Below are 70,431 nucleotides of genomic sequence, written 5' to 3'. Positions count from 1 at the left end.
TGGAACCTCCCCTCTGGCGATGTGGATCTCTAACGTGGTCACCAAACCAGGAGCAGTGATGATAGTAACCTGGAAAGAATGCTAGGCCATAGAGATTGTAATCGGCAAGTGTGTGGGGGGCGGGTGACTAGTAAGCAAGCATAAGTTTCAGGGTAATTATCTAAAGCAGGGAACTGGGGCAGGGGCCATCCTAAGCTCTGGTACTGGGACAGGGGACATTCCAAGCTCAAACCTCAGGGAGGTGGTTGATCACTTGATAAGCTCTAGGGCAGGGAGAGGCGAGGCCAGGGACATTGCAAGGCCTCTTTTGTGGGGGTCCCAACCGGGCCCTGTTTCAATATGTCACTGTATTCATCTGTTGCTGCTGTGACAAGTTACAACAAAGTTAGTGGCTTAAAACAGCACAAGTGTATTATCTTATAGATCAGAAGTCTGACATGGATCTCACTAGGCTAAGGTCAAGATACATTCCTTCTGGAGGCTCTAGGGGAGAATCTTTTTCCTTTCCTTTTCCAGCTTCTAGAAGCTGCCCACTTTCCTTGGTTCATGACCCCTTCCTCTATCTTCAAAGCCAACAACATCAGGTTGAGTTCTCCTCATGCTGCCATCTCTCTGGTTCTCTCTCCTGCTTCCCTCTCCTACTTTTGAGGACATTGCGTCTCTGATTACATTAGTCCCACCCAGATAATCCAGGATAGTCTCCCTATTTTAAAGCTGGTTAATTAGTGACCTTAATTCTCCTTTGGCATGTGCAATGGACTGAATGTTTGTGTCTCTACAAAATTCATATGTTGAAATCTTAACCCCCAACATGATGATATTAGGAGGTGGGGCCTTAGGAGGTAAATAGGTCATGAGGGTGGAGCCCTCACGAATGGTATTTGTGCCCTTATATAAGAGAGCTTCCTCACCCTCTTTCTGCCATGTGAGGACACAGCGAGAAGAGGACCGTCTATGAACCAGGAAGGGGACCCTCACCAGAGACCAAATTTACCAGCATCTTGATCTCAGACTTCCTGCCTCCAGAATTGTAAGAAACAAATTTGTGTTGTTTAAGCTGCCCAATCTATGGTACTTTGTTAAAGCAGCCTGAACTGACTAAGACAGCATGTAAACTAACAAATTCACAGCATCGAGGGATTAAGACATGGGTGTCTGCAGGGGTCCACTATTCTGCTACCACATCATAGAGATTTGTCCATACCAGGGGAAATTTTATTTCGTGTGTTTTTAAAAAGATGATCTGGGGCCAGCCGAGTGGAGTGTTGGTTAAGAGCTGGCTTGGGATGCCAGAGGGCCCCAGTTCGGATCCCACATATGAGGGCCAGTGACACTGCCCTCCACAGCTAAGATGCTGAACAACAGCTCAACCTGGAGCTGGGCTGCCGTGAGTCGCCGGCAACGGCGTAGGCTGCAGCCCCTGCTGCAGTGGGCTGTCATAAGCTACTGTGAGTGGCTGGCAGCTAGTGTGAGCGGCCGTCAAGAAGCCGGCAAATGATCTGCCTTGCCCAGGAAGAGTGCAATGATAGTGCCAACTTGGGCCAGTGAAGCAACGCCCTCCACAACTAGACTGAAGAACAAAAGGACAGTAACTTGTCTGTTCCCCTTCCCCTGATTCCCCATGGCTGTTCCCATCCCCAAATTCCCCAATAAAAATCTTAAAAATAAATAAATAAATAAATAAATAAATAAATAAATAAAAAGATGATCTGATGTGTAGCTCAGTTTGGTAGCCAATGCTGGGGCCCTGCTCAAAAAGAATATGCAAAGAGGAGTAGGGAGTTCTGACTTGGTTTTACTGTTTGTTTAAATATTCTCCTTATATTTAAATAAATGAGTAAATATTGCTTGTTTGTTTTAATATGCTGTATTTGAGATTTGTAACCTAGGCACATGCAACGAGGCCTGCTTTCTCCCCAAAGTCACAAGGAGGAAACATCTTGTATGCTCTACGCACACCCCATGGAAGGTGCTCAGCAACTATTTGTAGGAGGAAGAAAAAAAGGAAAAAGGAGGAAGGGAGGAAAGGGAGGAGGGAGGAAAAGAGGGTGCTCTCCTTACCTGTCCTCATGACACTGGGTTGGCCCAGCTTCCCATCTACGTCTCTGGGAGACCTTGTTCTCTCTTCTCCTCCAGCCTCTGTTGCTACTTCCAATCCCCTCCAAACGAGGGTCCTTTAATACTCTGTAATACCTTGGTTGTCCTCATTTCTTCATTTCTGAGTAGCAGGCACTGTGCTTGGCACAGGACTTTGCCTTGCTGATGGCAGGTAACCACATTCTGGCCTATGTTCTGGGTACAGGCACAGCTGGGAGCCTGCAAACAGAGTGGGCTCAGAGCACAGGTGCTGGATCCAAGTTGATGTCCTAACTCTGCCACTTAGGGAAGTCCCTTAACCTCTTGTTTCTTAGTTTCACCATCCGTAAAATAGAAATAGCAATACTATCTACCAGCAGAATTGTGGTGAAGTTTACGGAGCCTAATGTGTGTCTGAGAACTGAGTCACTGAAAACCTCACCTACCACATAATCAGTATTCACTATTGCTACTATTATTGCCATATTCCTGAGGCCTGATCAAGCGCCTTCTGGATGGAAAGCATGCCTTCCATGTACCCATCTTTGCTTCCCAGTGGCAAGCACTGAGTATTGGGTGCAGAAACTATGCAAAAGATGGCTTTTGAATTAACGTATGTGGTGAACAATATAACAGAGGAGCACACTTACATACAGTCCACAAACTGAGTCTTTAGATAAAAATCATCAAAAGAGTCCCCATTTGTCATTTGCATGTAGGTAGCTATGAGTTTTGGTTATTTGATGCTTTTGATTGACCAGCATCCCTACTTCTGAAACCAAACTTCTCTTTTTGTTGGGAAACAACCTCCCTGCCAACCTCAGTCCATGGGGTTTTGGGCAAAACTGACTTCTTCAAGATGGGCACATGGCCAATCAGAACTCTGTATATCATTAGTTACAGCAATTGGCTCAGGGATGGATGTGTGAATTAAGGAAGGTCCTTCTCAGGACTTTTGCAGGAAGTCTTTAGAAAGAGACACTCTCTCTTCACCAGTGGCTAAGCTGCAAGATTGTAAGACTGGAGCTCCTGAAACCATATTGATCACCACCTGAGGACAACCTCCCTGACAGTGAAGTCAGCCCACAGGAAAACAGTTAAGAGATTGGGATAGGTAGGTTCCTGATGTCTCCACTGAGCACCAGGATCTAGCTATGCCTGAACTCCTAAAATTTTCATTACATGAACCAACAAGCTTCCTTCCTTTTTTTTGGTTAATACAGTGTGAGTCTGGTTTCTGACACTTGAAACTGAAGAAATCCCAATGTAATTCTGATTAACTTATCAAATCAAAATGTATTTATTGAATGTCCCTTAGATATTAAAAAAACTATACAAAGTCCTATGATGGATGCAAGCAAGATCGATTTTTAAAAGTATAATTAATTTTTCCCTACTTTACTTACATTATGATTTTAGAAATGCAATATCTCCTGTTTTGCTGACTCCCTGAAGGGCTATGGGCATGTCTCTGTGACAGGCACTGGGACAGGGGGAAATCCAGAAAATATAAGACCTTGCTTGTGAGGCATAAGTAAGACAGAAGGAACATAATTTGGGCAACATTTTAGAGGGCAGGTGTATTAGTTTTCTATGCTGCATAATAAACTGCTACAAATTTAGAAGCTCAAAGCAACACACATCTATTACGTCAATTTTTGTGGGTCAGAAATCCAAATCTGGCTTACCTGGGTCCTGTGCCAGGCTATAATCGATGTGTTGGCCAGGGCCCAGTTCTCATCTACAGACTGTACTGGCGAGGGACCCACTTCTCGGCTCACTCTGGTTGTTGGCAGAATTAACTCCTTGCACTTGTAAGACTAAAGGCCTCAGCCCTCAACTCCTACAGACTGCTCACATGGCCCATCCATAGGCCCTCTTACAATAAGCCTGCAAGGATAAAGGGGGGTCTGCAAGCAAAGAGTTTTATATGACATATTGTAATCACCAGTGACACCCCACCCCCTTTGGCAGATTCTATTGGTTAGAAGCAAGTCACAGGTCCTACTCACACTTAAAGGGAGGAGATTAGATAGAGGCATGGACACTGGAGGCAGGGATTGAGGAGAGTACCTTAGAGCCATGTCTGCCACAACAAGAGAGGAGGCAGTCCGGCTGAGCAGGTGGGAGAAGGACCAAGCCTAGGTCTGCATTGTGTGACAACTTGCTGAATCACTTTGGGCAAGTAACTCCAACAGTCTGAGTGTCTCTTCTGTAAGATGAGCACTTTGGACCCATTGGTCCCCAACTTCTCCTCATAAAAGATAGGGACATGCAGATGTGTGGGGTGTGGGGAGGTGAGAGTCCCCAAAAAGTGCAAAGCAGGAAGGGGCTGAGAAGTTAAGAGAATTTTGAGGCACCCTGAGAGCAAAGCAGGAGGCTCCTGGTACCCCAAGTTCTCAGACTAGGGACTAGGGGAGGGCTATTTTATCTCAGTACAGGCTTGAGTGGGGGGAAAAAAATCCTGAAGGCATCACGGGGAAGGGAGAGATTCCTAGAGGCAGGTCTGATTCCCTGAAGTTACCAGCCAGAGACTGGATAAGACCTCCTGGGCCATGCCCCTTACTTCTCCCCATATGGGCCACCAGCTTTGTATAGAGAAGTAATAGATTTTTAATACTTCACAGTTAATTAGCTTTCACTTCTGTTTATCACAATCCTCAGAAGCAATGTAGGCATCATCATTATTTCCACTTTTCTTTTTCTTTTTTTTTTTTTAATTGGGGGGAACAATGTGTCCTTCCAGGACCCATCAGCTCCAAGACAAGTAGTTGTTTCAATTTAGTTGTGGAGGGTGCATCTCAGTGGCTCATGTGGGGATCGAACTGGCAACCTTGGTGTTATGAGCACTGAGCTCTAACCAACTGAGTTAACTGGCTGCCCCATTATTTTCACTTTTCAAGAAGAAGTTAAGGCCAGAAAAGTTAAATGTGTTGCAGAAGGTTGCCAATAACTTGTGTGAGGCCAGGCCAGGATAGAACCCGACTTCTGACGCCAGGTTCTGTGGTCTTTCCCCCAATCCAGCTGCATACAGGTAAAATTGGAAGAGAACTATAACACCACCACAATTAGGGTGGGGTGGAGCAAGGTGTTTAGATCCTATGTGAAGATTTATAAGAACTTTAATATCATAAATTGTTGCCCAATATTTGGATTTTTTTTTACAGCTTGAGCTCTGAAGCTGCTTGCAGAACATAACTTTGCCCCTTTTGGGCTCCAGAGTTGCCCGCAGAGCAAGCAGCCCCCCTGTGCTGATTGTACTATCTGGTAAATTGTACTCCTTACACCACTGTTAAATAATACTCCCTGTAACATCATTCCAGGATTGAAGACAGCTTTTTTTGTTCTACAGGCCTGAGCTGAAACTAGGACTTCATATATGCTTAATCATGTATTACCTGTTGTTCTCATCTCACAATCCCACTTGCTTGACCACTGAGCAAGCTGAATGTTAAAAGTCCAATCACCCCCACCAATCAGAAAACGAATGATTTAAGTTTACGGTCTTGTTTCCCCTAGCAACCCGTATCTAACTTTGATTATCAGCTCCTTGCAACTTTTACTTTTATAAACCCTGCCCTTTCCCCTCCATTTTGGAACATGTCTTTAGTTCACACCAAGGGCTATGTTCCTGATTTGCAAATCATATATAAATAAAACTCTCTTTTAATTTCTTTTGGAATTTTTGTTAACACATGGTTCAGGTTTACAGAAAGCTGGCTGCCACACTAGTTCCAGTGACCCCAAACTCAGGAGTTGTTTAGGAAAAACACTCCTGTTTCTCCCTCTAGTATTCTCAATTCTGGTCACCAGAAGTGTGGGCTTTCCCCACACCAGCCAATTCTCTGAAACCAGCTGGGTGCCCTACAATTGAAGTCAGTCCTGACCCTACCTACCTGGAGTAAACAACAGGTCCCATTGGTTAAGGACTCAGTCCCACAAAACTGTCTCTTTCACCTCCAGTTCAGGGGCTTCTCACCTACCAGCCATCAACAAAGTTTCCCACAACTTTGTCAAGTTTGATTAACTTGCTAGAAGAGCTACAGAACTCAGGAAAACTGTTTACTTACTAGATTACCGGTTTATTATGAAAGGACACAACTGAGAACAGCCAGATGAAAGAGATGCATAGGGCAAGGGACGGAGAAAGGGGCACAGAGCTTCCATGCCCTCTCTGGGTGCAGTTACCCTTCTATCACCTTCACGTGTTCAGACTCCAGGAAGCCCTGGGAAGCCCTGGATTTTTATGGAAGCTTCATTATGCGGGCATTAATTAAATCTTTGGCCTTAGTGATTAAGTGCATCTCTAGACCCTCCCTGATCCCTGGAGGTAGGGTAGGGTGGGGCTGAAAGTGCCAACCCTCTAATCACTGAGTTGGTTCCCTTGGCAACCAGCCTCCATCAGTTTATCTGGGGCTTTCCAAAAACCATATTAACATAAACTCAGGGGTAGTTGAAAGGGGCTTGTTAGAATACAAAACACATCCATTTCCCCTTTATTTCACCTCTGAAGCTATTTATGGAGCCAAAAACAAACAAACAAAATACTATTTAAAAAGTTGCCCCTATTGATCTAATCACTTAGGAAATTATATGGGTTATGGGAGCTGTGAGCCAGGAACGTATATTTCTTATTATAAATCACAACATTCACAGAGGTAAGTGAAAAGACATTCTGTACTAAGAATGTTGGGATAATCTAACTGCTGTAACAAACAACACCACACATTCCATGGCTTTAACACAATTCAAATTTATTTCTTGTTCATGGTCACATTACAATGCTGGCATTGGGGATGATCTGCTCCACATAGTCACTCAGGGGCCCAGGTTCGCTCCATCTACTGGCTCATCCATTTACAGCCTCAGCAATGTCCACTGAATTCTCTGCCCCCAGCTAGTTGAGAAGAGAGAGCATGGAGAACTATAGGAGGGTTTCTAGTGGTGGTCCCAGATTAAACAGATCACTTCTGCACAAATTCCAGGACTCATATGGCTTGACCTAATTGCAAGAGCGGCTGGAAAATGTCTAGCCTTGTATCCAGGAGAAAGAGAAGCTGGATGTTGGTGAGCACTAGCAATCTCTGCCACAGTGGGCTAGTCCCTGGCAGTCCTGCCACTCTCAATACATGAACACAGGTGGGGAAATTTGGAGTGCAGCATGTTAACAAGTTCACATTTGCCCTGGGCTCCAGCTCACAGAAGGATTAGAGGTACGTAGGGCAGAGGCCACCTTGTTAGGGTAAAATGAGCACTCAAGGACCAGAGACCATCACAACCATCATCATCACCTTTAACATCACCGTCTCTTTCATTTTGGGTTTTTTTGGGTTTTTTTAAAGATTTTTATTGGGGAATTGGGGGGATGGGAACAGTGCTGGGGAATTGGGGGAAGGGGAACAGACAAGTTGCTGTCGTTTTGTTCTTCAATCTAGTTGTGGAGGACGTTGCTTCACTGGCCCAAGTTGGCACCATCATTGCGCTCTTCCCGGGTGAGGCAGATCAGTCGCCGGCTTCTGGATGGCCGCTCACTGCGGCTGCTGGCCGCTCACGCTGGCCGCTGGCTACATACGGTAGCCCATGGCAACTCACTGCCACAGGGACTGCAGCCTACGCCGTCGCTGGCGACTCACAGCAGCCCAGCTCCAGGTTGAGCTGTTGTTCAGCATCTTAGCTGTGGAGGGCAGTGTCACTGGCCCTCATATGTGGGATCCGAACCAGGGCCCTCTGGTGTCCCAAACGAGTTCTTAACCATCGTGCCACTCGGCCGGCCCTTGGGTTTGTTTTTATGGTTGCTGTTTTTCCTTCCTCTGTGTTCCCAGAGCCCCTGAGACCAATACGTGGGCTGTCAAACCCCATAAGGCCATTATGGGGATGGTTTATGTGCATGCCTATGTATGCAACTAAACATATTATAACCTGTAAACACCAAGGCAGAGGAATTAGCAGTCATTTAAGATCTGATAAATTATCTGGATCTAAAAGACTTGACAGAGGTGAGAAGGGGTACCTCTTACTGGCCAGAGGGAAAAGTGGTGATGCTGTGCAGCGAACACCAGGGTGCAGACTGCTGAATCATGCAACGTCACAATGGCCTCTGAATGTCTGTCATTGGTCCCATCAGCTGATTCCCTGGAATCACTACATGGAGACAATGACTCTGGGTTCCAGGGATCCCAGAAAGTCTTATAGAGACCAGGGAAGCAAGCATGTCTTAGGGGTCTGATGAACTGCAGATACCCATCCCCACCCCATCCCTCATGTATGAGCATGAAGACTTCTTTGTAGCTGTTGCTTTTTCTTGCCTATGTGGAGAGTTCAAATCACCTGGTTGTGATGGAGATGAGGTGAAGTCCTGGAAGGTGCTCAGGTGACTGTAGCCTCCAAACCTAGAGTTTGGCCTTCCATTTCTGCAGCCTTTATGATCTCCTCACTTGGGAGCTACTAGTCCCTGGGAGAATCAGGCTCCAGTGTGTGAACTCACAAGATGTAGTCACCCCAGAAAGTAATAGAATTTCTATTGGCGGCACAATTGCATGGTGGATAAGGAATGGGTGGCTATAGTGAGCTCATTTACTGTTGAGCAGTAAGTGTATGTGTTTTTCGTGTTAACCAACAAATATAAAGTGCCTACTGTGTGCTCACTTGTATGGGTGCACTAGGGCTAGAAAGAGGTGCAAGACAGACTCCTAGGACTATAAACTCAAGGAACTTAGGCAACTCAGAGGCCATATGGGGTAACACCAAGAACAAGCTTGAACTTTATACTCAGTCCCAGGGTTGAATTCTTGCTTGTCACTTAACCTCCACCAGCCTCAGTTTTTTTATCTACAATATGGGGATAGTAACTGATCCCTCACAAGAGCTGCTATGAAGCACATGAGAAAATGTATGTAATGAGAGGTTATTATTCTTACCATATATCATGTGATGATCTTACTGATTTTTATAAAAGTACATGTTCATTGTAGAAAACAGACAACACAGAAACAAAACAATGCACTTTACCCCAAGATATGAGTCTCTGAAACATGACTCCTGGATGGAGTAGCTATAATTATGAAAACACGTCCAAACACAAAGCACTATCCAGGGCTTCAGTATCACAGAAAGAAGGAAGGAACTGGTTTCACTGATGCCCCTGAGGGGATGGGTGCAGGCAGTGGGAAGATCTTCCGGCTCCTGGACAAGCAGTCAGAATGTGGGGAAGGGGGAAGGGAAGAGTCTCTGCAATGTCACATCCAGCTGTTAGTTAGGATGAGAATGCCATCTTAATCTCTCCATGTATTGTGTGGTTTAAAAGCCCACAAGTCAAGTCTGTTACTGACCCTTATCTTAAGGCAGCCCCTGGGAGTTTAAAGGATGTGACCCAAATCATGTGCCGGTTAGAGGCTGCAGTATCCCTGGGTTAGGCGTTGGATGAGCCCTTCAGAGGGAGGTGTCCAGAATGAACATCCAAGGGGGCACTCAACAATTGTGAGGCCCGGGGGCAACTGGGGAAGGTTCCAGGGAGGCAGAAGTTCTTTTATTCGAGGGACTGGCCCTATGTCATGCTTTAAGGATACTAAAATTAATCAGACACATCGTCTGCCTTCCAGATAATCACAGCACAGATCAATGACAATACAATGTAGGGTAGAGATGGAGGAATGTGTAGGCTTGTGAAAGCACCGAGAAGCCTTAAGTTGGGCTGAGGTAATGGGGGGAAGGCACTTTCCAAAGAGAGACTCCTGAAAGAGCTGAGGTGATAGCCGTGGGGCCAGGGACGAACTGGAGGATTTCCACTGCCAAGCAGGGAGTGGGACAGCCCTGAGAGGGTCCCTGGATGGTTCCCCTGCAGTTTCTCCTCCACTAGGCACAAGCAAGACAACACTTGTAGGGACAGGAACACACCCTCAGGTAGGGCTGCAGCATCTGAATAACATTCGAAGTCAAGGCTGAAGAGCACAGTGCAAACTTTGGTATCTAAATCACCTAAGAACTAAGGAAGAAGGCAGAGGTCCAGGCCTGTTTTGAAGCAGGGTAGGACCTGGACCTTTGTAGTTATGCCCGGGTCCCAGGTGATTCTGATACCTGCCACAGCTTGATGAACAGTTAGGAACCTGAGCGCTGGGCCCAGACACCATGGGTTTGAACCCCAGCTCAGCCATGCACCTCCTAAGTGACCTGGGCAATGCTGTAGATTCCCCATTGGTAATATGGAAGCTACAATAGTACGTATATCACAGAACCACTGGGAGGATGAAACGAGTTGTTATCACTACAGCACTGGGAACAGTGTCTGGACTACAGTGAGTACTCCACCAATGCTTGCCATTATCAACTCTTTCAGTTGTGGCAGAAAGGTGCCATTAGGAAGAAAAAAAAGTAAAGGAGAGGATGAGAGGATAAAACAGGATAGTCAATAAGTTTAACTGAGATTTTTTACAAAAACAAACAGAACCCCACTCAATTCAATAGCATAATTTACAAGCTGGTAAGCACTTTGAAATGTTTAAGCGTGATAAGGGTGGGTTCACTTGCTGCAGTAAAAGCACCTACAATGAAAGCAGGAGGAAAAGCTTTATCAGTGCACTAGTGAGGAAGCTGGTATGCTCAGCTCGCCATGGCTTCCTTCCTAACATTGTCACATTGATTCTGGGATGTGATGAAGGAATGATTAAGGTGTGAATGGTTCCTAGCCTCCTGGCTTCCTGGCTGCAGCTGGTCTGTGGGGTACTTGTAAAAACTTAAAGGTGAGAATGGAGAACCAGTAATCAGGCCACAGATACCTGTTAAAAAAAATATCCGCGGCTACTTCCACATGTCTGGAACTTTTAGAAGAACTCTGAGATATACCTGACTGATCCCCCAGGAACACACAATAAAATACTCACTGCATTCTGTTTCTAATGTGTTAAGAGTTTAGTAATAGTGAACTTGGAACTGCAGGGAAAAAATGAAGTGTGGTTAACACAGAGGTTAACAGTGTTAAACGTGGGCAAGAGGACTCCTGGAGGGACTTATCCTGGCCCTTCTCCTGCCATGTCCCTCCCCATGAGGCACAGAGGTTGCAGGACCACGGAAATGTGACCACTCAGACCTTGTGTCCCCACGTCATCCACCAAACCACAGTCCAGCTACCCAAGACCCTGGAATCTCTGCCCAGAGCCAAGCCTGCTTCGAGGGGCTGTACGAGCCTCTCCCCTCAGTCCATTCTCAGAAAGGCAGAGCTGCCACGCACACTGCACACCCTAAGGCCCAAGTGGTGGGTGGCCAAGGGATGGTGGTTTTCACGGATATGATGGCATTGGAGGCGTGGGCTTGGGTATCCCTTGCAATGTGGGAAAGAACCAGATGGGAAGAAAAGTGGAACAGGCCTTAACCATGGGATGGCTTGCTTTGACACATTGTGGCACAGACCTGAGTCTGAGAATTCTAAATTCAAACTTGACCTTCCAGGATGTTGAAACTATCACAATAGGATAGAGAGTATTTGAGCTGTTTGATTTATAACTTTTAAATATTAAGACATGGCACGTGGGCCTCCATCTGTATCCTTGCCTCTGGCTTTACAAATGTTGGGGATGAGCTTGGTAGTTAAAGGTAGGTACCTTAGTACCAGAGGCTTAAATTTAAATATCTGGGCATGATATTTATTATGTGCCTTGAGCAATTATTTGGACTCTGTAATAATAATGATGTTGTCTTTTTCGGTTGCAAGTCAGAGTACCCCAACTCAAATTGGTTTAATCATAAACAGGAACTTAGTGGCTTTTATAACAAGTCCAGTGGTGGAAACTTCAAGTGTGTCTGGATTTTCCAGTTGAAACAGCATCCTCAGTATATGGTCTCTCTACATCTTTGGCTCTGGTTTCCTGGGTTACCTTCATTCTTGGACAGGACTACACATAGTAACAAGCCTACATCCTACTTACTAAGCAATCCCAGCAGAAAAAGAAAGTCGTTTTCACTTTTGTCAAGTTCTGGCAAATTCCAGGGATCTGCTGATGGTTACACACCCACTATGGAGCGCCTGGGTCTATCTCCTGTAAATCTATGGATCAAGAGCCGCGGAAGTGGTAATTCACCAAATAAAAATGAAGATGTGTTTACTAGAATGGCTGAGGCGAAAACAGTAGCAAGTTGGTAGGGATTAAATTCTTAGCACTCAGTTAGCCAGTATTGTGATCAAGAAAATGCAAATGGACTCACACTGGGAACTTACACTGAATAGAAAGCAAGCAGAAACTACTTCTTTTCCAACTGCCCTGCACTCGGAGAAGTTGGAAGCTTGAAGAAATGAAGGCTTGGAAATGCAGTCCCTCTCAGAAGCCAGTCACAATTTTGTGTGTATGAATCATGTTTTCCGAAGCTGTGGCTGTTTCTGCAATGCCAACCTGTGCCCATTAGTGGACTTCAGCCTGAAGAGCTGTGGGCTGAAACCAAGTCGTGCTCACCAGAAGACACATATTTCTGGAATTTTGTAGCGTACACGAATCCCCAAATTATTAAGTTTCTAGATATGGGGCCAACTTGGGAGAGCGTTGCATCTCTCTAATGGGGTATGAAATAACCTACCATCACAATAACTCATCACAATAGTATGTTTCCTAGGTACCTCCTATCATCTCCAATTACAGAACAATCTTTTAAATATTAGTGGGTCAGCCGAGTGGCGTGTTGGTTAGGAGTTGGATTGGGACGCCAGCTCTGAGCAGCAGGGCCCCAGTTCAGATCCCACATGAGGGCCAGTGACGCTGTGCCCTCTACAGCTAAGATGTTGAACAACAGCTTGACCTGGAGCTGGGCTGCTGTGAGTTGCCAGTGACGGCATAGGCTGCAGTGGGGCTGGCGGGCAGCAGGCGTGAGCTACCGTGAGCGGTCATCAGTGGCCATCCAGTGGCTGGCAAGTGATTGGCTCCACCGGGAAGAGCGCAATGATAATACCAACATGGGCCAGTGAAGCGACGTCCTCCACAACTAGACTGAAGAACAAAAGAACAGCAACTTGTCTGTTCCCCTTCCCCAATAAAATCTTAAATAAATAAATATAAGTATTATTACCTTGGAGAAAACTGACCAAGACTATCAACAGGTCTTTAAAGGTATATTTTGTGGTTTAAGTATTTTTGTCTGATAAAATATGGTTGACTGATAAAAAAATAAGTTATAGACTACCATTTTTAATATTTCCCCAACTTTTTATTTTGAAAATTTTCAAACCCACAGAAATTGAAATAGTAATAATAAAATATTAAAGCTGCCTGCACACACAAGGATTTTTGATCAAAAAAAGAGTGGCTTCTGCTCTCCGTTAATATCCAGATGCCTTCTCCATGCTTACAAGAGAAGCAGCCTCATCTTTAGTGAGAGCTTTCTGTCCACAGGGAAGTCTGCATAATGACTTTTTTGTAGTGCTTTCACTCGGCTCATTAGAAACACAGAACAGGATTTACTCCCACTTTACAGATGAGGAAACAAATTTAGAGAGGTCAAATGGTCTACCCACTCAAGGTCTCAAGTCAGTAAGCTATCCAGCTGAAACCAGAACCAAAGACTCCTTACTTCAGTAACTCAACGTTCTATTGGGTTGTCGGAAAAGTCATGATGTATTTTTCTATGTTTTTCATTGCCAAAATGCGTCATGACTTTTCCAACAACCCAATATATGGTCACTTCCTCTCCTTGATGTACAATGAGATTAAGGCCAGAGCCAAATAGATCTGCAAAGACCTTCGTTCTTCTGACAATCAGCATACAAATACTCACCAGGACCCATGTGCATGGCATTATCAGTCAGAAGTCTGTTATTAGGAATACAAAACCAGTGGAAAGCAGGGTGGGAGGATATACACAGTACTGAAATTCCTGTCAGCTGCCCCTGGTTTGAGATCATTTATTGAGGGTTTATTCTATCCCAGGCACAGTGCTTGGGATACAGAACAAATAAGACAGACAAGGATTCTGCCTCTGTGGAGCTCACATTTCAGCGGGTTAATGAACAATCCAGACGCTGCCAATGAGAGATGGGGCGCTGCATCTGGCCCATGTCAGTGTTTTGTTTTGCCCATACAGTGCTTAATTTTTTCTTTTTATAATAAATTGCCAACTTGTAGCTTCTCTGAAACAGGCAATTTCTTCTGGGTTCCTGAATAAGAATCAGCAGCCACCCCTGCTCCCTAGCTAGGACACACTCCCTTTAGAGATCACTTTAGTCCCCACCATTTCCTACTGTTTTACACCCAGAAGATTGGCCCAAATCAAGCATTTATGCTACCCACTTGACGTCCATAAGCATTTAAGCTGAGACCCCTAAAGCAAACAAATATCCAAACAAGATAATTTCAGATAGCATTAAGTAAAACAAAACAAACAAAACAACCAAATGTGATGGATGTGGTATGACTGGTGGAAAGGGCTACTTCAGATTGGGTGGTTAGGGAGGGTCTCTGAAGTGTAACTGAAACTGAGACCTGAATTATGACCAGCATGACAAGTCAGCCAATAGGAAAGAAAAATGCCTGCAAGGAAGGGGACAGCACGGTCACAAGTCCCTCTTGAGGCTGGAAATAATGTGGGTTGGTGGAGGAACAGCAAGGTTGGGGTGGTTGGGAGAGTGGTAACAAGATCACAGAGGAAGGAAGAAGCCAGATTACATAGTACCTTGTGGGCCATAGTGAGATTTTTGGATTTTATTCCAAGGGTGATAGAAAGCCTCTGGAGGGTTTTAACTGGGGAACAACATGATCTGGCTTACATTTTCAAAAGATCACTCTGCTATGTACAAAAGTGATTTAATGAGGCAAGAAAAGCAGGGAGACCAATGAGGACTATAGTATAGTCCAGTAGGTGACAGTGGCTAGGACCAAGATTGTAACAGAGAAGACGGAGAGAAGTAGTAAATTCAGGATATAACAACATCTGGAGTATAACCAAGAATTTTTTGGTGGAGTGGATGGTAGCAGTGGTAATGGGGTGGAGGGAGTAATGAAAGGTTGTGGTTCAAACATTGGGGGTGTGTAAGGGAGGTCCCAGTTTTAGGGAGTGGGAGTAAGAATCTGATTTGAGTGAATAAATTTTGCCTGGGCTCAAGTCTTCCTAGATTCTTCATTTCCCTTATTTCCCACATCCAGGCAGTCCTCAAATTCAAAAATTCGAACTTCTAAATACCTCACCTCTTGTCAAATCTATCCCTTCAACTTCAATTTCATATCCACTGCCTCTGACCTGGTTCAGTCCTCTGTTGCCTTGATTTTTACAACAGCCTTCTACAGCTATAAATAAACGTACAAAAAGCACATAAGAGGCATGTGTACCTCTCTCCAACCAGTCATCTTTGATGGCAAAGAGCATCTCATTCATATCTATGTCCAGTGCCTAGTGCTGTGCTGGGCAGAGTAGGCACTCAAACGTTGGTTGAACCGAAAAGGGGTCTCCTCCAAAAGGATACAACCTCCTGGAAGAGAGGAAGGACTCCATTTGGGGATTCTATGATGCTATCACACAACTTACAGCAGAACCAGATATGAAATGATCCCAGAAACTTCACTTTCCCAAGGGATATGTTTCTTTCTTTCTAATTTAGTTTCAAACTAGTGTATGAGACTCATTTTTATCCAGTAGTTAATAAATGATATTGAACAGATGACATATTACTACTCTTTTCCATTTTCCTCTCAAATTAAGGGACTTTTATACTCTCATATTCTCACAACATCTTGGTAAGGAGGTCAAGAGTAGATTATGCTCCATTTTAGAAATAAGAAAACTGAGGCACAGAATGGAATCCCTTAAAAACTTTTTGATGAGGTTGGGAGCTTTGCCTGGATTAGGACTAGCCTTTCCCTGACCCACACCACAGTTCTGTAACTGGACAACAGTCCAGTGTCTCAACCTCTGCAACACTGCTGATTAACACTCAGGAGATCTCTAGGTTTTGACTCCACAATTACAAACTTTTTTGGATTCCAGGGTGTGCTGCCACAAGGTCAAAGATCATGTTCTCTCTCTCTCTCCTATTTACTACTCTTCTCCATGCTCAGTGAAGACAGATTCCACCCGTTGGGCCCAGGAAAAAGAAAAGCACCTTGGTCATTAGCCTGGGAGGTCAAGTAAGGCCAGGAGTCACAACCAGAAAGAAGAGAGAGAGAGATCTAAGTAGGCAAGAAGAGTTTCAATGGGAAAAAGGAGAGGGGGCCACCACTGAAAACAATCAGGATACCCCTTTTAAACCCTTTCAAAAGGTTTCCAGCTGGAGAGTACCTGGGAAGGAAAGTGGCCACAGAAGGCCACAACCTGCCTGCTTCCCCCTCCCAGAGTCATTTCTTCAAGGCACCCAGGCTCTTCAGGGCCTCCTGGGCCTGGGTCAGCTGCTGCTGCAGCCTCTGGCGGGTGCTCTCATTGGAGGCGCGCTTCAGGAGGCCCTGCATTTCCTCCACCACTGCCCGGTAGCCAGGGGTGTTGTGGATGAGCCGCACTGCCCGGTCCCCGCAGGAGGCCAGAAGCCGGCCAGTGATGTCAAAGGACAAGTCAGTGATACACTCCCCATGGACTTCCTTGAAGCTCTCCTCCTTCTCACCCCGCCGGGTATTGTAGAGATGAATACTGCTGCCACTGGCCAAGGCCAAGACCTGAGCGTCAGGGGAGAGTGCCAGGCGGCACAGCATGGTGCTCGCCTCTTCAAAGCAGCCTGTCCTCAGCAAGTAGGGGTCCTGTTGCTTCTTGTATTCCACATCTGTGTCCCACAGTTTCCACGTACCATCCTTGGAGACAGAGGCCATCCTGCAGCATGGAAAATCACAGCTCTAGTCCCAACACACCCTGGAGGGGAGGGCACTGAGACAGCATGAAGGGCTTCAGTTATGAAGCCGACTCCACTGCGATGTCTACTTCCCGCTGAGGGTCAGGCACCCCACCCACCTCGGAGGTGCTGCAGAGAGAGGCAGAAGGACCATGGTTGCCAAGAAGGGCTAAGAGCCACTGGTAAGAAATCAGGGGATTCACTCACCTTCGGGAGTCATTGGAGAAAGCAAAGAAGTGGACAGCTGCAGAGTGGCCCTTCAGTTCAAAGGCTCGTACCACCTCCTGGAAGTCGCCTTTTTTCCCAAAGCAAACTTCCCAAACTTTGACATCTGGGGTGAAGCCACACGAGGCCACAAACCTGCCATACAACCCACGTTCTTTTAAAACTTAATTTTAAGGGCATCTGGTTTCTGCAAACCCACTAAGCCTCTTCTTTGAGAAAGTTCATCAACTTACATCTAAGTAACACTATTTTTAAAGTGCCTTTAAACACACGACCTCAGTTCATCCTCACAGCCATGCTCTAAGATGTGTAATACCCCCACACCAACCTTTTAAAAACTATAGATGAAGAAATAGACTAAAGACTTGAATCTAGGTGTCCTGATTCCACACTGTATGCTCTTTCCACTATTTTTTGCTAGCTCACTGCTCTGCCCCTGGCCCCCAGCCCCAACCTCTTCCCATTCCAGATGCCAAAGTCCCTTCATCTTCACCTGCTACAAGGGGATATAGCAGCATGTGTATTGTTCATCTGGTTGGTGTTAATGGTAGACAACACTTGACCTTTCAGATTCCAGATGAGGACAGCCGTGTCACTGGAAGCAGTCATGATGAACTTTCCTGAGGAGTGAGGGGAGTGACGTAAGCTGAAGTCAATTACCTAACAAACCGTCAATCTCCAAGGAGACACTTACGAAGGCCTCTGCTGCCCAGAGTGTCCATGCTCCCCTCCCGGGCTAAGGGTCACCACAGATAAGGACTTTGCTGAAGACTGTGACTCTTACCTGCCTTCCCTGGGGATTTGCTATGGCTCCCAGGTTCCAGGGGGAACACAGAGCCCACTTATCATGCTGGGGCTGAGCATAATGCTGAGAGAGACAGCATTAACTCATTCACCACATATAACTGGAGCCATTGCCTTCTGCCTTGGGCAAGCGCCACCCTCTGAATGCCTCTTACCTGTGTCAGCAATGCCAATGTTGATGACGGGTGCCTTGTGCTTTTTAGGAAAGTCCTCTGGGGTGGCTGTGAAGGTATAGCCCCCATCCTCTCGCTTGGTCATCTTGAAGACACGGAGGGTTTCTCCATTGGCCAGCCAGACAATGAAGGCTCTAAAGACAGGTAGCAAACAAGTTAGTCCCTCACTCATTTGGACATGGAGGACTATGTGTGCCAGGTCCTACGCTAGGTGCTGAGGAAAATCAAGATCTCCCTTCATGGCCTACAGTCAGCCTTACAACTTAACCCCTTGGTTCAAAAGCTCTTAAACCTCCTCGGAAGATAGGACTCCCATAGCTTTGTCTCCCTTAGTGTCTCTCTAGTGCTTAGAAAATCATTACAGCTTCCAAGACTGGCCTGGAAGCCAGGCTTTGGTACTTCCCAAGTTGGAACAGACCTTCCAATCTCTGCTGCCTTGCTGCGTAGCTGCACAGCCCTCTAGGGAGCCCCAGGCAATGCTCAAGGTGTCTAGATGCTCTCTTTCTGCTACCCCAAGGAAGACCCTGGGTCCCCCTTCACTATCCCAAACCAGATATGGGAAGGCCATAAGTCTGGGGCTGAGCTTCTACAGGCAAACCTGAGGCTCCACCTTGTCCCACCTGCAGTCAGGGCTGAAGCGCACCAGCGTGGCATGGTCCAGCTCCACATTGGCTCTCATGCTGCGGTGCTCCCGCTGCAGAAAGTCCTTGGTGCTCCAGATTCGGACCGTGCGATCGTCGGCACAGGTGGCCAGGTACTTGCCATTGCTGCTAAAGTCCATGCAAGATATGTTTCCACTGTGGCTCTAGGGGGAGGGTTGGAGGAAGAGTGAACAGGAACCCCTTGGGCAGATGGGGAACCCCAATGTGCAGCCCTAACTCCAGGGCTCAGTTTCCTGGATTAACAGCAAGTTATTGATGCGATGTGATGAGAAGGGATAGGATGGGACATCCAAACTGACTTTGGTCAGAGGCAGAGGGGGTCTGTTACATGCACAGAACACTACGAAGGAAAAAGTCTGTAGGAACGTGAGTCTTTTTATGTGTGTGTTGTGCACGGTACCCATGTACCTTTAGTGCTGCAGCCAGGAGGCGGTGGGTGAAGTTATGTTGTTGAGGCTTCTCCTTGCGAATTCGCTGTTGCTGTTTCTGCTTCTTGGATTTCAAGGACTTGTCAAGTGGAACTCCATTTGCTTTTTGGCCTATAAGAAAGGGCCATGTCATCCATCCATCCATTACTCACTCAATAAGCATTTACTGATCATCTATTATTGGCCCGGCATTGAGAGAAGCAGCAAGAGATGCCCAGATATGGCCCCTGTCCTCAACAAGAGAGAGTGATGTGAGTAAAAACAGGCTTTGGAATCGAATCTGGGTTTGGATTGTGAGGAGGTTGCTTATTGTTAGTCCATATAGCACCTCGATATAAATTAGAAAAGGTACCCTTTTTGAGCTGGCACAGCTCAGTGGGTACACAGCACAGCCAGTGGAGTGCAAATCCTTGGCCAGATATCCCTACATAGGGAATAATGTGCACAACCGACTATGGTAGCCCTGGCCTTGGGTAAGTTACTCAATTGCTCTGGGCCTTGGTTTCTTTAAAGAGATGCTGTGAGAACTGGATAACATATACAAAATGACAAGCAGAGTACCCAACACAAGCAATGAAGGCAAAAAGGAATAAGAGAGAACTGATGGATGAAAGGCAGCCAACACGTGTTGAGTTACCCTGCGCCAGGAATGGTGCCAGTCACTTTTGTGTAAAACAGCTATTTTAATTGAGAATCAGGCCAGGTGCAAAGTTGGCATGTGTTACATCCCTGCTGACACTTCTCAATTCCTATAGGAAAAAACTCCTGAGGCCCCATACAAAGATGGCCAGGCCCAACGTGCTCTCGGCTTACCTCTCCAGCCTTGTCTAACAGGGCTCGCCCCTCACACTGGAGTCATGCCAAATGCTGTTCGGGGCTCCTTACCTTCACGCATGCTGCCAGTGCCAGGAATGTTCTTCCTTGGCCTTCTGGCAAACTCTTACACGTCCATCCTTCAAGACCACATCTCATGTGTTTGTTCCCTGCTCTCAGTGAAGATTTTCTTGACCCCTCCCCCCGCAAAAAGCAGGGCTGACCACACCCACCCTTGGGTTTCCTGTTTCTAGTACTGACCTCTTCTAGGACACCTATTACACTATATTTTTCATTTACATTTTAAATGTTCTTCTCCATTACCCGATAGTGGACTCCCTAAAGTAAAAGACCCCAAAGCCTACTGAGGTAGTAGGTACTCAATAAATCCGATAACTAGAGTGCTTACAACTATTGAATGTCCGTCCTTCCCCCACCACCCCGCCCATTTTCATCAAATAACGAACAAGTAGCGCGCTTGGGAGTTTCTATGAGAAGGGCACTCTAGGCAACCTCAGAGGGAAGCTGAGGCTCAGACAGGAAAGTGCCTTAGCCTCGGCCACCGAGAAAGCGACAGCGCGGGACCCAGGTTCTAACTAGTCCTCCCGAAGGGGCGCGACCACCCGGCGAGGCGGCACTTCTTGTTAGGAAGCGAAGCTCATTCCACAAGAGGAGAAACTAGGGGGTTTCTCGGCCGACCCGCGCGCGGGCCCAGAAGGCAGGTCGGACCACGGCGAGGCCGGGAGCGAGGTCCCTGCGGGTCGTCCCTACCCGCCCCGGCCCCACTAACCCGCGGACCGGATCTCCTCCTCCGCGCGCAGCCACCCCCGCGCTACCGCCGCCGTCGCCATCAGAGCCAGCAGCCCGAGTAACAGCGACAACCCCATCAGCTCCGGCATCTGTGGCAGGTCCATGTTGGCCCGGCTGCTGCCACCTCAGCCTCGGGGCTACGCGGGCGCCTGCACGTCTCCGCGGGGCCGCGCACGCACGCGGATAGGGGCCTGGCTGTTAAAGTATCTCGTGGGGTGGGCCTGACCATTGATTGGCAAGTCTCGTGGGGCGGGGCTTGGCGGTTGGTGAGTTCTGAGGGGCGGGGCCCGGACCTTTGGCGACCCCAGGGGCGGGGCTTGGTTGTTCGGGAGGTCTGGCTGTTGAGACTGTTGTTGTGGGGGTTGCAGGGGAGAGACATGCAGGCCCTGTCTAGACCGCCCCTTAATTTACTGATAATTGTTTATTAAAGGCGTTATCCTAGCCATCACCACACTGGAGGCAAGGCGGGAATTATTACTCCCATTTAACAGGTGGGAGCCTTAGCACTGGAGGAAATTCAGATAGGCCTCTACTATTAATGAAGAAGGGAAACGATAGTTCTGGAATTGGGAGTGTGGGACAGCCTCAGCAAAGACCTGAGAAGGACGCATACTGTTAGGGAGGCAGGGCATGAGCAAAATAAAAAGTAGCAGATGAGATTGGAAAGGTCTGGAGGGCCTTGAGCGCCAGTTCAATCCAAAACGCAGAGATGAGACTCCACTGGTATTACAGGGCAAGATAGGGCAAAATCGGTGTCTCGGAGATTTGTCTGGATGGACTAGTGTGTGCCAAAACTGAAGGTGTAAGGAAACCCAGGAGGTGTTTACTAGGATCCAAGAGGGAAGTGATAGGGACCTGGACTTAAGGGTGGCCTGGGGAATGGAAAGGGAGTTGAAGAGATTTTTAACAAGACATTTCTTATTTTGAAATAATTATAGATTCACGTGGAGTTGAATAAAATGAACAGTAAGCTTCCATGTACCGTTCACCCCGTTTCCCCAGTGGTAACATCTTGTATAACTATAGTGCAATACTAAAATCAGGAAATTGGCATTGATACAATCTACAGAACTTATTCAGATTTCACTGAAAAGGAGCTATTCTGAAACACTAACTGATAGAGTTTGGATTAGACTCACTTGGCTAGAGAGGGAACAGTCTCAGAGCAGGCATGCCCCATAGGCTTTCCAGCCCTGCTATCCAGAGCAAGATGAAGTACCAGGGTCAGGAATTCCAGATGCAAACGTTTCCTTGCCCACCAGGGAGCCTCTCCTGACAGTCCCTCTGAGGAAAAGAGGCTGCTGCAGAGACTAGGTGACAGACAGACACACGCGCAGCAGCCTTGGGTGAGGAAGCAGATCCAGTCAGAGAGCAAACCCAGAGGCCACATTTCCTTCCCTTTTGTCGTGTGTGTGTGTGTGTGTGTGTGTGTGTGTGTGTTTGTGGTGTGTGTGTGTGTGTGTGTGGTGTGTGTGTGTGTGTCTGGTGTGTGTGTGTGTGTGGGGGGGTACTGGTATTGACTGAGCTGTGGGTAGTGGGGTGGGGAGGGTTGGGAGGGGGGTGTCCAGAGCATCTTGGGGCTTTTCCTCATTAATTTGCTATTTAGAACTGTAGGCCCATCCATGAACCACTTTCTCTACCATCTAGAGACAAAGCTGTACTTTTAAGAAGAATTTCATTCACCAAACATTTTGCATGTGATATTTATTGATCCAGGAGCCTTGCATTTTATTTAATCTTCTCACATTCCCATCCCACAGATTGAGATTGATGTTCTAGGAGGTGCTTGTTAAGTGACTTTCCAGAGGTCACATATGTGAAGAGTGAACCTGGGGACACATGCAGGTCTGTGACTCCATCTATTGATGTGGAGGACAGGGAGAAGCAAGAATAGGGCTCAGCTGTGTATAGCTCAGTCACGAGTACAAGATTCTTTTTTTTTTTTTTTTAAGCTGAGCCATCCTGCTACCCGTTGGCAGTTCAGCGGCTGCTCAGCTCGGGCTGGACTCGAACCGCTGTTGCTCAGAGCTCAAACTCTTGAGCGAGCTCTTAACCAACTGAGCCACTCGGCCGGCCCTAAGATTCTTTTTTTTAAAACATTTTATTGGGGAATTGGGGAGGGGAACAGACAAGTTGCTGTCCTTTTGTTCTTCAGTCTATTTGTGGAGGATGTCGCTTCACTGGCCCATGTTGGTATTATCATTGCGCTCTTCCTGGGTGAGGCAGTTGCTCACGGGCCTGCTCATGGCAGCTCGCGGCAGCTCATGAAAGCACACGCCAACTGCTGGCAGGCCCCACTGCAGCCTACGCTGTCGCTGGTGACTCGTGGCATCCCAGCTCCAGGTCAAGCTGTTGTTCACCTTCTTAGCTGTAGAGGGCGCAGTGTCACTGGCCCTCATGTGGGAGCTGAACTGGGGCCCTGCTGCTCAGAGCTGGCGTCCCAAGCCAACTCTTAACCAATGCTCCACTCAGCCAGCCCAAGGGCACAAGATTCTTTCACATCATGAGTTCAGTTGATCTTTATTGTGACCTTTAAGACAGGTGATGCTATGAAATAACATTATTATTATTATTTTTATTTTATTGGGGAACAGCCATGGTCATTGGTTACACATTGCTTTCATGCTACAATGGCATATTTGACTCCCTCAGAGAGGGCACAGCTCACAGTGGCCCATGCGGGGATCGAACCAGCAACCTTGGTGTTATCAGCACCACGCTCTAACCAACTGAGCTAACCGGTAACCCCATGAAATAACTTTAAAGAGATGAAAAAAAACTAGGCTGAAGTCAAATAACTTACCCAAGGTCAACAAGGAAGCCAGGGATAGAGCCCAGAGTCAAACTTGGGTCTGCTACACTCCTAATCCATACTCCTCCCACTGCACTACTGGGCTGTGGTAAGGAATGTCTTACTCTTACCCTCAAGTGTTGTAAGCCCAGTTGGTAGCCAAGGCCCAGAGAAGGACAACTAATGACACAGAGCAGGATTTGGCAAAGCTGGACAGATCAGGGAGGAAGATCTGTCGATGGATTCTGAGGGGCAGCAAGACTTGGCTGTACCTTCAGGGGTGGACATTTAGACAGATGAAGCAGAGGCTAGGAGGGAATTCTAGGTGGGGAGCAAGGCATGAACAAACATATGGAGGAAGAAGTAACTGATTCCTGTGCAGAAGGGAGTGACTATGCCAGCCTCTCTGGGTGAGTGTTGCAGATGGGGTCAGAGAAAATTATGCAGTGGGAAGAGGCATGTGCAGGGAGACAGAAAAGACTAGGCCTGCCTCCCTCATGGGCTGATTAGGCCTTGCAAAGGCAATGCAGAATGATGCATCCCAGGAAGCACTGGCAATTCAAGATTCCTTGGAATGTGAAGGGAGGGAGGCTGTGGAGAGAGGAGCCTGCAGAAATAGCAAGGCCCAATTACAAAGCACCTTGAACATCTGTACAGAAACCCAGCTTCATGAGAGGGAAGCAGGAGCCAAAGCAGCAATGGAAGCACAACTTCAATTTGCAATTGAAGATCTACGTTGCATTGATTGGAATCCTCCCTACCTCAGGCCTGTGTTTGGTAAAACGATATATTTCCTCATTGTTTAAGCAGTGGTTCTCAAAGTTTGGGCCCTGGACCCAGCATCAGTAGAAATGCAAATTCTTAGACTCTGTCCCAGACTTGCTGACTCAGAAACTCTGGAGGGGGGGGGGGGGCCTGGCAATCTATGTTAGCAAGCCTGCTAAGTGATATCTGATGCACACTGAAGTTTAAGAACCACTGATTTAAACTAATTTGAACCCCAGACATTTATAATTTGCAGCTCAATGCCTCTGTTATAGTGGTTCTTAACCTTGGCTGCATTATTGAAATCACCTTAAAAAATGCTGATATCTAAAATCCAACAGCCAGAGATTCTGATTTAATTGGTTCACACTGGACCTGGTCATGAAGATTTTTAAAAGCCACCGCCACGCCAAGTTATTCAAATGTACACTTAAGTTTGAAGATAAGCTGTAAGGGACACAGCAGGCTCATGCGAAAGTACTTGTAAAAGGTGATATTCTGTTGTCCAGGGTGGTGGCCATAGAGATGGATGCTTCCAAGGTTAACTGGCCAGTACTCAGTAACAGATACCATAAGGTAGTGGGATATGGGGAGGAGCCAAAGATGACTGCAGCTTGCCCAAGTGTGTGAATAGTGCAGCCTTCTTGGGTATGGGGAGCATAGAGAGGATGAGGTTTGAGCGGGAAGACCGTAGGGTACAGTCTGGGAAATGAGTTCTGTTTTGACTCCTTCAAGGCTAAGGAAGCTGTGAAACATTGAGAGGGAGGGGGCAGGGTGGCAGTCGGCTATGTGGTTATGTAGCTCTGGGGGGACAGCAGGACAGATACACAATAGAGGGTCCTCAGGAGAGAAGCCAAAGGGAATGACTGACATTGCCCGGGGCTTGCCATAGAGTGAGAGGGAGGTGAGCCAGGGAAAGGGACAGGCAGAGGAAGAGGTTCCCACAGCAGGAACTGGGAAGGCACTGTCAGGTAGGAGGAAGGAGAGCTTGGCGAGAATCCTGGATATTAGGGCCCCGGGGAAGACAAAAAGAACATGCAAAGTAGCCCCTGAATTTGGCAAGAGGGAGTCAAGGGACCTCAGTGAAAGCAGTCAATGCAGGGGTGAGGCTGGGGTGGAAGGTGGGAGGAGGAGCCCAGAGGCAGGTGGCTGGGGGAAAGGGAGAGGGGAGAGGGGAGATAGGGCAGGGTGTGAGTAGGTGAAAACAGCACAAACTACCAGAATTTTACCTTTCTAACAGTCATGGTCATTGGTTACACATTGCTTTCATGCTACAATGGCATTGTTGACTCTTTTAGGGAGGGCGCAGCCCAGAGTGGCTCAGTGGGGATCGAACCGGCAACCTTGGTGTTACCAGCACCATGCTCTAATCAACTGAGCTAACTGGTCACCCCCAGGATTTTAGCTTTCAAAGAGCCACTTCCAACCTTTGTCTGCAGCAGCAAATAGCACTTAAATGGTGGGTGCACTTGTCACTGCACAGTAAAGAGAAGTGGCAAAAAGCAGAGACTACAGTCAGACAATGTGGGTGAGCATCCCAGTAACCATGCAATTAATTAATCTCTCTGTGGCTAATTAATCTCTCTGTGCCTCAATTTTTCATCCGTGAAATGGGGATGATAATAATAGTTATGATAACTCTTACATAGTGTTCTTCACCAGGCACTGCTGTAAATGCTTTGTATATATTTACTCTGAAATCCTTAAAGGCCTGTAGAGATAGGTGTGTAGGGGTTAATATATATCAAGTACTTAGAATAGTGCTTGGCATGTAGTAAGCACTGGATAGGTGTGCAGTTATCGTTATTATTCTACATGAATGAGGGAAGGGCAAAGCCCACGAAGGCTGTCTTATATCCTGCAAACGCCTCCAGGAGTTTTGAGAAGATATGAGAGGATTCCGACTCGCCAGGCCTGAGTGGTCAGCTCCATGAGGAGAGCGGTATAGCAGCGAACAGAATCCCCAGAGCAAAGGCCATCCCCTGGTCCACAGTAGCCCTTCAGGGAGCATTTGTTAAATGGATCAATGAAAGGGTGAATGAAGTATTGGGGCCTTTTACCCCAACTCCCATCTGAAGTATTAGTTCCTTCTAAGACATCCCAACCAAGTGGCTATCCAGTCTGCTTGCACATCTTGCACAGGGGGACATCACTAGCCCTGAGGTAGCACATTCTCCTTCTTGATCGTTCTGATGGATGGCCCTGTCACTTCCACTCCTGGGTCCTAGCTCTGCCATCTTCTAACTGGGAAGGTGGTGAACCTCTCTGAATCCCCTCCTGGCCATGGAGGGAGGATTTCCAGGACCAGTGTCTTGTCATCTCTTGCCTGGTGATAGCAACAGCCTAAAACTGGCCTCCCTGCTTCTACCCTTGCCCCACTGCGGCCTATTCTCAACTCAGCACCCAGAGGGATCCTGTTCAGAAGTTACATCCAATCTTGTCCCACCTGTAGTCAAAACCCTCCAGTGGCTTTTCAGCTCAGAGGAAAAGCTAAGGTCCTTTCAAGATCACCTTCCATTGCCAACCGACTCTCTCCATCCCAGAATAAGATACACTGACAGTCCCCGACAGTTTTTTTTATTATTAGTTTCAGGTGTACAAAACAGTGCAATAGTTATACTTTTTACCCCTCACAATGTGACAATCCCCCCTCTCCCAATCCACCGCCCCCCAACCAATATCATACATAGCTATTACAATTCCATTGACTCCACTTCCCACACTATACTCCACATCCCGTGACTATATATATATACACTAAGTTATAGTTGACATACAATATTAGACAGTTTTTTGTTTTTATTGGTCAAGAATTGTTTAAAAAATCCACATCCACACATCCACACACAAGATGTCTACCCTGGTTTGGCTACACCCTGCCCTGCTCGCTCCTGGGATCAGAACTTCCTGGTCTCATTCACCCCCCAGACACTATCCTATAAACGCCCCCAGGTTACCAGTAAGGAGCAGAGAGAGGGAACCTCCTTTTCTGCTTCCCTGCTCAGAAACAGAGGCCTGTGTCCCACCTGTCGGGGGAGCAGGTGAGAGTGACAGGGAACTAGGATTGTCCCTTTCCCGTCTTCAAGCTCTCTGAGTTGCTAGTTTAGACCGCCAAGTGTCAAAGCTGCTAAGGCCTTGGGATCATCTTCTGCTTGAAGCTTCCCTATCCCCATTTTGCAGGCTAGAAAATGGAGGTCCAAAGAGGGAATCCTGAGTCCCCGAAGTCACAGTGTTAGTCACTGGTAGAGCAGGGCCTGGAACTCAGCTCTTCCTGGCTTCCAAGAGATGGGAAGAGGCTTGGGTCTTGCTTAACGCGCAGGACAGGGGACAGCCAGGGCCTGGGGCAGGAGGGGAGTGCCCAGGAGTTGTCCCTGGAGCCCATGCCCAGAGAAGGCAGCCCCAGGGCCGCTGAGTGAGTAGCAGGGTCTGGTCAGCACTATGATGGTTTGCCAGGGGTGCCCTCTGTGACTGCCCGTGTGGCTTGCTCCGGTATACAGCCTGGGTCTGTCAGTATACTGGTAGATGTGCTCAGCTGGCGGAGGGAGTTCAGAACAGCTGGGGAAAGAGAGAGAGAGAGAGATACCTCCTGTGGTCAGGGCCCTGCCCTTGGATGCTGAACACAGAGGGCAGGGGGAGTTGGCAAAACTGTCAGCCCCTAGGACCTCTGTCCTAGGACCTCTGTCTGCCGGTGTCCTGGTGGCCGGGGGACCAACCAGAGGGCATAGTGGGATGGCTATTTTGAAGGCAGGCTGACCCTGGGATCTGAGCAGAGTAGAACCCTCTACCCTGATGCCTGGACATTCCACTGGACAGAGAGGTGGCTCACGTACTTGGCCGGAGAGCAGGAAGGGAGCAGTACTGGTCCAGCCAGGCCAACGAGGTCTGGCGGAGGCTCTCCAAGCTTGCCGTGGACACCATCCCGTTGAAGGACTCGAAGAGAGGCCGGATGAGGATGCTGAACTAGGCTCAGGTCAAGGAGCAGGCCTGTTGTCCAGCCAGTATCCTCACCCACCTCACATGTAGCCCTGACATCTGGCCCAACCAGGGGAAAGGCCTGGTCAGTGTGAGGCCTGAAACCCAAGGACCTCCACTGCAGCTGCCCTCCGATCCTGCCAAGGCCTGCCCAGCTCACTGGCTCTCAGCAACCTCCCCAGCTCCTCCATGGCCCTCCTTCTGGGCTGGACCATGCCCCATCCCTGGGCTTCCTGCCCTGGCTCAGTCAAGGGCTTGACCAGGGAAGGGGGTAAGTGATTCCATGTCCTCCCTAGGGCCCAGCCCACTCACGCCACTCAGACTTCAGGTTTTCCCAAACTGCCCTTAAGACTTTCTGTGGGCAGGGCTGTGGACCCCCAACCCAGTTACCCTCTGCGCCCAGCCCGTCACTGGGCAATCCTGCTGGCAAAGATGCCAAGGCTTGGAAGGAGAGGGCAGAACTAGAGCCCCTCCCCTGGAAGCAGCTCTGAGACCCTGCCCAGAGCCGAGCCAGACACAGCCTGGTATGGCTGCAGCACGCATCCCGCCGCTGGCCAAGTGAGGATACTACCCAGAACTTCCAGTTGTGCAGTGTGCGGGTCCGGACATAATCATCAAACATGTCTCGCATCTGGTCGAAACGCTGGTGTGTGATGGGCACCCCGGTAGCTGGCAGCTGCTGCTGGCACCGGCTGGGGGCATGAGGTGGGTCAGGGGTTGGGAGTCAGGTGGCAGGCCCCCTTGCCCCAGGGCCCACAGGTCTCCACCTACTTACTTAATGGCAGCGTTCAGCTCCTCGATCTGCTCCCTCAGCTGCTGGGCCTCCTCCTGCAAGGCCACCCGCTCCTGCTGCAGCATGATGATGTACTCGGCTGTCTTCTGCAGTGTCGTTGCTTTGCTGACCTGCAGGAATCGCCAGTGTGGGCTTAGGTGCTGGAGCCACCCCAGCCTGGGACCCACTGAGGCCCTGGGGCAGGAGGGGAGGGGCGGTGAAAGAGGCAACTGGGTGCCTGGAAGGTTCTGGGATTTGGTCTTGGGTAGGGGGTCTATGAAGTGCCCTGTGGTTCTGGGGGTGCCAGACTGGATTGTGGGCTCACCTTGAGGCTAGGCTGGGCGCTGAGTGTGCTCACCAGCCCATGCAGAGTGTCAAACCCCAGCTTGATATTGAAGCGCCGCTTCTGCTCTGCTGAGATGTGTGTGATGCGCCGGTTCTCAGTCTTGGGGGGCAGAAAGTGGGGTTAGCATAGGAAAGAGCATGGGACAGTTTGGGGGTAGCAAACACATCTTGGGGTAGGGGGATAGTGCCACCTTGTTGTCCAGGCGGCCCCGGTTTAGGATGGGTTGAGGGGAAGAGACTTGGACACTCAGAATCCCCAAGCCTGGCATGGAGTTGAGCTCCCCAGACGGCCGTCGCTCACCACCTGTGGCAGGGACAGACAAACCCACAGACAGACCCACACAGGGGAGAGGGTCCCATTGCTCTGTCCCTCTCATCCTGACCGCAGACATAGTTCTCCCTTCTTCCTTCCCCTCCCTCCATCCCCTAAAGTCCCCCAGCCCCTGCAAACCCTCTTTACCACTGATTGCTGGGGGCGACAGCCGCTCTGCTTTGGGGACAATCAGAGGCCTGGGAGGGGCCAGTATGGCTAGGCCTGGAGGTGGCTGGGGTGATGTTGGGGCTGGGGTCGGGGGAAAGAAGGTGCAGGGGAATTCACGGACCGTCTCCTGCTGGGGTGGAGAAGGGTGAAGAGTTGGAGTGAAGCTTTGAGGCTCCCCCCCCACTCCTAGTGCCCATCATCTTACCTGGGACTCTGTAGGCTGCAGGAGGCAGCAGGACACAAGTGGAGGCTCAGGCTTGGCTGTGCACAAGCAGAACTGTGAGGGCCACTGGGGCTGGCCCCAACCCCTTCATCTCCCAAGACCCCCTCCCTCCGCTCCTAATAGCCCACACCCCTTTCAGGTTCAGGTCCCTTGTCCTTAATTCCTCACCACCCTGCCCCCAGCCGAGCCTGCCCCTTACCTTCACCCTCTATTCCCACAGGCTCCCCACTTCCACATTTGTCCCCATCTCACCCTCTGTTGACCCTGCCCCTCACATCTCACCTGCTGTGAGCAGCTGTGTGAGGCAGGGGTTGTTGCCCTCAGCAATGCAATGGACCAAGGTGGGGGAGCTGGGTTTCTGCCCCCTAAGGGATGGTGTGGGGAGCTTGCCTCTGGACTGTAGGCCTTGGGGTACTGTGAAGTGAGGCCCAAATGGGGGCTCTGGATACCCAGAGGGTTGAAGGTCTATGGGGAAGTTGGAAGGGTCAGGGCCTGGGCCAGGCTGTGGGCTGAGTGGGAAGATCGTGGGAGCAGGCAATGGGGACACTCCCTGCGCAGGAGGGACAGTAGGGAAGGAGAATCTGGGAGGGAAGAGAGGCTCTTCCTGCAGCATAGTAGGGGGTGGAGACATAGGAGAGAAGAGGGGTGGGGGGCAGGGCTCCAGGACAGGCCCCTTGGCAGGGGAAGGGAATTGAAAGAGGGGTAGGGGTGGGAGCTTGGGCTTAACGTCTTCAGGAAGATCGAAATCAGAGCTCAGGAAGGCACTGGAGTCCACGGAACCAGGGCAGCTGCTCCGAGCCTGGTTGGGGGGACAGACAGAGAGCAGGGGAAAAAGCTTTGCAGACACCCAGGCAGCCTCCTGCCCTGGCTGAGCTCTGGACTGGGCACGGGAAAAGATAAAGAAATGATCCCTGCCCTTCAACACACACACAAGGGAAATTATAACCTAATGAGGGGAGGGAGTGGAATACATTTATGCACAAATTCAGCCTAAAAAAGAGCACAATCTTCCTGCCCACCCATTCATTCACCAAATTATCTATCCATCCATCCATCCATCCATCCATCCATCCATCCATCCATCCATCCACCTACCTATTTATTCTCTTACCTATGAGCTAATCCATCTGTCTTTCCACCAGCCTATCAGGTCCTAACACATTCACCAATCCACCCAACCATCTATACTTCCTTCATTCATCCACCATCTGTATATTCACCAGTCACTTTTATACCCATTACCCCATTCATTGATCCACTAAACTATTGGTTCATCTATGGATTCATCCATCAGCCCATCCATCCATCCAACACTCACTGACCTATATATACATCAACTCATATAAGCATCTACCCCCATCTACAATCCATTCATCAACACACCCATCCATCCATCCACTCATTCATTCATTCATTCATTCATTCATTCATTCGTTTATTAATTCATTCACTTGCTCAATCATTTACCCAGTACTGTTAATGTGCTTGAACTGTGCTAGGTATAGAAGATGCAGTGGTGAGCAAAAATAGCCCTTCCGGCAAGGACCTCACTGTCTAGTCCAGGAGAGAGACCCCTCAACAATGAACTATAATAATGCCTGAAAAGTCTGATGATGGAGGGAAAGGCATCTAACCTAGCAGCAGGTGACAACATCTGATTTGGGTATGGGATTTCTTGAGCCAAAATGGCAGATTCACTATTTCCCAAACACACACGCTCAGCTTTCTGCCTCCATGCACGCGTTCGAACTTCTCCTCCCATCTGACTTGCCCTCTATTCGTTTCTTCCATCCAAACCCAACCAGTTCACTAAGGCCCAGAACTCGCCCTCTTCCAGGAAGCCTTCCACAAGCAACCCAGACTGTTCCATGCTCCTCCTGCCCTCCGCCTAACTCCCCTACAGCCATCATGTCAGTTCTATTTCATGAGGGTCTTTCCTCCGCAGCTGAATTCCACCCTCCCAGAGAGGAGAGCAGAAATGGGGTCTTTCTCCCCCTCCAGTATCTCTCAGTGGACCAAGCACAGGACTGGACACACAAAAAGTGCCCGGAATACCTCCTGGACATGGACAGGTGAGCTGGGTAAGGCTGGGTGGGGTGGGGTGAGCTCACCTGCAGGCGGTTATGCCCTGAGAGGTAGGTCATGCCCGAGGAGGCAGGGGGCACCTCCGTGCCCAGGATCCCACTGCTGAAAAGGGAGTCAGCCATGGGGCCAAAGCTGGAGGGTTCCAGGAAGTTTGAAGGCGTGGGTGTCTGTGGGGGACGGTAGCTGGTGAAGAAATCTGTAATTCAGATACACAGGGTGGCAGCAGTTAGGGCTAAGGCCATAGCTAGAAGCTGTGGGAGGAGAGCGGACCTCGTGCCCTGTCCCCAAGCTGGCTGGGGAGGGGGGGCTTCCACAGGAGATTGTGAAACTGGGAGAGTTTCTGTCTCACTCAGGGGAAGCAGCAACAGAGCTCGGGTGGGGTGGGCCTGAGTGGAAGATAGCAGGGGACTGAGTGGGGGTGTGAGCAGGACCCCAGAAGTAGCCTCCCCACCGAGACCCACACTTGGCTCATGAGGCCCCCTTCCCTATCCCCAGGCCTATACCCTCCCCCACTCCCCTGTGTCTGCTCCTGTTACCAGCCCTGCTGGGACATAGAAGGCGGAGGGAGGGGTGGGGAGCAACAGAGTATGCCAGGGAGGGAAAGGGGAGAGGCCCAAGGAAGGAGGTCTGGGATGGGGAGGAGCCCCAGGGTGACATGAGTTCAAGGGGTGAGTTAGGGGTGAGAGGAGTCAGGAGGTCAGTGGGTTTGGGACAAGTTGGTTTGTTGGAAGGTCAACAAGTGGGGCCTCAAGATAGAGCCCAGGAGTGGGCTGAAGGGGCTAAGGGGATGATATGGGTCAGAGATGGGCTCAGAGTTGGGGCTGGAGTGTGGAGGGTGCTGGAAAGCCAAGACGACTTGGTGGGGAGGGGGCAATCAGATTTTTTGAGGTCCGGGTTGTGTAAGCCCCAGGCTATTCTGGTTTTGGGAAGCAGCTGCCTGTGGCCTAACCACATCCCGGGCCTGGGTGCTGCCCGCCCTCCCGCTCCCTTCCGGGCACCTTTCTCTGACCCTGACCAGCCTTCAGTCTGTACCAGCTCTCAAGGCCTCCTGGTCTGGTCAGACCCAACCCTATCCACCCTGGATGGGCCCCGGCTCCCCCAGCCAAGAGAGCTGGTCAAGGCTCTCCTCCGGGGGCCACCTCAAAGGAGACCCAGGAGTGGGACAGAAAAGACCACGCCATACATTGAGCCTGAAGGGGTAAAACCTGTGTGTACCCCTTATGTGACGCTGGGGCCCACATGTCACTGCTACTCGTCAGTGTGTGGTCTCATGCAGCATCTGTCTGTCTGCTTTCCTGTGCGTCTGTCCCACTGTCTGTAGCTCTGAGTCTGTGTGCACCTGCCCTGATGTGAGGTGCTCGGTGTGTGCATGTCTGCCTTGTGCGTGTGTGTGTGTGTGTGTGTGTGTGTTCTTGGCCACACGGTCAGAAGGGATCTTCTTGTCCTGCCTCCCTTTAATGAAGGAACTGGGTAGCAGGGTGAGCAGTCACTGATTCTCTGTTTTCCAGCCCCCAGGGACCATGGGTCTCCTCACAAGGCCCCTTGAAGCCTGGAGCAGTGAGTAGCTCCCTGCTCACTGCTGCTGCCAAGTCCCCAGGGCTTGGCAGGCCTCATGGAGCATTGAGCCCAGCTCATCACTGAGTCACCCCATCCCCTTAGATTGCAGGATTGCCCCCACCCGGCCTTGAGAGGAGCTGCTTCCTAGCCCTAGTCACCCACTGAGTCCTTCCCTAGCCTGTTCCCCACACTGACCTACCATCTCCTCCCTGAGCCCCTCTCCTACTCCCAAGCTCCCTCCCCTTCCCTGAGCACCCCTCACTCCTCACTGAACCCTCTCCTCACCAGCCCCCTCACTGGGTTTCCTCTCCAGTGAGAAGCTCTTGGGACAATCAAAGCAGCAGCCCTGGCACCCCAGTGATTCCTACCCTCCCAGTGCACGGAGCACTTGAGGGGGCTACACTAGCCACCTCTTCTGCATGACAGCCCCCACCATCGGTTGCCCACATTCCTTCGCCACCCATCCCAGCAGCCACCCTGGGCTGAGAGAAGTCACTTCCCAGCCCCAGGTTTGCCCAGAGCCCAGGGTGAGGGCGGCTGAGCTCCTACCTGTGGCAGGGGTCTGTGTGCCCAGGCAGGGCCACTGTCCTCCCAAGTTGGTCTGCTCCCAGGGCACTGCCATCAACACTTCTGCCCCCTCAGCCCCCACCCCCACCCAGGGCTGAGGCAGGAGTGGGGGTGGTTCCTCATTCCCTAGTTCCCACCCCATAGGCCTCCACCTCTTGACTGACAGGCCCAGGACCCTGTAGGGAAGGTGTGAAGGGGTCACTGAAACTAAGCCTTTATCCCAGGAACCCCCTTTCTGCCCCCTAGGCCTTGGCGGAGATAGGCTGAGCCCCAGTGTCTACCTGACCCCCAGAGTAGCGCTGGAGTCCTCTAAATGTATGAATATCAGGGGCAGTCTCCAATATCTACAGCTAAGTGAAGGAAGTGATGTGGGGAAGAGTCTACTCTGAAAACAAAGCAGACATTATTAGTCCACATGTGCTTATTTTATACAGACATTAGTATCTCTGGAAGTACACAAGAAACCAGTGGCTTGGTGGCCCTGAAGGTCAGGATAGGGAGTCGGGGAAACATATTATTTAAAAAAAAAAAAAAAAGGGATGACCCGTTAGCTCAGTTAGTTAGAGTGGTGCTGATAACACCAAGGCTGCCAGTTCGATCCCTGCATGGGCTACTGTGAGCTGCACCCTCCTTAAAAGAGTCAACTATGCCATTGTAGCATGAAAGCAATGTGTAACCAATGACCATGGCTATTCCCCAATAAAAAACTTTTTAAAAACCCACAAAACTTTACCAGATATAATTCCTGGGATTTTCTTTAAAATAACATAGAAGGGGAGAAGTGGGTGAAGCCTACATGAAACAAGACTGATCAAGAGTTGATAAATGTTGAAGTCGGTGATGGTTACATGAGGGTTCCTTGAACTCCCTACTTGCATGTATGTCAAATGTTCTTTAATAAATAGTTTTTAAAATGAATTATGTAAATAAATAGACCTAAACAAATCACAGTCCCTTTCTTCCCTGAGAGAGTCCCAGCATCCACTGCTGTCCTGGGAGTTCCCAGAGTCTGTGGCTTCAATGTCCCTGGTCTCCTGTCTCCTGCCCAGGTACTCGGTCTGGCCCTGCTCTCACCTGAGGCCACACCAGCTTCATCCCAAGGCCAGACAAAGGGAAGCCAGGGAGATCTCTCAGAAGTCACCCCACCATCCACCTTCCCAGAGGGGTGTGGAAATGGCCTGAGGTCAAACTTGGGCTCTCCTCACACTGACCCTGCCCTTCTACCCCAGGAGAGGGGCCTGGCCCACCTGAGGTTTCCATAAAGTCATCCAGGCTGGGCTGCAGAGGCGCCAGTTCCGGCTGGATCATGTCAGCATTATTGACGTAGGCTGGAGGAGGCAGTGGTGACATCAGAAGCAGCAGGCAAGGTGGAGTGGTGGCACCTGTCCCCGGCCATCCTCCCTTGGCTGCCTGGATTCTCAAAGGCCTCCTCTCCCGGGTGCAGGCCCTCACCATCTTCAGGGAGCAGCTGCAGGGGCGTGGGGCTGGGCTGAGTCATGGTGAAGAGTGTGTCGGAGATGTCGGACAAAAAACAATCCATGTCCAGAAGCTGCCGCCCACCGGGCTCCTCCTCTGGACCCCTCAGCAGCACAGGCACCACGCTGGAGAAGAGCTGCTCACACCATCGCTCTGGTGGCTGCCATCCCCCTTCCTCCTAGGGAGACAGAGCAGTCAGTAGCAACCGGAGGGCTCCACTGGCCCTTCCATATCACCCCCTGCCTGGGGATGAGGTGGTCAGCTAGCGTGAGGGCCTCTCTGCACACAGTCCCTCCTCACCTCTCTCTGGTGGACCCAGTTTGCTGCCTGAAAGCTAGGGTCACCCCATTGGCCTCTAACAACTTCCCCCAGGAGATAGGCAGGGATGGCCTGCTGAGGAAATAAGGGTCCCCTTCCTGCCCCCATACTTTTTCCTGCCAGGGACCCCAAGTTTTTAGGACCCTTTGTTCTCCCATCCCTCCCCACCACTTGCTCTAGTTAGCCAGAAGGGTTAGAGTCTTCCCACTACTGCATTCCAAGGGCAGAAGGGCTCACTCAATCAAACAGAGGACAAGGAGCACGCCCACTCCCCTGATGACCCACTATCACCACCCCCCACAATCCGCCACTGCTTCCACCCACCCTGAAGGAAGCTGTCAATTCTCTGGGTTCAGAGAGCACCCACCTGCTTTGGGGCCAGGAGATCCCCTTCCCTGCTGGACTTACGAAGCTGCAGGAACACACAGAGGTGAACACTGGATTCCTTGCCCCTCCTCCATCACCCCATGCCAACAAAGGCCTCTCCTACTCACAAGATCCCCCAAATCAACAGGATCCCCCATTTCCCTTCAGGAGCTCTTTCGTCCTGAGAGGTAAGGAGGCTATGAGGAGGCCCTATGGCCACACGGTGGCGATGTCAACCTGGGTCTTAATGGAGGGCGGGGTCGGGGGGGAGGGAGGGTGGTCGAGTGAGCCCCTCCAGGGCTCTTCCAAGAGATGCAGTGGCCAGCAACCTCAGAAGAAAGGTGTGGGGCTTCCCCCGGGGCCCCCACTGACCCGCTTTTTGTAGTAGATGCGCCACTTGTGGTACTCGCGCATCACCACCTCGATGCGCCGCTTCCAGTAATTTCCCTCCAGGACCACCGCCTGGGGAGGGTCGGAAGGGGGATCAGTGCGGGGGTAACACTGATCCCACCCCTTACTCAATCCCCATCTGGGCCGGCCCCTCCCGCCGAGCCAGGGGAGAGACCAGCGGCAGGGGCCGGGCTTAGTCCGGAGGCAGGCGGGCGGTTGCCCCTTGAGTCTCAGCTACCTCAGGATTCCGGTGCTCGTCAGCCTCAGGTCCCTGCAGGGGAGTCACGAAGCCACATACTGGGCTTTTCCTCCGCTCTACATCTGAGAGAAGGGGGCTAAGTCAGGGGTGCCCAACTCCCTCATCTCCCACCCCAAGGAGACTGGGACTCAAGTGTCACACTACAAAATCCTTCCTGGCTTTTGATGCTCAGATTAAGTGCCACCTCCTCCAGGAAGCCTTCTGCCTTTCTCCTTTAGCCCTACCAGATTTCCCTCTTCTATATGACCCTGTGAAACGAACTCAGCCTAGTAAGTACGCAGGTAATTCTTGCCAAATGGGATTTGGGGGTAACAGGGGGTGAGCTGCCCCAAGAACATCCTGGTCAGATTGGCAGGCCAGGGGCCCAGAGCCCTTGGTCTCCAGCCTCAAACTCCTTGGCACTGCCCACTCTGATCTCAGAGAACCACCCCTTGTTCACTTCAGGCCACCTACCTGAGCCCTTTTTCCACCTCCTTTACTCCCTTCCCTGTCTCCAATCCTGATCTCTCTCCAGGCTCTGTCCTTTTAGCCTATAAACACACTCCAGGTTCTCCTTTACCTCCCAAACTTTTCCCTTCCCTATGCTACCCAACAACCCTTTTGCTTTCCTCCTTTACCCCTTTGCTTTCCCCCCAAACTCTGGAAGAGTTATCACTTGCCACCTCCATTTTTGCACCTCCCAAATTCATCTTCACCTCCTATAACTCAGCATTTGCCCCCACGTCCACCTCCCAACCGCTTTTACCCTGCCCCTTTCCAGCTTCAGACTCATTCCCTGGTTTCCTAGGGACCCTCCACTAGGATGTCCCAAAACTTGTCACTCTCAGATGTTTGGGTGGGGTCAGAGCAAGCACAGGATGGGGCTGACACCTGGGGGTGGGACCTGGCCCAGGGGCAGGAAGGTTCAAGTCCTCAGCCAGAGGTCTGGCCTTTAAAACCCTGGGACCCCCTGGCAGTGACTTTCTGGCAGTCCTGACAAAGAGGACTTCAGAGGTATCCATGGGGGCTCATCCTCTGTAGCCCTCAGCAAACTTCCTCTGGGACAATTGACAAAGAGGAGAGGGACCACCCAAACATGAAATTTCTTGGGATCTGCAGAATCATTTACAAAGTTCTGTCCTAAAGGACATCCTTCAAAATGATCTCCATGGGATTGGGGTGTGTGTGTGTGTGTATGTGTGTGTGTGTGTGTGTGTGTGTGTGTGTGTGTGTGTGTGTGTGTGTGTGTGTGTGTGTGTGTATAGAGGTGGGGGTGGCTTGGACAGAAAACAAAGGGAGAGGCCCTCAAGTGTGTGGACTCCCAGGGGTTACAGCAAGGACACTCTCAAAGAGCATCTGCCCCTGGCTTCCCAGAAAAGGAAATGAGTATCAAGAAAGAATAAGTTTACCCAGAGAGTCAGGGCAGAGCAGGCCTGGCTGAAGCACCCCCCACCCCCCACCCTCCATGGAAGGGCAGTGGCCACGTGGCTTCCTGGGGTGGGGCAGGCTTTATTTAACAACGAGAAGTTCATCCATTCATGCAGCCACCTAGCCCCTTGCACCTATTCTGGGACAGATACTGGGACAGAATCCATGGATGACTCAGGGCACTCACAGCTTAGTAGGCGGGATGAGGAAAGCACACATATACATGAGCTAATCCAGGTGGAGAGTCTGCCCAGGAGAGGAACACACTGCTCTGGGAGCTCAGAGGAAACCGAGATGATTTTGGGGTGTGGGAAAAGAAGGGATCTTGGAGCTCAGGAGACTGCAGAGGGGTGGCATGTGTCAGGAGGGTAGGCCAGGCAGCCCTCTAGCAGTCACCACTTCTCTCCCTTTCCTGAAGCTCACCTGCAAACCTTGGGTGCCCAGGGAGAAGGAGCTCTGACATTTTTTCTCTGCCTGCCTATGCTGTTGCTATTATCACATAGTAGTGATAGATCCCAGGGATCACCCTCAGGTGTGTCTGCGTGGTGTCGACATGTGATTGTACTGAAAACTCACAGCAGACTTCAGCAGTAGGACCTATTATTATGGCCACTTACAGATGAGCAAGCTTCAGCTAGCGATGGTTAGGGATGGCTAGGGACAGCTAGGGATTTTGCCAAGGTCACACAGCTAGGGCATACTAAAACTTGACTTAAACCCACCTCTGTCTGACTCAGAACCTGGGGTCCTTCCAGCTACTTGTACAATAACTGGACACCAGAGTCCGTCTGGGTGAGGAACCCGGGTGGCATCAGAAATTTCTGCAGAGAGAAGGGTTTGCATCCCAGCCAGTTTTGGGGGGAAAGGTAGCCAGGTGAGGGTGGGTGGACGGACAATGACACTCATTCCCCAGGCACATCAGCTTCCCGGTTTGGGCAGGGTCTGTTCTCAGGTGAGGACTAGAAGCCAGCTAGCAGGGTGTAGTGGAAGGAGCACTGGGCTCAGAGTTGGAGAGCCCTGGACTTGCAGCCAGCCACAGCTCTGCTGCTTTGATGCTCTGTGACCCTGAATAAGTCACTTGCCTTTTGGGCCTCACTTGCTCATCTATAAAATGGGAGTAATAATACCTATCTACCAGGGTCATTAGGAAGCCTTAAATAAGACTATTTATGAAAGTGCTGGGCACATAGATGAATAGAAACCAAAAAAAGCACCCTCTCTCTCTGCTTAGATGTAATACAGTGGGGCCAGTACAGAGAATATTGTATGTGGTCAGTCCATCCTGGGCTGTGTGTTCCCAGCTCAGCATAGCCTTTGATCCTGTAGCAGGACCTAACTGAGCTGGACAAGGTCTCAACACAGGGTCAACTAGTCGGAGGCCTCTCAGTCTCTGCTGCCCTGCCACTGGTGGTGGTGGGTGGTCTTGTATCCCCAAATGAATGACCCTGACTGTGTCAAGGGTACATCAGATTCAACCATCATTTATTGAGCACTTTGAGCCAGGCCTGTTCATACCTGTTATCCCCATACCAACCATGAAAGATAGGACTATTGGCCTCATTTTATAGATGAAGAAATAGATTCAGAGAGGTTAGACAACTTGCCTGCAGTCACACAGCCATCAAGGAGCAAAGACAGGGTGGGAAACCAGCTCTGGGTGACTCCAAGTCTAGAGTCCCTTCCACTCTACCGCATGGACTCTCTGGGCTCTTTCCCCCAAATCTCCACGGGGGGCACTAGTTGGAGGTTCAGTACGGACTTCAATGAAAGGCTGGTGGAGACCCATGCAGGATCCTCACCTTCCCCGTTTGCAAAGTAACAGAATTGGCCCAGATAATGTCTAATACCTCTCTCTACCCAGGCGTTTGAGGCACCTGACTATACTCATGGGATGCAGAATGGGCCTTGAACTGTTCCCCGAATCGCAGCCCACCTTAGGACTTCCAAGGGGCGTTACCCAACTTCACAGTGGAAAGTACCCTTAGGGACACATTCCCCAAGACTCTCTGGGGGTCAGAAGCTGTTCAGGGGTGATGGTGCTGGGGGCCTGGTCTCCCCCAAAGCACTCTCCTGGTGCCAGCTGGGGGATTCCTGCACAGCCCCCCAGGTACAGCCCTCCTGCTGGGAAGGCCCATGGCGCCCACTCACACTGGATATACCAGGCCCTCCAGATGGCATTGTTGAGGCGGATCTTGTCTCGGCAGAGCAGCTTGAGGCCTTTGAAATTCTTCCACTTGGGAGACACCAGCTTTCCACTGTCAGAGGGAGGGGACTGGGTCACCAGGGTGATGGAAAAAGGGGAAGATTGGAGGGGGCTTCTGCAGGGGTTGGTTCCACGCTCTTTCCATGTACCAGTCACTCATCTCTAGGCAATTTGAGGAACCCTCCCAAATCCTGGCCCTCACTCTAACCTGCCTCAAATTCCTACCCTGAGAGTTAGGCTTTTAAAATACCCTCCCAGGTCCCCACTAGGGGCCCTTGTGTTCTTTGGTGAGACTTGGTTGTTAATCTACTACCAGAACTAAGCCAGGACTGGAAGCTGTTAATCAGCTCAGTCCTCATGACAACAACACCTAGTGGCCTTACAGGCATCTGTCTTATAGGCCAGCTAGGGTGGATTCTCAGATGCATTTCTTACTGAAGGAAACAGAAGGTCAGGAAGAGAAAGGGACATGCCCAAAGTCACATGGCAGAGACTCACTCAGGCCCTGTGGCTTTTTCTCCACCAGTCTTGCTGTTCCCCGTAGGTCCATGATATGGGTAAGGTTTGTCTGGGTAGAGAGGGAGTCTCATCACCAGAGGTGGCCTCCAAGAAGCCAGCTGCTGCTTTCTCATTGCCCTTTAGGTGTCTGCCCAGCCTAGAATCCTAGGATGGCAATCTGGACTGAGCTGGAAGGTGTGCCCCTTCTCAGGGGTGTGCCCAAGACAGTACCATTAGGACGCAAAGGGAGTGGAGTGGTGAGCAGTGCGGAGATAGCGCCCTGACCCTAACCCTAGCAGTCAATCAAATCCATGAGACAGAAGGGCTCTACAAAGGTGAGGGGATTGACTCTCAGGGTCCTGCTAGGCACAGATTGAGTCTGCCACCTCCAGGGAGTTGACCTAGGAGGTCAAGATGTTCACGGTCTTAGACCCCTGCTTATCCCTCCATCCTCATAGTCCACAAGCCAGGGTTGTACACAGGTCCCCTCTGGCTCACCTTCTCTAACCATTACTCACACGGAAAACTGAGGCCTCCAGGGTTAGTCTTTCAGAGCACAGAGCACCAGGCCCACTCTCTCCAGGGTCCTCTCCCTCATCCTGGGGGTGAGGGGTAGGTGGGTGGGAGTCTTACTCCTACAGCCCCTTGGGTGCATGGGTCACTGGGTCCCCTCTCCTTTCTGGTTTCCAAGCTCCTATGTTTGCTTGGAGTGGGGAGAGGGGAGAACTGCCACACAGGGCACAACAGGCCTCATTACCCAAATAGAGTACATAGCCCAAGAGTCCAGGCCCTCTGGCTGGCCCCCTCCCTCCTAAGTTAGATAAACACCATCTGTCTGGAGACATGCAGGGGCTCCTGGGCCAGCTTCTTTTGTGGAACCTTGGGCAGGGGGGAGTGGGGGGCTCCTGAGTTTACTGCCCCTGCCTGTATCCCAGCAACCTCCCAGCCCACTCTGATCACCCAGTGCCCTACCCCCAGCCTGCCTGCCCTTCCTCTTCCAGAGATTATAGTGTTTGTGGGCAGGTAGGGCTGGGGGAGATGAGACAGTGATAAAATCTAAGCTCAGAAGGAAAGCTCTGTGCTGGACCTGTCCCTCTGAGAGGAGAGGGGCCCAACCTGGAACAAAAAGCCTGGGGCCAGGGTTCAAAGACTTCTTATAACCACAGAAAATCTAGGAATCTCGGGGTTGGGATGGGGGAAACTCAGAACTCTTAGTTCAGCTCCCTTCCCCCATGTGTATAATCTCTACATTGCAGCAATTCCTTTAGAGGCTCCCTGACAGGGTCCGGCTTGCCCCCTAACTTCCCTGAGGCCATTCTTTCCATAGCTTTGATAATCGCTCCGGCCAGCTCTGACTATGAGCAAGTGTGGCCTTAGAACTTCCAGAACCTGCCTCCCTGGGGCTTCCACCCACAGAAGCATGGAACATGGGGATCCGCCTAGAAGAGCAGTCCTTTTTCTGCCCACACTGCCCTTCTGAGGGTGCAAGATGGCCAGGTGTCCGCAGGTGGTCCTCCAGGTCAAGCTGGCCAGTTCTTCCCAGCTCCTCTGGACTCCTTGTCTTGCTGTCCCTTCCCATCCACTCACTCCTTTGGAACACCCTGGCTTCAGCAATCCTCTCCCCTCCAGGGAACCCCGATAATTAGGAGCCTTTAAGGACTAAAACACTGTTCCAGTCTGAGCCTCAGTTTTTTCCTCTTCCAAATGGGGTAACCCAAAGGCTCCTCTGGTATGAGCCACCTCCATCCCTGGCTCTTAGGCCAACCAGGGCAGGCCAGAGCGAGCGAATATTCTAGATGTTTAGGAGAAAGCACAGCCCTTTCCACCCTAGCTGCCCCTGATTGGGGTTGCACTAGCTTCTAGTCAGCCTCTTAGTGGGGGCAGTTCTTGGCATGTGTTCTGTACTCTACCTTGCCACCTTCCCTGAACCTCCCCTTTTGGTCACCCACGGTCTGGGATGCCAGGTAGGCATTAGCCAGCCCAGGTAGAGAGGCGTGTAGTATAAACTAGAAAGCTGAAGTTGGAAGTGGGTGGGAAACGGACTCTAGGGAGGAGGGGTGCCTGCACCCAGTGTACCCAGGACCTTAGATGCCCTGCTTAGGCGGTCTGTTATGTCCGAGTGGGGGGAGGAGGGAAGGGGATGGGAATCTGAACTTTCTACATTGGTCTGGTGCCTGGGACGATCCGGTTGCAACATGACCTGGGCCCGGGGCCAGAGCTTGAGGGCCAAGGTTACATTGCTTCCAGCCAATGGGGTCGCGGCTGGGCAGCCATGGTTGGGGGTGGGCAACACTCCCACGCAATCCCTACCCCAGCTCCGGGCTCCGGGTCAGAGCAGCAAGTGCCGATCAGTGGCCAACAGTTCTCTTAGGGGAGGAGCGCGGCGGAAGAAAAGGAATATTTGCAGAGAAAAGATCAAGGACTGCTTATCCGTCTTTCTCCCCTACGGGTTTTCGGTTGATAATTTATCTAGGCCCTTCTGCTCTGGGGAACTTTGCTCCAGGGCACTGGGCCAGGATCCAGGTTCGCGCCCTCCCCAAGGAAGCAGGAGTGGAGCAGGAGCTCTGCGACTCGCTAAGTAGGGGTCTCAGGCAGCGTTTGGCGCTCAGCCTCGTGCGGTGACTGGGGTAGGCGAGCCCACGGCTCCCGGGAACCAGCCCCTCACGGCCTGCAGCACCCCTTGCCTGACCAGAGCTGGGAAACTCTGTGAGCCGCGCCCCCCTGGGTCCGCCCGGGGCACCCTCCTCTCACACCACCCTCGACCTCGTAGGTCAAGATCAGGTGTCCCGGCAACTGGGAGGTGCAGGGTGGACGAAAGAATGGGTTTCAATCGACTGGCTACAAATTGGGACAACCTTGGGCACGAGGAGTATCGAAAGGGTGCAGAAATTGAGTGGGTGTGCCAGGGCTGCTGGGGAGGGAGCAGACGCCTTCAGGTGATTGGGTGGAGTGGCCCCTGAGTGGAAGTTGGGATGGCAGCATGGCCTAGGGTCTTGGCATTTCTTTGAGGGCAGAGGAGTGGGGACTGGGAGCGGGCCCATGGTGGGCCACGGGAGGTAAAGGTGGAGGGCAGGCGGTCCGCGCCCAAGGGAGAGAGTGATGGTCCTCAGAATGGGAACCAGGAGATGTGCAGGCCCGTTGGGGGCCAGTAGTCTGGGCTAGGGTCAGAGGACGCTTGCGACAGGGGACGCGGGTATCCAGGATGCGGCCATAGTCTACGAGAGCAGCCGGGGACCAAGGCTAAGGGCCGGGTGGGATGTCGGGGCCCAAGCGCGCGGTCCCGGCATGGAGCGCCGAGACCGTCGGGCCCCGGAGCCGCGCTCACCTGTAGGCCAGGCTCATGCACTCGAAGAGGCGGGTGAGTGTGGGGTCGATGCTGCGCAGCCCGAAGTTGACGAGACCCACTAGCCCCTCCTGGTCGCTCCGCCTGGTCAGCGAATCGTTGTGCGGCGATGACACCATAAAGTGACCGCTGTGGATGACCTGCGAGCAGAGCAACCCGCCGGTGCTGCGGCGAGTACTGGGGTCCTCCGAGTCTGTGTCTGAGTCTGAGTCCGGGCTGGGGACGACATGCGAGCCCTGTAAGCCTGCGACCAGACCTGCCAGCGTCCCGGCCATGGCCATCGCCACCCCGCCTCGCCTAGGCTTGGAGCCGCCGCGGCTCGGGTGGCTATTCCGACCTTATTAGCATCGTCCCGCCCCTCTGTCCCAGTAGGCCGCTCGAGGGGGCGGGGCCTAGGCAAGCAAGAGAATGGACGGGGTGGGGCTAAAATTAGCATAATCGATACGCCAGGTAGGAGCGCGTGGAGCCACATCCAGTCTACTGGAGGCCGGTATCTCCCCTCCCGCCTTTCCTTCTGTTGTGACCACTTAGAGTCCTGATGGAACCGCTCCTACTTTTTCCAAAAGGGGTCTCAGGAATATTCCATCATCAGTCACATTCACACCTGAGCCTGAAAGCACCTCAGTGCCTGGGGTTCCTGCTTCCAAGCGCGCCCTCTAGTGAAGCCCCTCACTTAACTACTACCTCACTGCCCTCTCTGATCGTCCGGCGCACATTCACCCCCCTCTCGGTCCTCTATACAGCTGGAAGCACCCACCTCAGAAATTTTGTGTGACCTGGCCCACAGGTAGGTCTCAGCATTCCCAGTTACCATTATGGTCATCATTACACCTGCACAGAGCCCCAGAGGGTTACATGAGTGTGAATCCGAGAAGGATCAGTACCCGTGGTGATAGATGATGGCTAGCAAGGTAGAGCCTTGGTCACCCTCCCCTGGATATCTCCCAGGCAAGCCATCTGCCCAGGAGCTCTGGGTTCCCTCCTCTCACTGACCCTGAGGTCCAGCTTATGTTCCTGTTTCTGCAGGCCTTTTTCTCACCCTGAGGACACCAACCAGGCTGTTTGGTCTGAGGCATTTACACCTGTCACTTTGCTGGCACCTTTAACAATCCTCAGAGATAGAGTTCTTGCCCCATTTCAATGGGGCGCCAGAGTCCACAGGAGTAGAAAAACTGCCAAGTGACTGCAGAGGAACAGCAACAAAGCCTGGTTTAGAAGAATTCCAGACTTCCCACTTAGGGCTATCCCTGGTGGGGGACAGGGGAGGGCTGAAGGCAAATACTAAACCCCCTTGGCTTTGCGGAGGATGTGGCCTACATGTGGTCGCAGGAGGTGGTCGGCTGGAGGCTTGGAAAAGCGTCCCACACAGTGCTTTCCTCCATAGTAGAGTCACACAGCTCCCATAATAAAATGGCAGTGCCCAAGGGCCCCTGGGACCACTGAGGTGCTGAAATGATTACCCAAGGCTGCTCACAGGCCGGCCCTTCTAACCACCTTACGTCCCTTGGCTGGGTACCCTCTGTCCCTGCCAAACAGTCACCTCATGCTCCCAGGAGCCCCAGGTGTTCTCCTCCACTCATTTCTCACTATTCCCTGCAAGAGGTGCATTCTCCCTGCCAATCCCTGTCAAATTCTGGGGGGCCTCGGGTGCCCACCTTGGCCTGCCTCCTCTGGAGAGAGAGCCATCCTTAAGTGGCCCTTTTGGGATCCCTGGCACAGAGACAACAGGGTCATTACTGACTCCTTATGTGCCTATCTGGCTTCTCCCCCTAGCTGGTGGGCCCTGAAGCAGGACTGTGTCCTAGGGTCTCTGAACAACCACACTGGGTACTCAGGGACTTGGGGAATGCTTGGAGAAGGGCATGATGCTAAGAGGAGCTGGTGGTCACTGTGGGGGTTAAGGGTAAGAAGCAGGGGCCCTTGGAATCTCCTAGCTTCGGGGTCCCTGGCTTAAGCAGATACCTGAATTGATTCTTGCTCTGTAACTAGTTCCATGAATGACCCTGGGCAAATCTCTGTCTTACTGAGGTTCTGTCTCTCCACCTATAAAATGAGTTGAATTTAGTAATTTCTTAAGGTCCTGCAACTTCCACCCCTCCTGGTTCTAAGTCTCTGCTGTCAGCATCACCAGTTCACCCCACCATGCTCCCCTAGGCCTCCTGCCTCCAGGAGAAAATCTCCCAGTTGAATCTCCTGCAGTTCAAGAGACTTTCTTCTGAGCTGGGTCCTAGTAGGGTGGATTGTCTCCGTCACCTCATGCCCCTCCCCCTGCCCAGCCACCGGTTGGCCCTCAACAGGCATCTGCACCCCATTTCTGCCCTCCTCAGGGTCTGGTAACACCTTTGGAGGCCAAAGCACTGAAAAGACAATCACACCTGGTATAATTAAAAACAAAACACTAAATTGTACAATAAATGCAATGAAGTCCACAAATTCTGATTTCTCCCGTGACAACATCTTCAATTAAAATTATATAATTACTGAATTTATTTTTCTAAAAGAAGAGAAATGTTTTAATGTCTCAGCCTTGCTGGGCCTTGAATGTGTGAGTCATCTGTCTTGTCCAACCTCCCCAATCTACCTGTTTGGCCATTTAAGGAAGCATGCATTCCTCGTTTCAGGCATTGTATCCAACACTTTTGAGCTATCATCTCTAACCCTATTGCAATAAGTAATATTACCTCTATTTTACAGGTGAAGAAACAGGCTCAGAAAGGTGAAGCACTTGCTCAACATCCCCAGCTAAGAAAAGAGAACCAGGTCTGACTCTGAGGTTCAAGTCCTTCACCTATGAGGCTGCTGCCCTCTCCTCTTAAAAATGACTCTAAGCAAACAAAACAGAAATAGACTCCCAGATACAGAGAAAAAAACTGATGGTTGCTAGATGGGAAGGAGGTTGGGGGATGGGGGAGAAGGTGAAGGGATTAGAAAGTACAAATTGGTAGTCACAAAATAGTCACGGGGATGTGAAACAGTATGGGGAATATAATCAATAATGTAAAGATTATGTGGGTATCAGATGGGTACTGGACTTATCGGGGTGATCACTTCATAGATTGTGTAGATGCCTGACCAATGCGCTGTACACCTGAAGCTAATGTAAAATAATATTGACTGTCAATTATAATTAAATATATATATGGGATGTAAAGTACAGCATAGGGAATATAGTCAATGGCATTGTAACAGTTATATATGATATCAGAGGGGTAGTAGATTTGGGAGCGGTTATCACTTTGTGAGGGGTGTAAATGTATTATCATTAGTTATTTTGTATACCTGAAAATAATATTTAAAAATTAAATTTAAAATATGACTCTAGCCACAATGTAACTAGTTAATGGTATGGGGTGCCTGGCACACCTGGCCATGGGCACAGCTGGTTCAGGGTGCTCTTGCCCAAATGACAGCACAGGCTTGTGTGAGCTGGCTCCCTCCCTTCCCCATTTAGTCTCCATCACCTACTGCCCAGTGTTTATAGCCTATTGATACGCACGAGTCTTGTTCAGGGCTGTGGAGGTGCAGGAGAGGTCCTGACTGGGGTGTGAAGACCTGCTTGTCCCGGTGATGCTGCCTGACACCATCCTCTGCCTATCTCCCAGTCTTAGTCCTCAGGATTTCTCCCCCAGACTGCCCCTCCACGTCGGGAAAGCTCGCCCATCTTACAAGTGCCATCTCCTCCTCTGACATCTTCCCGGAGTTCCCACACCCTTGTTTGGATACGACTCATTTCATTCAGCTCTGCGTTCATCGTAAGTGGTGCACATGCATCCCTTTCCCACTAGATGGCGCATTCCCTGAAAGCAAGAATCTAGTCTTTCTCCCTACAGACCATTTTCCTCTCAAGTCCAAATGTGCATATGAGTATTTGTTGAATGAGTTTGTAGTATATCTATCTACTATGTGTACTCTATCTATCCATCCATACACACACAAATAATATTTGTTAAGTACATATTATGTGCCTGTCCCAGTGCAAGGTATTTCACTTTTGCAATAGTTAAAAAATATAGAAAAGCAAAAATTCAGCATTATTAATATCCATAGATAGAAAGCAGACTAGTAGTTGCCGGGTCTAATGGGTATGAGGTTTCTTTTACGGTAATGAAAATGTTCTGGAACTAGATAGTGGTGGTGGTTGTACAACTTTGTGAATATATCTCAGTAAGAAAAAAAAACTCACTTTAATACACAATTCCATTTGTTGTTAACCTCCTTAACTGTGTGTGTATGTGGGTGTTAGTATTGTGTGTAGATATTACCATTTTACAGGAGGAGAAACTGAGGCTCTGAGAGATGAAGTGATTCAGTGGGTTGTTGTAAGAATTAGCTATAAGTAGCTAATGTTTATGGAGCCTAACCTAACTGGTCTACAGAATCTTCATAAAAGCCCCATGATTTTCAGCCCATTTTATAGACAAGGAAACTGGCTTTGCTGCAGGTCACAAGGTAAGAAGAGAACTGAGATTCAAATGCAGGCAACCTGATGTCAGCCTGCCTCACAAGCACCTACCTTCTCAAATTAAAAAGATTAGTGATTGTTTGTGGGGATGTGAAGTGAGCAAAACCTCATCCACTGCCGCTGCCAGTGTAACTTGGCACAATCACTTTGGAAAACTATTTGTCAGTATCCACTAGAGCTGCACTTCCACATACCTTCTGACCCAGCAATTCCACAGAAATGTGTGCCTACCTGCACCAAAAGACATGTACAAGACTATTCAGAGCAGCATTATTCTTATTAGTTCAATATTGGGAACAACCCAAATGTCTATTAACAGAGGAGCGGATAAATACCTTTCAGTATAGTCACACTATGGAATATTAACAACAATGAGAATGAACACTCTACAACCAAATGCAACCATATGGATGAATCACACCGACAATATGGAGCGAAAGAAACCTGATATGGAAGAGTATATGCCATACAATTTCATTTATATAAAGCTCCCAAACAGGCTAATCTATGGCGTTAGGAGTCAGGGCTGTGTTCAGCTTGGGTGACTAGAAGGGATTAAGAAGGGGCTTTCTGGGACCGGCCGAGTGGCGCGATGGTTAAGAACTGGCTTGGGATGCCAGAGGGCCCTGGTTCGGATCCCACATATGAGGGCCAGTGACACTGCCCTCCACAGCTAAGATGCTGAACAACAGCTCAACCTGGAGCTGGGCTGCCGTGAGTTGCTGGTGACGGCATAGGCTGCAGCCCCTGTGGCAGTGGGTTGCCATGGGCTACCGTATGTAGCCAGCAGCTGCAGTGAGCGGCCGTCTAGAAGCCGGCGACTGAGATGCCTCACCCGGGAAGAGCGCAATGATGGTGCCAACTTGGGCCAGTGAAGCAACATCCTCCACAACTAGACTGAAGAACAAAAGGAGAGCAAGTTGTCTGTTCCCCTTCTCCCAATTCCCCAGCGCTGTTCCCATCCCCCCAATTCCCCAATAAAAATCTTTAAAAAAAAAAGAAGGGGCTTTCTGGGGTGGTGTTAACATTTTTTTTTTAAATCTAGGTTCAGATTACATGGGTGCGTTCACTGTGAATATTTATCGAGCTGGATACTTATGACATAAACAATTATTAAAAGAGAAACCGAGTTTGCACATGCATACACATACAAAATCAGAAAGGCTCCCCAAAGCCTGTCTCGGCTGGCAGGGCAGGAAGGACGGGGTGGGGGTGGGGCCTTGAGAGTTGAGGAAGTAGAGGATGGAGAGGTGGATGAGAGTGAGAAAAAGGAGTCTTAGCTGTGTGGCGGCAAATTGGGAAGTCATTTCTCCTTTCTGGGTCTCAGTTTTTGCATCAATAAATGGGTGACCAGGGCTGGCTGAGTGGCGCGTTGGTTAAGAGCTGGCTTGGGAACGCCAGCTCTGAGCAGCAGGGCCCCGGTTCAGATCCCACATGAGGGCCAGTGACACTGCCCTCTACAGCTAAGATGGTGAATAACAGCTCAACCTGGAGCTGGGCTGCCGCAAGTCACCAGCAATGGCGTAGGCTGCAGTGAAGCTGCAGTGGGCTGCCATAAGCTACCCTGTGAGGCCGGCAGCCAGAGTGAGCTGCCAAGAGCCACCGTGAGTGGCTGTCCAGAGGCCGGCAACCGATCCGCCTCACCTGGGAAGAGCGCAATGATCACAATACCAACATGGGCCAGTGAAGCGATGTCCTCCACAACTAGACTGAAGAACAAAAGGACAGTAACTTGTCTGTTCCCCTCCCCCGATTCCCCAACACTGTTCCCTCCCCCAACTCCCCAATAAAATCTTTTTAAAAAAATGGGTGACTAAAACATGAAGAAAAAATTGACAAATATGACCACATTAAAGTGAGGAAGTTGGATTGGATTAGTTTTCATATCAGGAGCATCCAATTGTTCTGTCAAAAATATGGGTCTCAACATATTAGGAAGGAAAAAACCCACTTTCGTTTGCAAGAAGCACATTTCATGTTTATAGACTTTCTGCTTCAGCATTTCATCTTGTTTATACATTTTTAAATTATGAAAATACTTTGTCAAAAAAAGGCCTATGTAGATGATCTCTGATCCCAATTGAGAACCATTGATCTTTGTGCAAATGGAAGACAGGGGAAAGGAGGAAAGGCAGAGGAGAAAGCACAGCAGAGTGGAGCTCAAGGGAGTTCAGCTATCTGTCCAGCCATTCATTCATCTGCCCACCTATCTATCCATCTAGTCATTTACCTTTCCATCCATTCATCCTCCAATAGTCAATCTGTTCACCTATCTCTCCATTCATCTACTGTCTATCCATTCATAATTTGTTAACCAATCCATCCATCTCTTCTTCCATCCATCCATCTTCTACCAGTTAATCTGTCCATCTGTCCATCCAGCCTTCCATCTATACATCTACCTAACCTTCTATCTCTTCATCCATACCCCCACCCAAATACCCACTCATCTGCCCATCTAGCACACATACTAACTGCTTGCTGGTATCAAGCCCTCAGTTGAGCCAGGGATGGGGGAATGGGGCTGCTCAGATACTTATAACATGACTCCTGCTTGCCTCCACACAACTCAGCATGGGAGAGTCAGTATGCCCACCACTGACTCAGAGATGGGCAGAAACAGTGCCCAGCACTGTGGAAGTTCAGTGAAGGGAGGGCTGGCCTGAAGCCTGAAGGTCAGGGAAATCTCTCTAGAAGAGAGTATGCTTGAGCTGGGCCTCGAAAGACAAAGCAGGAACTAGACATGCAGAGAGGGAGAAGGTGTCCTGGGAGGAAACGGCAGGAGTAAAGGCAGGTCTAGGGAGCCACAGCGTGGCAAGTCGTTCAACTGGGTGAGGTGAGAGCAGGATGCCAGCAGCCCGTGCATCTGCTTTGCTCCCCAGCAGCCTCTCCCGGCCCTGCCGCTAAGCCTGGCTCCAATGGGCACCGAGGCCTCTACATCTGTGCCACTCAAAGCTACATCAGTGGCCCACGAAGCACTGGATTTCCTTACCAGTTCATGACAAAATAAATATATAAATTGAGAGTGCTTAGAAACATTTATATCAATTTAATAATCTGATATCTGTTGGATATTTTTTAAAAACTGGGTTTATAGTTTATTTTTTCAATTTAATTTGTCTAGCGTTTCATTTTTTATTATATTTTGCATAATTATATGTCCATGGCAGATTGAAAATAAAAATGGGCCCTTTGCCCATTTATTTTGGCCTGCAGGAAGTTTGAGCAGCATTGCTGGCCAACACAGCTTACACTCATGTACCTTTTGTCAAAGTGGCTTCATAGTCATTATCTCATTTCCCTGAAAGCAGGGCAGGATGAGAACTAGCGACCCCATTTTTTATAGCATGACTGGCCCAGGTTCTCACACATGGTAGGTGGCAGGGCTGAGTTTTGAACCCAGGACTGAAACTACATCTGGGCAGCCTCCCGTGAGTCCCTATTCCAAGCTAGGCTGAGCAGAGAGGGCCCAGGAGAAGAGGAAAGAAGTAACTGGAGAAAGAACAGCAGACAGGGTGAGAGCTAATGTCCAGGGCCTATCCTAGAGTATCTGTGGGTTCTAAGGGCACTGACAGAGGATAGAAAGACTTCCTGAGGAAAGCGGCCAGGAGATCAGCCTGGGCATCCCCAGATAGTCCTAGAAGAACCAGGCCAGGTCCGGGAATCTCTGATTCGGAATACGTGGTGGGGCTAGTTCTAGGCCCAGTCCACTTCCATCCCTCTCCATCTTTTTTTCTCCTCTTCTTCTGTATCTCTCTCCCCCCATCAACCAGCCCATAAGCTTCCTGAGGCTACGGCCTTGGCCCATCCATCTGTGCACCCAAAGTTTAGCAAACAAAACCACTGGTCTCTACCTGGTCCTTGGCAGGATCCACAGCACTTTCAGGCACTCTCTCCTCTGTCCCTCAGGGAGACCAGATGGACCGGGATTATGATTACTCTATGTCATTAATGAGCAAACAGTTTCAGAGAAGTTAAGTCATTTGCTTGAGGTCCCAGAGCAAGTCATCTAAGGCTCTAATTCCTGACCCTGTACTTTTTGACTAGTATGGTGAAATAGTAGAGAGGAGAGGGAAGCCATTTCCATAGGGTCCTGGGGTGCAGCACATGGTGGGGTTGGGGTGGGGCAGGTGGTGTGCAGGGCAGCTGGGGAGAAGAAAACAGTGGTGTGTGGCATGACCAGTGAGGTAATCTGTCTAGAAACTTCTCCTTCTCCAGCACTTTGGCTGCTTCCTGGGCAGCCTTAAAACCCCATTCCAGGCCAAGAAGAGACAGGAATGACAAGATGAGGGCAATGGGCCTTTCCCCTACTCTGTTGGTAGGTAGGGAACATGAGATTATATTTTTGGAGGACCATTTGGCAAAATCTATTACACCAAAAATGTTAGGACTCTTTGACCCATCAAGTTCAGTTGTAGGAATTTGTCCTATAAAATATTTCCTTTAAGTGTGCAAAGATGTACAGGGATGTTCCTCATAGCACTGGTTTATAATACAGGTGTAATACCTTGGTTTGCGAGCATAATTCATTCTGGAAACAAACTATTTGTATTGTAAGACATCGCTCGTTTACCAAGTTAAAATGTATTAGAAATGTTTGCTCGTCTTGCAGAATACTTGCAAACCAAGTTACTCGCAATCCAAGGTTTTACTGTACTGAGAAACAGGAGAATGGTTGAATAAATTGTGATAAATCCCTATAGTGGAATACTGTGTAGCTGTTAACAACCTCATCTGTAAAATGGGAATAATAATAATATCCACCTCTCACAGTTTGTATGAGGGTTAAGTGAATTAATACCTGCAAAGTGCTTAGATAGTAAACGCTAGCTATCATTATCATTATAGGTGTAGAAATAGAGAAAGGTAAATAAGATACAATGCTGATTTAAAAAGAAGTTACAGAACAACATGTGAAGTATGATCCCATTTGAGTAAAAATTAATAATAGTTAATATTCGGGCCAGCTGAGTGGCTTGTTGGTTAAGAGTTGGCTTGGGAGCATAAGTTCTGAGCAGCAGGGCTGCCGGTTCAGATCCCACATGGGCCAGTGACGCTGCATCCTCTACAGCTAAGATGGTGAACAACAGAATGACCTGGAGTTGGGCTGCTGAGAGTGGCCGGCGATGGCGTAGGCTGCAGTGGGGCTGGCCGGCAGCAGGTGTGAGCTGCTGTGAGCTGCCATGAGCGGTCGTCCAATGACTGGCAACTGATCTGCCTCTGCCAGGAAGAGTGCAATGATCACAGTACCAACATGGGCCAGTGAAGTAATGTCCTCCACAACTAGACTGAAGAACAAAAGGACAGCAACTTGTCTGTTCCCCTCCCCCAATTCCCCAATGAAATCTTAAAAAAAAAAGTAAACATTCATGTATGAAAACAGAAGAAAAGTCTAGACATATAGGCAACAAATTATGACATTGGTGGTCTTTTGCGAAGGTGGGTAACAGAGACATTCCCTTTGTAAATTTTTATAAATTTTTATAGTTGTAGAATACCTGTATATTGATTTTGAAACCAGAAAAACAAACAAAAAAAACAAACAAGACAAAATCCCCAAAACACAAAAAGCTCCCCAAAAGTAAAGAAATAAGAGGAAATAATGGCATAGATGATGGCATGGGAAACTCCTTCTCTCTTTCTGAGGACCCCATAGTCCAGAGATCAAAGCTGTCCAAACATCAGGAAAGGCTCCCTGTGTGGCTGACCAGATACTGGGGAAGGTGGAGATATATAGCCTCCCATCCCGGCTTGTCTGTCAGTCATTCTCATTCTGTGAGGCCTATAGGCATGCCTTCTCTTTAGGGCACAAGGCTCAAGCCTTTCACCTTCTTTGGGCCTCAGGGCCCACGCCCACCCTATAACATGGGCAGAAGCAGCCCAGCCCGTTGGTATGTGGTATGTTGTGAGCAGCCAGGGGAGGAGAATATGCTACCAGTATCACAGCAGGACAAGGGGTGGAGGTCAGCCTGGAGTTGGTGTTTCACCAAGAAGAACTGTTATGCCAAGAGTCTGTCACTTTGTAAAAATGTCAATGGCCACCATTTACCAGTGGACAGTTTTTACCCACAACACTTCTGACACTAAATGCGTGATATCTTTTCCAACACCATTCTCCAGTTTTCCGACACCATCTGGGTGTCCTCCAATTCAATTCCGTTCTAACACTAACTACCTGGAGTAAACATCAGACCCCACAGGTTAAGGACTCAGTCCCATGAGACTGTTCCCAACTTCAGACACCAATCACAAGCCTGGGCTGTCACCTGTATTTCTGACAGATGGGATCCTACAAACCCTTCCTCAGGTTGGATAATTTTCTAGGAAGGCTCACAGGACTCAGGAAAGCACTTTACTTACATTTACCAGTTTATAATAAAGGATACAACTCAGAAAAGCCAATGGAAACAATGCATAGGGCAGGGGATGGGGGACAGGGGTGCATGGAGCTCCCATGCCCTCTCCAGGAGCGCCTCAACATGCTCACCAACCCAAAAGCTGTCTGAAGTCCTTCATTTAAGGTTTTTATGGAGGCTTCATTATGCAGCCATGATTGATTAAATCATTGGCCATTGGTGATTGAACTTAATCTCCAGTCCTTCCACCGTCCCTGGAGATGGGGGTGGGGCTGAAAGTTCCAACCTTCTAACCATGCGTTGATCTTCCTGGTGACCAGCTCTCATCCTGAAACTATTAGGGGCCCCCAGCCACCAGTCATCTCATTAAAATACAACAGATGCTCTTATCACTCTAGAGATTCCAAGGGGTTTAGGAGCTGTGTGCCAGGAACCAGGGATGAAGACCAAATATATATTTCCTATTGTACCACAACCAGGCATCCCAGAGGGCTGCCAGGCCCTGTATATTGGTTTTCATGCCTAACCAATCCACTGGAGCACCTGTCACATAGGGCTGATGGCCCCCACTTTACAGAGTACACTTGGCTCAGAGAGTTGTTTGTTTCTCACACACAGTAAACATACAAGAGAGGATAGGACAGGGCCGGCCGAGTGGCTCAGCTGGTTAAGAGCTCGCTTGGGAGCGCCAGCTCTGAGCAGCAGGGCTGCGGTTCGGATCCCACATTGAGCGCCAGTGACGCTGGCCATCTACAGCTAAGATGATGAACAACAGCTGGACCTGGAGCTGGGCTGCTGTGAGTCGCTGGCGACAGTGTAGGCTGCAGCAGGGCTGCAGTGGGTTGCCGTGAGTTACGTGAGTGGCTGGCAGCCAGCATGAGCGGCCAGGAGCCGCTGTGAGTGGCCGACCAATGACCAGCGACTGATCTGCGTCTTCTGGGAAGAGCACAATGATCATACCAACATGGGCCAGTGAAGCGAAGTCCTCCACAACTAGACTGAAGAACAAAAACAGCAATTTGTCTACCTGTCTGTTCCCCTTTCCTGATTCCCCAATGCTGTTCCCCTCCCCCCAATTCCCCAATAAAATCTTTAAAAAAAAAAGGAGAGGATAGGACAGTCATTCCAGGTCATACAGTTTATAAGTAGCATAGCCCAGATTTAAAGCCAGTTATGGCTGATGGCAGAACTGAAGTGCGTCCTTCCACTGGGCTGCTCAGAGGACCTGAGGCTGACCTGCTCTTTATGCCTCCTCCCCCAAACATCACATGACAGGTGAATCCCCCAAGACTGAGCTAAGGGGCAGGTCCTAGGGTGGAAGGGGCAGCTGGCACAGAGCAGGAACTTTGGGAATACATGCTGAGTTAACATAGGACTGGCAAGACCATCTCCTTACACTCTCCAGGAGGGGATGTCATATCTACTACCTAGAAAGTTTGGCTTGTTAGGACTGGAATAAGTGGTGGAAGTTAGCGAGGGCAATAGGCCTCTTGTTACCCAGAGGGGAAACTGGGGCTCAGTTTGGATCAAGGGCTTGCCTCAAATCACCCAGCATATCACCAAGCCAGGTCTCCTGCCTCCCACCTCTGGGCCTTCCACGCTACACCCCTGGAATCTCACGAGAGAAAGACAAGAGAGGTGGAGCAGGTCCCACTGTGTTATTTACCCATTCTACAGATGAGGAAATGGAGGGGTAGAGGGCATATGTGCCCGGCAGCACAGCTTCCTTCTTTGTGCCTGGATGGCATTCCTGGCCATCTTAATGTGCGAGGGTGGACCTGTGCCTGGTTGTTCAGAGTCAGTCCCAGGAAAGTAGAATGGAGGGTGCCTTGGAGAGGGTGGAATGATGATCAAGGCCAGGGCCCCCCCTGTTCCCCTAAAAGTCTGCCTGCCTGGGTAGCACTGGAGTCAGACAATGCCTCTGCTGTCCAGGGTTTCCAGGCAAAGAAGCATGAGAGGCGAGGCATGCACTGTGGTGCTCAACCCCTGTTGTATGAACTTGGGCTTCTCTCTGAGTGTAACCCCTACATAAGGAGAGAATGGTGTGATGGGCTTTGAGCACTGGTTTTTTCTTTAAGGTGGGTGGTGTTGCCATGTTATATTTACCTTATGAGATTATTGTGAGGTTTAAATAAAATACATAAGAGCTAGTGGTTGGCACATGATAAGCATGGGTTTCTTTCTTCCTTCCCTTGCCCCTTCTCCCACCCCCTGCCTGTTCTGGTTTTCCTTCCTTCCTAGCCAACACCCCTGAGTATAGCATTGGAGAAAGAACCAGGTACTATAGGGCACAGACAACGAGGAGACAACCTCTACCAGGGGACTTGGAGATGGGCAAAGGCATTTCAAACCAGCTGTGGGACAGCTCTGCCCAGCCCAGAATCCCCGGGCCTCTCCCCTGCTGGGTAGCTCTGCAAGTCATACCAGCTTTTGTCCCACACCAGCCCCATCAGGGCATCAGGATCCTGGACTGACAAGGAAAGGAGATCCTAGAGAGGCATATTTCTCACACAGAGTCATAGAGGTGACAGTCACCTGCCCACCCACCCACCAGCCAGCCTGCCTGTATCTCAGGGCCAGTCATGGGGAGGCATCACATATTATCAGTGCCAGGCCCTGCCCTGGGAATGTTCTGGTCTTTCCTGCCCTGTTGGGAACCCCCTACACAAGGTCTGCTTGCCCTACTTCTAAGAGGAAAGCCGGGGCCGGTGAGTGGCACGTTGGTTAAGAGCTGGCTTAGGACGCCAGAGGGCCCCGGTTCAGATCCAACATATGAGGGCCAGTGATGCTGCCCTCTATAGCTAAGATGCTGAACAACAGCTCAACCTGGAGCTGGGCTGCCGTGAGTCGCCAGCGACAGCATGGGCTGCAGCCCCTGCTGCAGTGGGTTGCCATGGGCTACCGTGTGTGGCCGGCAGCCGCCATGAGCGGCCATCCAGAAGCTGGCAACTGACCTGCCTCACCGGGAAGAGCACAATGATGGTGCCAACTTGGGCCAGTGAAGCAACGTCCTCCACAACTAGACTGAAGAACAAAAGGACAGAAACTTGTCTGTTCCCCTTGCCTCAATTCCCCAGCGTTGTTCCCATCCCCCAATTCTCCAATAAAAATCTTTAAAAGAAAAAAAAAAAGAGGAAAGCCAAATGTGAGCCTCCTTGCCCCTCGAAGCTCAGGAGCAGAAAGACAGGTGGGGAGGTATGGGAGGTAGGTGCCGGCAACATGGATACCCATGCGCATCCAGGAGACACCCCTTTTGTGTGCTGCTTCAGAATGCAGAGCATGGGGTCACCCACAGCTACTGTCCAGTAGTCCAGGTAGGTCCACATAGACCCAGGTTACAGGTGAGCACAGAGAGGCCCCAGGAAAGACAGGGTCCTCTGGGGCCAATCAGAGGCGGCAGTGTGAGCAGACACCAGAGCTTTAGAATCGGGCTGCCTGGGTTTGAATCCTAGCCCTGCCATTTCCAGGATATGTGACCTTGAGCTAGTGCCTTGGTGTCTCTTGGCCTCTGTTTCCTTGTCTGTAAAATGGAAAGAATATCCTTCCCCTCTCAGTTTATCAGGAAAAAGGAAACAGGGACAGAAAAGCTCTGCATAATGCATGGCACAGTAGATACACAGCAAATTTCAGTTCCTCCCTCCCCCTTCCCAGCTGAAGGAGGGAGTCTGAGGGAGTCCCCTGTCTTCTCCCTTCTCTGCCTCACATCCGAGTCCAAATCCCTTCTTTGGCCCTGACTGGGGTGTGAAAGTCGGGCTTACAAGGGCCTCTCCTGGCCCAACAGCTCCAACACAGGGCTGAACCTGCCTTTACCCACCACAAGACCAGCAGCAGGGTCAAGGGCAGCCTCAAAGTGAGGCCCCGGAGCGGGCGTTGGCCCGAAGGGAGTGTGAGCATCTGGGCAGGTGTCATTCATGTGAGCCTCAAAATCTCAGGCCCTCCTGCTTCCCTTCCGCTCTGCAGTTTGTCAAAGCTCATATGCCCTCCACCTCAGCTTACAAATGTCACCTCTACCAGCGCCGCCCGCACATAGGCCAAGTGATTTCATTCACAGCATTCCAAGATCCCAAGTGGGACACTGACTCTGGCTCTCAGTGGCCCTCTCACCTGGGCCCAGGTTGAGTCCTTACCCTGGCCTGAGCCCTGAGCATGATTCCAAACTAAGCCCTGGCCTGGGGTAGATTGTGTCCTTAGGGGGCATGGAGGGCAAGGTGTAATGAGATGGCTCATCCTCTCAGGTAAGGGAACCTCCCAGTTGCCACAGCTCCTAGCTCCTCAGCTGGCAATTCCCTCCTCCTCCATAAGCTGCCTCAGCCTGAGGCCGAGGAGCTGAGCCTCACTGCAGTGGGCCTGAGCTTATGCTCAGTTCCCAGGCCTGAGCTTCTCAGGCCCCTGTTCTGAGCCTTCCCCTGGACCTGGGGCCTGGGCAGGAGCTAAGGCAGATGCTGAGAGTAAGAGGAGGACTTGGACAAGATGGAGGCCTGGGATAGATCCCAGGCCCTACCTACCACCTGACTGAGCTGACCCTGTAACGTCCTCCTCCTTGTGAAGGACCGGAGAGACCTTGCTTGGAGTGGGCTGCCCTATCCTCCAAAACACCCTGGTGTCCCATTTTATTCTGTCCTTGTCTCCACACCAGAGGCCCAGGGATAAGCCTCGCCACGTCACAGAGGGAGAGCCAGGCCCAGAGAAAGGAAGTAGTGTGCCCAAGGTAACACAGCCAGACACAGACAAGAACCCAAGCTCCGAAGCCCAGCCCAGGCCTGGCCATGGCCTCCTCGCCCACCAGGGTGACCTCAGGAGATACACATGGGAGCAGGGTGCCTGGGAGCCAGAAGGAAGCCCTGGTCTTCCTGGGCCAGACCAGTGGGGGTGTCCTTTGCCACTTCTCTAGCACCTACCTGTAGGCTAAAAGCCTGGTGGCTGTGAATCTACGTGTCTTCGCTGCTCCACCGTGACATCTGGCTTCTCCCTGCCCAGCCAGGGTGAGCTCTGGGTCCTTGCCCCTGATCCCAGGGCCTACCTGGAACCAGTTTCTCTGCTGGTTCTTCTCTACACCTGCCAGGCCCTCCCCTCCTGTTTCCCTGGGCCCACACTGAGCTCCACAGAGAGCTCCTTAGACCATGATTCAACCCCAGTTCAGCTAGTGGGACCCACGAGGCAGCAGGAACCTGTGTTCATCTCACCCTCTGCAAGCAGGGTGAGCTCTTGGATTCTTGATCCTGAGCCCTCTCTGGGTTTGAGCTTGCCTCTCTCCCCCTGGCAGCAGAGCCCAAGTGAGGGGGCAAGTCCACAAAAGCAGTAACCCCTTCTGCCCAGCAGAGCCATAGAAGTGCTCCTCCCCATTTGACAGGTGGGAGACTGAGGTCCAGCAGAAGGGAGGCTCCGGTTTCCGATTTCCCTTAAGGCTAGGCACCTGCGCCCACCTGATCCTTTCCACCCCCCTCACCTGGATAATGCTTGATCTGCAGGTGGGGTGGGTTCCAGCCAGGGACACAGAGTCCCAGGTCGGTGTCCCTTCATGATACTCCGGGGTGGCTGCAGCGGCTCTTGGTGTCTTCTCTGCTCCTGCAGCAGAGGGCTCTGTGCTCTGCGCTGCATCGCTGGCACGGCTTTTAGCTGTGGGTGTGGAGGTAGGCAATGCATGCCCCCGCCAGTCCGCTCAGGGTATCCTTTGACCCCTGACCTGGTGCCTTCTCTCCTTAGCACATGGGTGGCAGCCGCTCATCAGGCTGGCGGCCTGTGGGGCAGCCGTGGCCCTGGCCAGGGGCCCAGGGGCCTGCCAATCCCCATCTGGGACCAGCTCATGCCCGCTCACCTTTAACCTTCCTCTCTCCCCGGAGGCCTGGTGCCCGGCTCCCAAGCTGCAGGCTGGGTTAGAGAAGGGAAGAGGGGGAGCCACAGGTGTAGGGCCAAGCCCACTGAGGCAGAGCCTACTGCCTCAGTTACTTCCCTGAGCCCCATCCCGTCTGGAACCCCATCCTAGTCCCCAAGTTCTCTCTCTCTCTCTCTCTCTCTCTCTCTCTCTACCCCCGCCCCCCACCTCCTCCCAGCCCACCACCCAGCCAGCTCACTGAGCCCCATTCATTCCCCGAGGCACCAGCTCCATCTTTGCCTCCTCCTGAACCTCCTTCTGCCTCTGAGCCCTTTCGCTCTCCCTGCTCTCCCATTCCCTGAGCAGCCCTCCTCCTTCTCACAGCTCCTACCCTTACTGAGTCCTACCCTTCTGCAGCCCTCTACACTCCCTGACCTCCCATTACCTCCTGGAATCCCTCTTTCTGACCTCCTTTCCGTCTCCTGAGTCCCCTCTCCTCCTCAGCCTCCTTCTTCTCCCTGAACCGCCCTTCCACCCTGCCAGCCCTTCCTTGAGCCTCTGTCCTACTCCCTGAACCCCACCACTTTCCTGGCCTTTCCTCCCTCATCCCCTCCTGCTTCCTGGAGCCCACCTAGCTCCTCTCATGCGATCTTGGTTCTGTATCCTCAGATTCCTCCTGACTCGTACATTCAAGCCACCAACACCCTGAACACCCACCAGGTAGCAGCCCAGAGAGAGGATGAGGCCAGGATTCTCATCAGAGTAGCAAGGACACGTGCAAGTCCTTAGAGGCGCTGCTGAGTGGGTTCCACCTGAGAAGGGGCTATTCGGGAACCTAGCTCACCTGACAGCTCCAAGGGACTTTGTGGGGCAGAGGGGGCAGGGCCCAGGCAGAGCCTGGTTAGGAGCAGACAGTCTAGGGTGAAGAGAAGGAAGAATAGATAATGGTTGATATTCCAGATGATGAACAGGTTCCTACTGGTTCCATGAGCTTCCTTCCTCCTTTTTGCAGCTGGAGATGGGCAGCAGAGTTTGAGGGAGCCCTGCCAAGGACAACGCTGGAGTCTCATGCTGATGGCAGAAAGTGGAGTGCAGGAGGCTGTGACACCGGGGAGGTTGGAGGACTGGCTGGGCCCAGAAGAGGCCCTGAGCTATTCAGGATCCTACTCACCCTCCAGCCTACCTTCCCGCTGCCCTGGGGTGGGCATCTTGAGAAGGGGAGCTGATGAGGATGCCTCCTGCTCCTTCCAAAGCCCTTACACGCCATGAGTGTTCCTGGTGGGTCAACTTGGCCTTTCTCTGCTCACTCTTCCCTCTCCTCCATGAGTTTCCTTTCACATGGTCTCTCACTGTTGGGCCTCTACCTTGGACAGATACCCGCTCATGATCAGAGTCAGGACCCAGAGAGTGAAATCAGGCAGCATGTGCATGTGCGCGCGCACACGTGTGTGTGTGTGTGTGTGTGTGTGTGTGTGTGTGTGTGTGTGTGTGTGTGAGTGAAGTTGGGCTTGCGACAGGGCAGGGGCAGCGCTGGTCCTGCCAATAACCAGCTCTGCACCTGAGCAAAGTACTTAACTCTACCTCCCAGGGCCTGTTTCCCTATACATAGGGTTGCCAGATTTAGCAAATAAAAATCCAGAATGCCAGTTGAATTTGAATTTCAGATAAACAATGAATATTTTTTAAGTATAAGTGTATTTCATGCAATATTTGGGACATACTTATACTAAAAGATTATTCATAATGTTATCCAAAATTCAAATTCAACTGAGCATCCTGGATTTACCCGACCCATATGTAAAGCAGGGAGGGCAGGGAAGTTTGATTAAGATGTTCTCTCTCCAGGACCATTCCTTGCTCCAGCTACACCCTGTGAATAACCTCAGGCTGACCTAGAAGTGGTCCGGAGGCGTCTGCATCCCTTGCAGAACAAGGTGGAGATGGGAAGCAGGGTGGAGGGGATGGCTGTGGTTATAGGGCCTTCACATCAGAGAAAGTGAGAGGGAAGGAGCAGTTCCTTGAGGCAACCCAATCCTGGAAATTTTCCTGCAGGAGGAAGATGTTCATGGTTACTTTGATGCTGAGAAAGAAAGGAGGTGGATTAGGTGGCCTCTGGTAGATGGCTCCCCTTTCCTTAATGGAAGCTGGGGAGGAGGCCTGGGGGTTCCCTCATTTAAGGAAGTCTCTTGAAGATCAATAGAAAGTGTCTATGCCTTCATATGAAGATTCTCTAGAGTGAGGGCGCGGTCTTATTTCAATTCAACACATCACTACCCCTGGTAGCTAACATCTGCCAGGCATTGGCCATATGCCAGGGCTCTGCCTACACCTCCTAAACCCTTTATGTGGGTTAATTCATCGAATCCCTTTAACCATCAGATGGGATGGGTGTTTTCTCCCCATTTTACAGATAAGTAAACAGAGGCACAGAGTGGTAGGGTAATTTTTCTGAGGTTCATATAGGTGGTAGGCAGCAGAGCTAGAATTTGAGCCCAGGTGTCCTGGCCCTGTACCTGCTGTGTAATAGATCATGTACTGGGACCTGGCACTGGAAAGGTGAAATAAATGTTATTCCTGCTCTCAGGGGACCTCTAGTCTAACAGCGGAGGACAGATGAGTCTTTAGTGACTCTGGTACAGGCCAAGCTGGGATCAGGGCTGTGACAGAGTATGCTGGGAAGGAAGGACTGATTCTGCTTGTGGAGGAGGAGATATGTGCTAGGCCAAGAAGGATGGGTCAGTTCTTCAATAGCTCCAGGACAAGGCATTAGAGGAAAGGCTTTCTAGGTGGAGGGACATCTTGGGCAAAAGCAGGGGAGGTGTGGAAATGCAGCAGAAAGCTGGGGAATAGTCAGGAGTCTGGCTTGACTGGAGGGAGGGTCTATAGGTCAAATATCAGATCCAGGAAAAGGAAAAAGGGAGAGAATCATGCATCAGACAAAGAAATGTAGGCTCTGTCCAGGGGAAGACAGGGAGTCATGGAAAAGTGTTGGGCCAAGGCAGGACAAGCTGGGGTTTGCCAGGGGTCGGGGTGGGGGAGGGGGAGAAAGAGGGCAGGCAGCAAGGGAGAAGCAGTGCAGGGGAGAGCCCGGGGCCACACAGGGTTGGTGCCTCAGCCCAAGAGTGGCCAGGTTGCCTGAGCTGGCTGAGGACCATGCGACCCACTGGTGAGGTGGATGGAGGGCTTGTGGAATGAAGGGACCGATTATCTCTGTGATTTCTGTGTCTTTCTCCAAAGGGCTTGGGTCTCCTTTAACTCTGAATCCAGCCTCCGAACAAGACCTTAAACAAGATAACATGTTTGTAAATATCGGCAGAATTGCATAACGAGGATTTGGGGACAGATGGAAGGTTTAAGGTGAGAAAGGTGGAGGCTTCAGGAGGCTTTCCTGTTTTGAGCCTCAGCACCTGGCAGGATGCTGACCTCCTAAACCAAATAAGGAAATAAGGGAGACTGAACAAGGGCGGAGTTGGGAGACACTGCATTGAAGGGTCACCACTGGGTGACATCCAGCAGGCTGTTGTCCTCAGGATGGCAGGTAAGTTCTAAGCATCTGATGCTGCAAATGACGAAGCTCTGAGACAGCTGAGGGTGTTGGGCTGCTTGTTTCTTGTATTGCTACCTCCTGTGTGCCTAGCCCCGTGCTGGTGTGAACATAGTAATAATGTGGTAGGAGATCGTCCCCTAAGCAGAAAGATAAGATGGCTGAAGTCAGAGCCTTCGCTTTCTATGAGGTTCAAAAAAAGCTACAAATAATATATTATTTAGGTGCATGTGTCTCTATAGTAAAACCATTTTAATAAAACAAAGGGACCTCACACCTGTTAGAAGGGCTAAACTGAAAAAGACTGACCATATAAAGTGTTGATGAGAATGTGGGGCAACTGGAACTCACACTGTGGTGGGGATGTTAAAACAGTTTAGAAAACTAGTCGTTTCTTAAAATGTTAAACATGCAGCTGTTGCCTGACCTAGCCATTTCACACCTAGGTATTTAGTCAAGAGAAATGAAAGGATATGTCCATACAAAGATTTGTACACAAATACTTATAAAAGCTTTTTCTGGGAAAGTCTGAAACTGGAAATAACCAAAACGTCCATCAACAGGTGAATGGGTAAACAAATTGTGGTCTATCCATATAGTGGGATACTATACTGCAATATAAAGGAACAACCCGGGGGGGACTGGTTAGCTCAGTTGGTTAGAGCGTGGTGCTGATAACACCAAGGTTGCCGGTTCGATCCCCGCATGGGCCACTGTGAGCTGTGCCCTCCCTAAAAGAGTCAACTATGCCATTGTAGCATGAAAGCAATGTATAACCAATGATCATGGTTGTTCCCCAATAAAATTGAAAGAAAAAAAAGGAACGACCTGTTGATAAATGCAAAAGCATGGATGAATATCAGAATAATTATTGTGAATGGAAGAAGCCAAACCCCCCCAAAAATAAAAAGTTTACACTGTATAATTCCATTTATATAAAATTGTACAAAATGTACTCTAACCTTAGTGACAGAAAGCAGGTCACAGGTTATCTAGGGGTGGGTTTGAGGGGTGCGGGAGAGGGTGGTGGAAGGGATTACAAAAGAGGATAAAGTAACTTTTATGGATAATGAATATGTTCATTGCCTTGATTTTGGTAATGTTTTCAAGGGTGTATACCTATGCCAAAACCCATCAAATTGTATACTTTAAATGTGTGCCGTTTATTGTGCATCAATTATACCTCAATAAAGCTATCTTTTAAAAGCACATTAAACTTCACATTTAAGAGTATGGTTACCTGGGGTGTGGGCAGGCACAGACTTGGGTAGGAGAACCCAGATGTAGGCTATCAGTGAGGTTCCAGTTCTGGGGTGGATGGTGAATTCACTGGAGCTCATTAAATATTGATAATTCCACAAATAAATAAAATAAAAGCAGATCACATATGGGCCAATAATGAGTGTATTAAGACAACAACAACAAGAATTAGGATTAATCTATATCTGTGTACCTGAGGTCCATGTTTTAAAAGTGGGGTATATGTGTGTGCTGGGACAACTGGATATCCACATGAAAAAGTATGAAGTTAGATCCCTACCACATATCATATACAAAAATTAACCCTAAATTTATCAATAACCTAAACGGAAGAGCTAAAGGTATAAAAACTATTAGAAAAAAACATAAAGGTAAATCTTCATAATCTTGAATTAGGAAGTAAATTCTTAGATATGATGTCAAAGCACAAGCAACAAAAATAAAAATAGATAAATTGAAGTTCATCAAAATAAAAACTTCTGTATTTCAAAGGACACCATCAAGAAAAGAAAACCTACAGAATTAGATAAAATTACAAGTCATATATCTGATAAAGGACTAGTTTCCATACTATACAAGGTGTTATTAAAAAAATACAGTGAGAAGAACAAAGGGACAGCAACTTGTGTGTTCCCCTTCCCCCAATTCCCCAGCGCTGTTCCCATCCCCCCCAATTCACCAATAAAAATCTTTAAAAAAAATACAGTGAATGTTTAAATAAAAAAAATTACGGAAAAAGACACATTGCCATTATTAATACACCTCAAAATACTCCCCCTCGCTTCGAACACACTTATCCCATCATTCTTGCCACTTTCTAAAGCAGCTCTGGAAGTCCTCTTTCGTGAGTTGTGTTGTGGCTCCCTCAATGTCCTGAATTGATTCAAAATGTTTACCTTTCATGGTCATTTTGACTTTGGGGAAGAGCCAGAAGTTACACGGTGCCAGATCCAGTGAATAAGGTGGATGAGGACACACCGTAATGTTTTTATTTGACAGAAATTGCAGTACCAGAAGCGATGTGTGACACAGAGCCTTTCCATTGTGATCATAAAATACTGCTGCTACCTACCGAGTGCCATCCAACGGAAAGGCAGGGATCATCAATACGGGAAGCTGTGTGTCGAACCTTAGTAACAGTGTGTGACAAGTTTCAACTTGTTTGGCACAGTCAGTCAGGTATGAGCCATGGTTGAGAGAAGGTGTGTTTTCAAGTGTGCCGTAAATCATCCTCCACCATGACAACACTCCGTGTCACACATCACTTCTGGTACGGCAATTTCTGTCAAATAAAAACATTACAGTGGGTCCTCATCCACCTTATTCACCAGATCTGGCACCTCTGGCACCGTGCGACTTCTGGCTCTTCCCCAAAGTCAAAATGATTCAGGATATCAAGGCAGCCATGACAGCACAACCAAAGACACTCACGAAAGAGGACTTCCAGAACTGCTTCAGAAAGTGGCAAGAACAATGAGATAAATGTGTCTGAAGAGAGGGGGAGTATTTGAGGGGCATTAATGGCAATGTGCCTTTTACTGTAATAATGTTTTTAATTTAAACATTCACAGTATTGTTTGATCCCACCTCGTATATCTGTGTACATCTACTCAGTGTAAGAAATGGAACTCTCTCAATGCCATTGAAGTCCCCTCTTGTCTCCTTTCTGATTCCATCCCTCTTCTGCCAGACAGCCATACTCCTGAATTTGGTATTTATTGTTCCCATACTTTTAGTTTGCACATATCTCCAAGCAATATAAAGTATAATTTTGCACGTTTCTAAAATTCATGTAAACAGTATTATACTGCATGTACTCTTTTTGTACTGCACGTACTCTGAGGCTGTCTGTGTTTTCTTAGCGTTCTTTGTGAGGTTCATCCATGTTGACATGTGTAGCCATACTCTGCTCATTTCCATTGCTGTAGAGTATAAAGTATCCCATTGCATGAAGGTACACCAGTTCCTTTGTCATTTTCCTGGCTTTGGACATGTGGGTTGCTTCCAGCTTTTTTATTACAAGTCAAGCTGCTGTGAACATTCCTATTCTTGCCACCTAGTCCAAGACAGTTTGTATTGGACAGTTTGTTCCTAGGAGTTTGTATTAGTTTCCTACGGCCACTGTAAGAAATCATCACAACACTCGTGGCTTAAAACAACACATATTTATTATCTGACAGCTCTGGATGTCAGGAATCTGAATGGGTTTCACTGGGCTGAAATCAAGGTGTTGGCAGGTCATGCTCCCTCTGGAGGCTTAGGGGAGAACCCATTTCCTTGCCTTTTCTGGCTTCTAGAGGCCACCTATATTCCTTGGCCTGTGGCCCCTTCATGCATCTTCAAAGCCAGCAAATAGTGTCTCAAAAATTTCTCTGACTTGGACCCTCTGCTTCCATTGTCACACCTCTTTCTCTGATGGACTCTCCTGCCTCCCTCTTATAAGGACCCTTGTTATCCCATTGGATGGATAATCTCTCCATCTCAAGGTCCTTCACTTAATTACATCTGCAATGTTTCTTTTGCCATGGAAGGTAACATATTCACAGGTTCTGGGATTAAGATCTGGAAATCTTTGGGGGCCATTATTCTGTCTACCACAGAGGGAACAACTGAGTAGTGTGATATGAGCATCTTTGAATTACGTGTTTGTCAAACTGCTCTCCAAAGTGAATTGATTCTCTCTCTTATTAGCGGTGCATAAGCATTTCTGTCACTCCCATTTTCACCAACACTTGCTATTATCTGACTTTTTAATTTTTGTCAACCTGATGGCTATGAAATGACTGGCCTCTGACTGCTACGTGGTCAAGAAAGAGATAGCAGTCAATGGTGTCAAATGTGAAAAAGAGGGGCCTTGGCAGTAAGAATGTGGCCGATGACCTTGGCTAGAGCAGTGCCTTTAAAGTGGTGAGAGGGGGCTGAAGTCAGACAAGTCAAGGAATAAGGAGGGTGAGGAAATGGACACAGGGAGTGTAGAGTGTAGAGGGTGTGTCTTAGTCAGCTCAGACCACCACAACAAAACATCACAGACTGGGGGGTTTCAGCAACAGACTTTTCTCTCTTATAATTCTGGAGGCTGGGAAGTAGAAGATCAAGGTGCCAGCAGATTTAATTTCTGGTGAGAGCCCTCTCGCTGCACCCTCACATGGAGAAAGAACTCTGCTCTCTTTCTCTTCTAATAAGGACATTAATGCCATCATGGGGGACACAATTTCATGACCTCATCTAAATCTAATAACCTCCCAAAGGCCCCACTTTCAAACACCATCATATTATGGCTTAGGGCTTCAACATACGAATTTTGGGAGGTCACAAATATTCAGTCCATAACGGGCTACTTTTCTTTTCTTTTTTAAAAGATTTTATTTGGGAATTGGGAAAGGGGAACAGTGTTGGGGAATTGGGGAAGAGGAAGAGCCAATTTGTTGTCCTTCAGTCTTAGTTGTGGAGGGTGCAGCTAGCTCAGCTCCAAGTCTAGTCGCCATCAGGCCGCCTGTCGGCAGCTCGCAGCTGCTCAGCTCAAGGTGTCGTGTTCAGTCTTAGTTGCTGGTGGGCATAGCCCACCATCCCATGCTGGAGTCAAACCGAAAACCTTGCTGTTAGGAGCACGTGTTCTCACCAGCTGAGCCATCCTGCCACCTATTGGCAGCTCAGTGGCAGCTCAGCTTGGGTGCAGCTCACTGGCCCATGTGGGAATCGAACCGGTGACCCTGTTGCTCAGAGCTCGCGCTCTTAACCAACTGAGCCACTCGGCTGGCCCACGGGCTACTTTCAAAATATTGGGATGTGTGTGAAAGGGAGGTATCAGTCTGAAGGCAGAAAAAGAGAGATATAACTGATGGAGTGGAGCAAGTGGCAGCTGGGTTGACTTTGGAAGGAGGAGAAGCTGCCTTTCCTGGAGGTGGGAGAAAAAGAAGGGCACTGAGGCAGATACAGAGAAAATACAAAGAGGTAAGGCAGAAGGTGGCAGAAGCTTCTCCCTGTGATGGGCAGTGGAGTTATCTACTGAGACAGGCAGGAGTGGGTCTGGGGGTCTGAGGAGTTGGGGAAGGTTTACAGAGGACATTGCTGTGGAATATTCAACAGGGTGCTCACTCAGCTGAACAAAGGGGAATTGCTGAGAAAGTGGGGACGAGGTGAGGCAGGAGCCTCCCAACAGGTTGTATCAGCATCTCTTAGGGTGAAGAAGCCTGGTCAGAGTGGGAGGCGCCAAAGTAGGGCCACGTAGGAGGACTTGCCTAAGAGACCCCTGGAAGCTTAGTGGAAATGGTGGGTCCTGAGGAGGCAGAGCAGAACCAGGGAGATCATAGCCAGGGAATTGGGAAGTGGGGAGGGGCTCCTGATAATGCCCAGGACCATGGGAGAGCAGAGGAGAGGGGCACACAACTCAGCCTGGGTAGGTGGAG

At 49.9% G+C, this 70,431-nt stretch overlaps 2 protein-coding genes across 8 annotated transcripts; both read right to left on the bottom strand.

Annotated features, from left to right (window-relative positions):
* Positions 1–14,718: 14,718 nt before the first annotated feature.
* On the bottom strand, positions 14,719–20,944 carry TBL2 (transducin beta like 2). Its single transcript, XM_019646942.1, has 7 exons — positions 20,754–20,944; positions 19,131–19,261; positions 18,681–18,865; positions 18,043–18,194; positions 17,577–17,703; positions 17,066–17,218; positions 14,719–16,839 (listed from the first exon to the last, which is right to left on the bottom strand). The coding sequence occupies exons 1-7, from the start codon at positions 20,875–20,877 to the stop codon at positions 16,377–16,379; spliced, it is 1,335 nt and encodes a 444-aa protein (XP_019502487.1). The 5' UTR covers positions 20,878–20,944; the 3' UTR covers positions 14,719–16,376.
* Positions 20,945–27,102: 6,158 nt separating this feature from the next.
* On the bottom strand, positions 27,103–44,913 carry MLXIPL (MLX interacting protein like). Of its 7 annotated transcripts, XM_019646789.1 has the most exons (17): positions 44,574–44,913; positions 40,696–40,802; positions 37,120–37,202; positions 36,864–36,953; positions 36,493–36,537; positions 35,784–35,985; positions 35,579–35,659; positions 32,234–32,403; positions 30,405–30,921; positions 30,105–30,160; positions 29,879–30,029; positions 29,610–29,722; positions 29,399–29,518; positions 29,077–29,204; positions 28,870–28,993; positions 28,160–28,289; positions 27,103–27,884 (listed from the first exon to the last, which is right to left on the bottom strand). In XM_019646789.1, exons 1-17 carry the CDS (start codon positions 44,870–44,872, stop codon positions 27,766–27,768), a joined length of 2,535 nt encoding a protein of 844 aa, XP_019502334.1. In that variant the 5' UTR covers positions 44,873–44,913; the 3' UTR covers positions 27,103–27,765. The 7 variants fall into 7 exon arrangements, with proteins under 7 accessions (XP_019502334.1, XP_019502331.1, XP_019502332.1 ...); XM_019646786.1 differs by having other exon boundaries at positions 29,610–30,029; XM_019646787.1 differs by having other exon boundaries at positions 29,610–30,026.
* Between the last annotated feature and the right edge of the window lie 25,518 nt (positions 44,914–70,431).

This window comes from Hipposideros armiger, unplaced genomic scaffold (genome assembly GCF_001890085.2).
Source record: "Hipposideros armiger isolate ML-2016 unplaced genomic scaffold, ASM189008v1 scaffold_107, whole genome shotgun sequence".
Taxonomy (NCBI): Eukaryota; Metazoa; Chordata; class Mammalia; order Chiroptera; family Hipposideridae; genus Hipposideros; species Hipposideros armiger.
This window is presented reverse-complemented; position numbering and strand designations above follow the sequence as displayed.

Bases quoted from the DNA above. Each gene is read 5' to 3' on its own strand.
- TBL2 (XM_019646942.1), bottom strand. From the start codon at position 20,877: ATGGACCTGCCACAGATGCCGGAGCTGATGGGGTTGTCGCTGTTACTC. The intron at 18,866-19,130 runs GTACATGGGTAC...CCCTCCCCCTAG, and splicing joins TCCTGGCTGCAGCACTAAAG to AGCCACAGTGGAAACATATC. The intron at 16,840-17,065 runs GTGAGTGAATCC...TCCATGCTGCAG, and splicing joins TTCTCCAATGACTCCCGAAG to GATGGCCTCTGTCTCCAAGG.
- MLXIPL (XM_019646786.1), bottom strand. From the start codon at position 44,872: ATGGCCATGGCCGGGACGCTGGCAGGTCTGGTCGCAGGCTTACAGGGC. The intron at 40,803-44,573 runs GTGAGCGCGGCT...TCCCTCTGACAG, and splicing joins TGCATGAGCCTGGCCTACAG to TGGAAAGCTGGTGTCTCCCA. The intron at 30,922-32,233 runs GTGAGCTCACCC...CCCCCCAACCAG, and splicing joins CAGGGCATAACCGCCTGCAG to GCTCGGAGCAGCTGCCCTGG.